The following is a 72089-nucleotide window of genomic DNA, read 5'->3' as shown; positions in this document are numbered from 1 at the left end:
ACCCCAGAATTTTTTTTATTTGAATCGATAGAGCAAAAATCAAGCTAGCATTATGCTGAAAATTTCATCAAAATCGGATGCAAAATAAGAAAGTAATGACATTCTAAATTTTTGCTTGCTTATTTTTTTTACAAAACAGTAATATGCACAACTCAGTGACATGCTAATGAAATAGTCGATGATGTTCATCACTCACCATTTCACTTGGGTTTTTTTTTTCTTTTTTATCGTAATATTTCAATTTTTACCGATTTGACATTGAGGACCAACTAAACTGAACCATAAAATGTTATGACAAAACGGTGATACCACATTTTCAGGGAGGAATAAAACTATGTTTGATAGGACATTGGGGAAAAATTAGAATATTTCATACTTCATTATAAAAAACGAAATAGTGAGTGATGTCATCAGTTGATTCCTCATTTGCATACCAACCAGGATGTGCATATTGTTTAGTGAAATTTAGCGAAACTTAAAAATGCCATAACTTTCTTAGTTTCCATCCAATTATGATGAAACTTTCAGTGTTGCGCTTGTTGGAATTTTCTCTTTTTATTCAAATCATGCAGCATTTTGTTGGGGGGGGGGTGTTGTCTTTTAATAATACCCAAACGCGTATCAAAATAAGTACAGACTGCTCTTTTGGAGTTGTTTGATCAACAGTTTATCAATTTTGACAACAGAAGACAGATTCTGACGTTGACATGTGATTCCGACTGATTAGGATGGACGATCATACCATCACTTATTATCATTGTAGTTACATAATCAATGGGGCGAGTAGTATGGATTTTGATCGAGAAACAAACAAAACAGCGATCATACCAGGGGCAGGGGTGACCGGATGGTCGCCCTTTTGATAACGAAAAAAAAAACATTAGAAAGAGGAGAAAAAAAGTACCCCAAAAACCTTAAGAAAGAAGTGCATTATCAAGGCGATGTTTTGGTCGTGTAAATCCATAATGCCCGATAACATTTGATTTGATTTGATTTATTGTTTCACATTCCACAAAAACATACATCTTGAACACAATTATGAATACATGATGACAAAAAATACATAGTTGTAGTATTTAACAAGAAAATACAATTACGTGAAATATGAGGAACCTATTAAAAAGCAAAGCTTGTAAACATATAGGTTCCCACATTCAACTGAGAAAACAAGGCGTCTTGCCCCGGTATACCCCCCTCCCCCCTCTTATCAAATTTTCATGGTACCGCATCCCTGACCTGCTCTTCGGCGATTTGTTTTCCGTACAACAATACTAGCTGGTTATGGTTCAAGGGGCCTTGTCCCATTATTTATCTTGCACGTTTACAAGCACTTGTGTGTTATTAATCTTTGACCCAAAATCGACGTAAATAGCCTATACGTACATTATAACTGGAAGTTACTATGGCTATAAAGAGCATTCTCATAACTTATTTCACTAAGAGATATATCGCGGCGAGAATTTGTCAAAGAAATTAATAGATATATGTATATATATAGGCCTACAAGTATATTATTTCATCGGTGTGAATAATGGCTGCCAGCACCAGTGCATACCATACTGAAGCCAGCACTTTTGCTCAATCGGAATGGAAATCGAACAATATCATAAGTCAAGCTTATTTGAACCACGAAGATGGATTGGTGACCGTCAACTGGGAACCGAGCGAGGGCACTGTCGATATTCAGAATGATAATAAGAGAAGAAAAACGAGTGGAACATCGTCTTTGAACGGGACGACGAAGGCCGCGTCGACGTCGTATCCTTTTATCTGGTTACGGGATTTCTGTCACTGTGAGCGGTGTTTCGACGAGGCATCAGTGACGAAAAAAGTGAGCATATATCAAATTGAATTTTGTCTATACAGTGCGTCTCACAAAATAAAACCCCAAGACCACTAACTTATATCATAAATGCAACCAAAATAAATGCCTATCATTGTAAAGCTGGGAGTTTTCTCATTCATTTGGTAAAACATGGATAATTAATCTTCTATGCAACAGTGAGCGAAAACAATTTGGAAAAGGATATCAAAATGTCACTAGGCAGGTGGTATCTGAATATAATTATGTATAAAAAAAAACATCACATGTATAAAATGCTCATGTCTATTCTTTATCTTAATACTTTGATCACAGGAAATGGACAAGAATAACAAAGTTCTGTCTCTGGGAAATAATGCTTGAAATTTCATAATTTCATTAAAGAAATTTGTTTTCACGAATTCCCTTCTGTATGTATGCAAGGCCGATCGTCAACAAAACGGAGGGACGGAGTGTTGAGTACTAAATTCTGACATTATTTCTCTATAAACACAACTTCATGGCGCTTTTGTTTGTTTGCTTGAAATTTATTTCTGCGTTCCACATGTTCAACATAATACAACATAATCAATTATTACATAGATTTTACATATATATACATTTATATGTTTTGTAATGTTGTATATTCCAGAGTTGTATTTCCTTATTCTAGAGTTATCTTGTTTATGATAAGAAAATCAGGACTTTGTACAGGATAATTCTAATAATGTTTCCACTCAAATACTGCAGATCCCGAGATAGGAGGCGCTTGCTCCCCCAAGTTTTCACGGCCAAGGGAGAAAAAGAGAAAAGGAAAGAGAGAAGGTGTAATATGAATTTATGTTTTGAATCATAATGTCGAAATCTAATTTTGAAAATGTCGAAATATTTGCTTCCTCGCTTCTCTCGCTCCGTCGCTCGCAACTTTTTATGAATTTTTGCCCGATACACCACATCTTGCCCGCTCAAGAATGATTATGGCTCATTACGCCTCTGCCGTGCAGTATCGTACTTTAAACATAATGGAAATCACGTCAAATTGGATTTGATAAAATCATGATATGAGTAACGAAAAGTATTGCAGTGCAGTGAATTTGTACGAGTATTCAAAAAAATTTCAGTTGCCTTCGACATCACTTGCGACCAGCTGCTTATTATCTGCTTGTGAAAAGCTACCATCGACATTAGGGGAAACCCCGGGGATTATCATGACTTGAAGTGTACAATTCAAATCTGGATTATGCACAGTTAGCATCTGGTCATGTCGAAATGTATATGCCTACTTAAATGTAAACAATCATTTCAAACGACTATTCTCATTTACACTATTTCTACAGACAAATCTCCAAGATCTTGACCTGGAAATCGGAATCAAACAAATCTCGGTTAGCGGAGATGGTAAACAAATAATGATAACGTGGAGAGACGACCATGAAAGCCTTTACCCATCCCCCTGGCTCTGGTGCAGCCGTTTCCATGACAGCACTCCAGATCCCTTCATGGATCTCCCGCCGGAACTTTGGCGGTCTGATGGAATACCAGATCGTCTGCGCGTATTTCAATTCGACGAATTACTGACGTCGAACCAAGCACTTTATGATTGGATGAAAGAAATCAAAGTTCTTGGACTCGTGCTGGTGAAGAATGCTCCTGAGCATAAAGAAGCTTTGAGTCGGCTTGGGAAGAGGGTGGGATACCTTAAAGCAACAAATTTTGGGTATGGTCGCTGAAATAAAAAGGAGAAGTACCTAAATATAGGCTGAGTTTTTTATTGTTTTGTTTTATAAACCTTTTTTATTGCCTTTTGCTGCAATTACTCTGATCTGTTTGAATAAGTTGTAAATATTGTAATTTTACCTTGATTATGATTTTATATATCATAAAACATACAAATACAACAATATATAAAGGAAATGTTTTGAAAAAAACTTTTATCTCGTATAAATAAGCTCGAAACTTATTTCAATAATATCCAGAAAAATGCTGGTTAAAAAATAAATGTTTGGGAGCCTGTGTACAACTACATGTATATATTTGAGCGACACCCCCCCCCCCCCAATAGTCAATAGTGTTACATCACAATGTTTGGCCTTTGTAACGATCAATTTAAGACCTTGCTAAAAACCCAACTTTTTAATATTTGATTTCTCCAATCTGTCCAATCAGTTGTAGGTTGGTCTATAATGGTGCACATCTTTGTTTTGTTTTTGTTCTTTTCTAAGTTTTAGAATTAGTGTGTTCTTTATTAATTACTGACGTCATTTTAATTTTTAACATCCCGTTGGTAAATTTCTAGTCAGGAATTTCTGTGCTTAGAAACATCCGCATTAAGTGCCCTTACGATTCTTATCATTAATGTAATCCCATCAGAATGTCCTCGACTAACTATGTTATTATTTTATGTGTACGTTTGGTTACAATAAAAAATAAGATAGAAATATTTGTTCCAGCGGAGATTTACCGTTGAATTTTCTAATATTACACGCCACTCATTAGCGTACCTACGGGGGGGGGGGGGGGGGCAGATTGGGCAGACTGCTCCCTGACGAGTTGCAACCCATGCAAGGGACGTATCCCTGCCCCCTGAAGAGTCACAACTGATCCCTGACGAGCAACAAGTCGGCCCGCGCCTTTGAACTTGAAGACCTTTTTTGATTTTTTGATTTTTTTTGATCGTCCAATTTTTTCTGGTACGAATTCCTTTATTTGTGGTTGCTTGTCAATTTTTTTGGCGGACGAATTTGCCCCCCCCCCCTTTGGAAAATCCTAGGTACTGATACCACTCGTTAATAATGTTAGCAAGTGTTTTTTTTTGTCAAGTTTGTGAGCTCTTATTATGGTTAATAGACGTAGACTTACATATTTTCTGGGATATGCTTCTGATTTGTCATAATTAATCTACATCTATTCACAGAGAGGTTAGTTCAGTGTATGCGCCTACTGATCCAAAGAACCCGATTTACACCGCGGGCAATCTATACTTTCATACCGACCTTACGTACTACCATCAACCGCCTGGGGTAGGTCACTTCATAGCCCTAATATATCCATATTGGTGTGTGTGAGAATGGGTGCGTGTCGTATATCATAAAGATTTTTGTGTTGAAAAGGTCATTTTTTAAGCTGTTTAGAAATTTTTCTCCATACGCCATGTCTGGCCCCTCAGTTTATTACTTTGGTTGTTCATTATGCCACAAATGAGTAGGCAACGGTTGACAATTCAAAATGATATACACTTAAAAAAATGAAGTGCTATTTTAGCACGGACAATGCTTGTACAGTGACTGCACTACGAGTGCTAAATTAGCACATCATTTTTTACAGTGTATGAACATGATTTTATCAAAAAAAAAAGATTTGATGCACACCACCTAAACCTATCATCTCTCTTTCAGATCGAGTTACTACACTGCATAAAGCAGTTTGAAGGTGTTGGTGGTGACAGCACCTTAGTCGATGGCTTCAATGTAGCGAGACAAATGAATGAGGTTGACCCAGAAGCATTTAATGTCCTCTCATCAAACGATGTCGAGTTCTACCAGACAGGGCTAATGGGTCCAGGAAGGTATTTCCAGATGGCCAGGAATAAAATAATTCGGTAAATTTCTGTTTTTTATCCCGTCCACCCCCCCCCTCCAGTAGCGTACCTAGGATTTTCCACAGGGGGGGGGGCAAAATCGTTCGCCAAAAAAATTGACAAGCAAAAAAAAAAAGGTCTTTAACTTCAAAGGAGGTGTCACTGGTGGCTCGTCAGGGGGGGCAGGGATACGTCCATTGCAATAGGTTGTGACTCGTCAGGGGGCAGTCTGCCCCCCCCCGTAGGCATGGGCGGAAATCCCAGGGGGGGGGCAGGGGGGACGTGTCCCCCCGTCTCAAAATAGTAGGGGGGACACAATATCAAATGTCCCCCCTACTGTTTTGGGTCTTTGGTGATGCTAAGAAATATATCACTTAAAATGTGAATAAAACGTGCGTTTTTGGACGAGATGATCTTTTTTTTCTTTCTTTTTTTTTTTTTTTTTTTGCTTGTCAAATATATTTTCATCGAAATGACCTTAAAGTTTAGGTAATAGCCTTTTTTTTGCTTGTCAAATTTTCCAGACCCTTGTCCCCCCTACCTTTTGGGAGAGATTTCCGCCCCTGCCCGTAGGTACGCTAGTGCCCCCCCCCCCCCCCATGCACAGTCGTGAAATATGGAGATGATTATTTAATTGCCCTTAAAAATTCCTGATCGGGTGTCACCTTTTGGTCATTTATTTATGTTCAGAAAAAAGAAGGTCTAAGGGAAGGAGGGGCAGCATAATAGAATTCTTAATTTCAAACTTGCATTATGACGTCATCACATAGACAATGACATTTGTAATTTGTTTGTATTTTTTTTATATCAACTACAATTAATGACTTTCCAGGTGTATATTCCAGAGAAACTCGAATTTATTTTTCCAAAAGAAAAATTCCTTTTACCCCACCACTGGGGCAAAATGAAACTCTCCCCTTTCACGGCACTTCATCCAATGCACTTCATTGCCTCTTTATCCCATGTCTGTCTTGTCATTTTCCGCTTGCAGTTCCTCACCATCTTTATGACGACCTGCAAGCAATGTTGTCATTGAGGTTATCCAACTACCACACACTATGCAATCGATCTTAAAGCGCATGATTAAAAAAACATACGTAATTTTCAACTGGGGCTATATAGAACATACATGGAGCAAATGGTTCAATTTCCCCTAATGTTTATAGTCCATTTTGCCCCAATTATGTGTTTTTCTTATAAAAGGTTTACATGCACAATCCCTGAAGCAAAGAAGGCATGCAAAAATGTGTGAGTCTAACGTTGATATCTTTATGTTTAGTATTTACTTATTTAATCAAAATTGATACCGCAACTACAAAATTTACAGCCGTTTAATCATCCCCTTATCTTAGATCACGAGGGTGCATTTTTTTTAAAGAGGCGTTACTCGGATGTGCTCAAATGTTGCTTGATTAAAGCACTGGCGGATCCAGGGGGAGGGGCACAGCCGATATGTGCCCCCCCACTTTGAGAAGGAAGATTAAAATTTGTATGTAATGTCAAAATGCCATTTAAACAGAAGTGTAACCCCCATTTGAAAGTGAAGACTTTTTTTTTGGCTTGTCAAAGTTTTTCTGGGACGAAATATTAATTTTCGGTTAACAACCCCCTTTTTGGTCAAATTTTTCCTCGGAAAAACGTGCCCCCCTTTTTTGAATATCCTGGATCCGCCCCTGGATGAAAGATTATGGTTGATGTTATGCCGCCATGTCGTTTGCTTCAATGCTTCAAAGAATTTGTAAAGGGGGCATACCTTATTGACTTAATATAAAAGTGAAATTGAATGTACTCTGCATTGACCTGGTGTTCTGTTTCCCTGTATTTTCTTTAAAAAAAAAACAGTTTGAATGATAATGGCGAGCCAATGCAGATCTCCTACAGCAATCATTCCAGAACATCCATACTCCGTATGCCGCCCAAGGAGGTGGCTTTATTCTACCGAGCGATGAAACTATTCACTGATCTTCTCTATCATCAAAACAATATCTATACATACAAGATGGAAGCTGGTAAATCAAAATGCTTATTAATCATAAACGAACTTCGTATCCTTATTTACTCATTAATCGATAATCCCAGTCTGTATTAACTTTTGTCCAGGAACTGGGCATAATGAACCAAACAATTCATAAATTATGATTTTTTAAAATAAAAATGCAATTTTGTTAGAGATTTTGACATAATATTTAGAAAAAAAATATTATGTTGAACCCTTTCCCCCTTTATTTTGTTTTTTCTCTCTTTAATTTTTTTATAAGAAGAATTGGTTGTGCTTTTTTTCTTGCGCGGGGGGGGGGCAAAATACCTCTAATCTGTAGGCCTACACAAGCGTAAAAATACCAAGGGACATGCGGGGAGGGGGAATGTCCTTTGGAAGCTCTCCAAATTTTATACCTACAAAAATTTGAAACACATGAACGGGTTTTTGTAATCATGATTACTTGGGACGGGGCTACGGGTCTGTTGAATATCTTTTAATTCGTATAGCCAGTTCAGCTATTCTATTATCTTCTGCTCTGACTCACATATTACCCTTTTCTATTCCGATCTCGATTTTCATGCTCATTGCATAAAGAATTTAATCTTTATGAATGTACTTTGTTTTTAAGTTGGAGCATGCATTCGTAGTTAAAAATATTAGGCCTATACATGTATATAGCGAGTGGTGGGGGAAGTCAGTTAAGTGATACCCCCCCATAAAAATACAACATAGATAATACATCTTTGGAGAAAAGAAAGTCGCGACCGTGCGAAAATCTATATATATATTTTTTTCTGATTCAAATTTTGTGAAGCATTATTGAAGCATTATGGCACGATTGTTTAACTCGTTTCCCTTTTATTTGACATTATATATCATTTTGTATTTTTCCCCTTTCCTTTCTTGGTCGTGTTTTTTTTTTTGGGGGGAAGCATTGCTCCAAGCCCTCCATTGATTCTTTTTTGTTTGTGAAAAAGTAAAACAAGATGATTAATATTCAAATTTGTATACTTGAATTGAATGCTTGCAGGTGATATTATTGTGATCAATAACTTCCGAGTATTACACGGACGCAAAGGCTTTGAGATGAAGAAAGGTTCTGAGAGATATCTTGCCACGGCGTATCTTGACTGGGATCTGGTATATAGCAGAATGAGGGTCTTACACCGGCAATTGGATATCTGAGACAATCATCATCATAATTGCGGAATTGTGTTCAAACGAAAAGAGAACGGTGTTATAGCCAACACCGCGGGTCTGAAAATCAACACAACCCATCAGTGTCAACGGGATCACATCGACAGGCGTTGATGATGTTGAGATTAACAATCTAGAACTTTAATTTTACCTTGCAGTTAGTGATATTTTTATAGTTGATACTGTCCTGGTTTCTTAGCAACAATACCATTCCGTGGTGTTGATTTTTACACAAACCATGGTAATTTCAATGGGGGTAATGCCGAATGGGTATACACAGGAGCCGAATGGTGCTAGTGTGCTATAAAATGTGGTAAAAAATTGTGTTGATAGAATTAACAGCAAGTTATTGTCTTTATTTTTTATGCTTTAAAAAGAAAAGAAATGAAGCGAGATATTACTCCAAAAAATATATCAGGGGCGGATCCAGGATTTTTTTTAGAAGGGGAGGCACATTTTCCCAATTAAAATTTGACAAGCAAAAAAAAAGTTGTCACAAAAAATGAAGGTCATTTTGTTCAGCGTAAAAGTTGACAAGTAAAGCAAAAAAAAAAAAAAAAAGCCTCACTTGTGTATGGACTATATATTCCCAGTAAAAACATTTACTGTGAATCTCAAGGGGGCGCACTTGTGTATGAGCAACATATTTACATAAAATATTGACTTTGACTCTAAAAAATAGGGAGGACACGGACCGGAAATGCTCCTCCTCCCTGGATCCGCCACTGATAGTCCAGATTCTTTTATTTCTTACTATTATTTCTTTATTCTTTATTTATTGATACTCATTCATTTATTTACTTATTTTTATTCCATTTATCATTATTTATTTTATTTATTTATATTTTTTTAGGATGGGTGTTCTCCTACTCCCTTAGGGTGTAAGACGATCCCTCTGTGGACGGGATTGTCTTTACCCCCCAGAAAAGGGAAGCCTCCAAAATCTGGAAGTATACTACAATTCTGAAATTCCTTGGGAATCATTGATATTTTAATTAATGATAGATGGAAATTATAATGTTGCCCGATAATAATTATGCTTATTTCTCTTCTATCATTCTATCATTAATACAACATAAATGCAAACCTAGTTTATGTAGGCCTATTTGCATGTACTATGAGTAAGAATTATATCATTAAAACAATTCGGAGATGTGTAAAAAGGCACAAGCTGGAATGTAATTAATGCAACAATCAGGAGACCACTTCATGTATCAAAATGTCAGTCAGTGATTTTCGTAAACACTTGTTATAATTTACCGAAATCCTCGCATCTGATTTTTAGATGAAAATAACTATTCATTTCATGAAATATTCCCTGTACTAAGTCAACGCCTGTGGATTTAAACTTTACATTGTAAAGTGAAATAACCCGACTGTTATTGATGCGATGAACGAATCATTTCAACTTTATGTAATCAAATTATGATACAGTTTTTTTAGGCTATAGATCTGTAGAGCTCAAAAAATGTTTACTTTATAACTGCTGCTGATGACATCGCAATATTTCTGAATGAAATTGCAATGTTTGATCAATAAATGTATTTTTGTAAATTTGATTCATTGTTTATATATACGTCTTCTTCTTTTATTCTTTCTTTTTGTTGTTTTGTTTGGTAATTAGTGAAAATTGACTATTTTCCTAGGTACATGTAATGAGGTATATAAATATGATGAAATATTTTCTTAATTTCTGAATTATTTCTTTTCTTCTTCTTTCTTTGGGTTTGATGGCAACCAGTCAGAAATGACTATTTTCTCATCGTATGATTATGAAATAATTTATCAGTGCTTTTTTTAAAACAAAATTTTCATTATTTTTTTCTTTTATCTTTTATATTTTCTTTTTCTTATTTATTACTTTTATTTTTCCCCCGTTTATTTTTTTCTTTGTCCTCTTCTGTTGTATTTTTTTTCTTGCTTTTATTTTGCCTTTTAGACCATTTTCTGTAACTTTCTTCTCTTGCAATATGTAACAGCTGAGAAAACAAAATTAAATTGGATTTGGGGCATAAATATCAGTCTGCTTCAAAGCTGATTAACAAAATTGTATTTCAAGATTCGAGGAGTATGATACCGTTACGTTCACAACAAATACTTACACAACACTACTTACGCCTTTTAAATGAGTAAAAAGACGCCGGGGTTGGAGAAGAACCTCTCAAAGATCTGGGTCGAAGATACAAAGAGCACCGAACATCGAATCGTATAGCGTGCCGTGCCAACAGGGGACTGTAAAGGTTTATAGTCGAGCGCCATCTAGTGTTTAACATTTTACAATGAAATAGCGCATGATTGGTTGAAAGTTTCTCGTTGCAAGGACTTTTACCTTATTAGCGTCACCCGAGCCGGAAGTGTCAGGAAAAAGTTTTCATCTGCAAATCTCCACCGCTGTCTGCGAAACTAAAAAGTCAAATTATTATGTACAAAACATAATCGCTCAAATGAAAATGCATTCATTGCGACCATATTAAAAGGAGTTATAGTCTACTCTTGTAACCCAAAACCATCCAATTCATAAATTAGTGTTTGACCAAGGTGACCGGAGATTTAGATTTTTGAAGTGATTTTTTTTTAGTTTGAATGAAATTTTATTTTGCTTATGCATGCAACTGATACTTCCACTGTCATAAAACCACCATGGAATTTACCCAAGAAGCTTAAAGAAAAATACAAGGCAATGGAGCAATTTTTCTCTCTCACACACACAAATCCATTGAATTGGGGGCACATACTTTGGTGATTAACTTTATTATCATGTTTTCATTCCAATGCTTCACTCTTCTCATTGATATTGTCCTTATTTCTTTCTGATCTCTGTGGATACAGGCAAGTGGGGTCTTGTCCCTTCTGACCCACTTAAAATATTTTTGTTTTCTTGTTTATTTTTTTGTTGCAAATGCTTGTTTGTTAGTAACTTTGACATCTCTTTTTTATGCTAGACAATTTTTTTTAATCGCAGCCCCCCCCCTCCACTGCTGGTCATTTTGGATACACCCGATTTAAACCACCCATTAAGATGCACGTTCCCCCTCTTTTTACTTAAATGAAAGATATATAAATATTTCAATTTCATCTGTAAGAATCATAACTGCACTCATGTACAAATTTACTTGAGTATTCTCTCTTAAATTCCATGAAAATGCAATGATAAAAACAAGGAAATCGACATGAAAATTGGGATTTAGAGATAATATTTTGCTATTTTTGCAATCATTTTTGCATTTGAAGCAATATGCATGTATGAATTCATACTTGGGTTCGGGATGTTTGTATAAGACACACACTTATCCCTTATAATTATCAATTTTATGGTAAATTGTTGGATTAAACCTGCTCACTACCACACAATAGAATCATCGAATTTCAGAACAAATTTATTGATTTTGTAAATACACAAAAAAAAACCAATGGACATTGGACCCTGATTCAGGGACATCCATACACTGTAAAAACTAGCCGTACATAGAAATCATTTTCCTGACTGGGGCAGGATGCATACATTTTTAAAAAGAAACTTGAAAGCGAAAGAGTGAGGCAACAAAGATTGTCATTGAGGCACTTTGTGCATTTTCAAGAGTGATATTGAAGGTTACGTCTGTATTTTTGGAGAGTTTTGAGAAAATTCTAAATATCATATTAATTCTAATGCAAGTTTTCAAAATTTCGAGGGGGGGGGGTAAGGGGGGGAATTGCCCCCTGCCCCCTCCCCACTGCATACGGCCATGGGTGTTAAAAATAACACCATTGACTGTCGCTAGAGGACACCCTCTGGTGTTAGAATTACACCCTAGAGCTTGAACAATAACACCAAAGAGTGGAAACATAATGGAGGTGCTGTAAAAACACCCATAGGTGTTGATCCAACACCAACAAATTAACACTGGAGTGAACCAATTAGTGTGGTCCTTAATATTTACACCAATCAATAGCACAGCTCTTGCTATGTATGACACATACGGATGCCCCTTGACAGTGTTATCTTGAGAAAATCATAATTTATTCTGTTTAGATTGGCTAAAAGAAATTGGTAAGATAATTGTGTAGATCTTTTCTCTGGAAATTGAATTAAAATCTTCTTATAGTTGTACAGATTAATCTTTATTCTTTCCTGTGCTTGTTCAGTTATCTCTTTAATTTGTCAATTTCTCACTCGAAGCCCATGATATCCCAGGTCTGTCGAGTCTCCTTAACTGTCGGGGAGACCCCCTGAAATTGGTGGATTTTCAAGCAAAAAAATTGTAAATTTCAACCATCTCCCTGATTCATTCATTGTTTTCTTTCATTGGAATGTGTGTAATTTAGAAAGATCTCCATCTTCCTCATTAAATCTACCTGAAAGGCAAATAGCAAATTTGGCAGTTTATCCTTATCCTGTATGCCTTAGGAAAAAGTAGTTTACCGAACAGTGAAATTTATGGTGCTTGTATTACGAAACACACAAATACTGGGCAGACGTCCCAAAGTAATGACTAAAAGGAATCATGAGATTTGTTATTATTTACAAGTATAAGATTTTATTACACGTCTCATTACGAGTCATGCATATATTTCCTCTTGAAATAAAACAATACAGAACACACAATAATAATAATAATAATCTGTCCAACGAATCAAAACACAATAAATCAAACAAAAATAATACCTTCATGTACATAATGTGAAAATACACAAAGAAGGGTAGCTGGTTAGTTCATGAAAACCACACGAATAAATTAACATGAAATGAAAAGTCAGTATACAACATTATTCAATTGGTGCAGCTCATGGTGACATAGCTTAAGCCTAATCTCTATGGGTTTATTGCCCATGCCTGCATTTTCAAACACAATTTCAAACTTTGGTTCGGAAAAATGGAAATAATAAATAAGTCGGCGAAAGAAACCAAAAGTGGAAAACGTGGCTTCTGAGCCCCAAATGTTGATCAGTATTTTCCTATCTTAGATTGAATGAATTTGCAAAAGGTACAGGCAGCAGCATTTGAAGGTGGAGTGGGGAGGGGGAGGAGTTCACAGAATAAGACTGTCTGAAATCATGCTCACTCCTTGGTGGATACAGGTGGGGATGCAAGGAATGTGCGCTCCCGTTTTATATTTCAAGAATCACCCATCGAACATCATGCATATTACTATGGCTAAATCAAAGAAATTGTCATCCACCTCCCGTCTATTTTCACACCGTATAAATTCAAAAGTCTATTCATCAAAATCCTGAAGTTATCTACTAAAATTGTTGTATAAGTATTTTTCAATATTAGACTACTTTAAGTGTCATATCTTTAATAATTTCACTAGATATATGAATACCCAATTATATAAGCATGATAACACGATGTGAAGTGATGTTCTCAAAATATATTTTTTCTCCTTGAAATACACTCTACATAGATTGAAAATAAATCTAGATTTGGTGTGGTTAGTGACCTGTCAAATCTTGAGTAGACTAAAATTTGAATTCTAAATATTGATTAATCAATCTCAAGGGATTCAAATACAAAATATTTAATCTTGAAGATTTGAATTCAAATCCAGTGTTTGACTGGTTACTAATCACAGAAGATTGGGAGTTCATTTAAAATCCAAAAAATCTAGATTCCATTCAATTCATTGATTTGAAATGATTAGATTGTACCAGATTAGACTGTACAATAATTTATAGTTGACATTTATCAATTTTCCCTCCATATCCTGAATATGAATGAAATATTCAACGAACTTCTTTAGTAGTCATATTAGCCATTCGTTGGTTATATAATGTTAATGACACAATGGTAAAATATGTTCATCATTAATATATAATATATTTTGGTATCAATATCTGCAGTATTTACAAAAGAGCACACTGCATAGGAATCCTGCATCATCAGAGTTCTGGCTATGAAAAAGACCTTGCAATCCGAATAGTTATCATCTTTGCGGTAAAATACAACTAAAATTCATACAAGTCAATCTTAGAAAGTTTGTCATACAAGCTAAATCGACTAATTATTAAGTTTCTGTCCCATTCAATGAAAATGTGATTTCCCCAAATATGTACCCTGGTTACGTGTATATACCTGCTAAGACAAGACAGAGTATTGAAATGTTGGCTAACACTGTATTCAAACATTAAATGACTTGATACACCAAAATGTATGTCCATTCCTGATAATGTCCCTTACACTTAAAGTACCAATCTCACATTGTGTCACTGAACTTTGTCAATATGTTTCACTGATAGATAAAGAGTATTTTCCTCACACTTGTTTAAGCTCCACCATAACGATTTCAAGTTTACATTTTGCCGTTTGTTATTTTCCCACATGCCGGCACTGCACTGTGGGGGGAAAATAAAATTTTGCACACTATTTCCTCATTGCACTATTAAAAATAATGCAGACTATTCGAAAACAGTAAATACAATTATGGACGAGTCCGTATTATTCTTCTGTAGATTATTTGAGGGTGATTAAATGAAGGGCTCTAATTCACAATATTTGAGATTTATCTGTACACATCATCAGGAATAAATCGCGCTATTCCATTTCCTTTGCAGCGGGAAGATAAACATAAAAACAATTTGAACCAATTGATAACATTGAATAAAATATTTCCTTAGTTTCCTTCTCTATCCACATATAAATAAGATATCCTACGATTAAAATTGCAAGTGAAATGCAAACTCATACAAGACAATCATAATAGCACAGAACGTTAACATTGACACGTAAGAAAGTTCCAAATCCTATAACATTGTAATAAAACCAAATTTACAAATCTCTCCTTTTATTACAAAAATACTAAGCACACATGATTCTGTGTATTTACAATTCATTCATCATACAAAAGGATCGCTATGCTTTTAACAGTAATTAAAATCATGGGTTAGTACTTATTATAACCTATATTCAGGGAGGAAGTCCTACGCTGTAACATGGGATATTAATGTTATTAACCATGTTTATGTTCCTGTTAAATGCTATTCTATAACACAACTGACTTTCTGAACCAAAAGGGTTCACAAACATTCTTTCCAACTTGTACCCATGTAACAATTAAGAAAGAAAATGAAAATAGATCAATGCATTGCCAGAGGATGTGCTTACTCAGCAACGATGTGACACAGTCTTTTGCTATCACAAAGAATAATGATTTACAGTAGGAACAATATGTGTGTTTGGTTACATTATTGATAATGCACAATCAATGATCATGTGGCTGCTGTGATTGAGGAATACATCCCCACTAATTTGATCCATGCCTAGATTTCGTGGGCTGGTATTAGTAAGAGAAAATATTCATCAATATAAAAATTTTCCTTATATTTACATAAATACCATACATTATCTCTTTGCAACATTTTTTTAATGCCATATCCATAATTTAAAAATTGCATTATGACTTAATTCACTGCATATTTTTTCAATCTTAGTTTGATATTTTTTCAAAATCTTTTTGATTCACATTCCTCTTCAATGAAAAAAATATATAATCCGATTCCAAACTTTATTGAATTCAACTGTAAAGCTAAACAACAATATCTTAAAAATAAACTTCACTGTATACATCACGTACACAGAGACCTGAAAAAGATTAACACATCTTCTGTGTTTGAGTTTAAACACTTTTTATCAAGTAGCAATGATCGACCACCAGATTCTCATATCTGTTCAATTAAATTATATGTAACATAAAAGAAAATAATGATAAATTTTGACATAGAGAGCAAGCTCTAAACTGCATTTCATACTTAAACATGTTGATCCATATCGACATTCTGAAAAGAGAAATATCGTAACTCAAAACATAAAATTCTGGCATGACTGCTTTGTTGAAAGGTATTAAAGATACACGGAAGTCAGACAAAAAAAAAGCTGAAATAGAAGATACTGTATGACATTGATAAATGATTAATCTTCTAAGTACTGGCTGAATACAAAGAATCTTCATTTGAATATTACAAAACTCTGATCAATACACTAATTACTAAGAGGCCAGTCACATTGATCCGTGTAAGCCTTGCGGGTGCTTGCCCGCAGCTCACCCGCAACAAAGTTTTGAGCATGTTCAAAAGTTTCCTGCGTGCAAATCAGACTTGAATGCGCTTCTGCGGGCAACTGCTTGTGCGATACGTGCGAGATAGGGGAGACCGGGGTTAGTTGGAACATGGGGTAAGTTGAAACATTGTAATTTTCTTTCATACCTGTAAAGTAAATTTATGCAATATTGCCCTCAATTTATTGTTATTGATAGTATAACAGTTGTATTATTACTAACAATAAATTGAGGGCAGTATTGCATAAATTTACTTTACAGGCATTTAAGAAAATTACGATGTTTCAACTTACCCCATGTTCCAACTAACCCCGGTCTCCGCTACTGTCAATGCGGGCGACCTGCTGTTAGCAGAAATAGTTACCCGCAAGGCATTATGTCTTGAGTTGTTCATGAAATGAAGTAAAATTGAGGAAAACGGGGGTCAGATGGAAGAAAAAGGTCAATTATGTCATGGAATTGCCCTCAATCAAATTCATATTTTAAAAAAAGGGAAAAGGACCCACAATAGGGATATTTCCATTAATTGGAATTCAAGTAAGCAGCTTTACAATGGTGAGTGAAAACTGTAATAAAAACACAAGTATGATATAAGTATTTATGTACACTGTCAACAAATCTAACATAAACTCCTTAAAAATAGCACCAGTGAAGTCTGTGATAGTATCATTACATACAACATTTAGTGATACTGACAAGACAACATGAAACACAATCAAAAGAAATCTATACTACTCCAAGGTACAAATTATCATGGTTTAGATAAATCATTTTCTATTTGAAAATCAGAAAAAATGAAATGTGAAAGGGAATAGACCTTGATGTTCCCTTTTTTTTGGGGGGGGGGATACAATTATGAAAATCAGTAAAATAAGATGAAGATTGAATTAAATCTGCCACACCTCCCCAAAATTAGACAAATTGAAAAAAAAAGGTCCTTGCATTTGGGCCAATATATTTCTGTGATGAAATGGCAGAAAAATTGGTTCCAACAAATACAAACCTTTGAAAATGTACGACCTCATGACGGATATTTTCTCTTTTCAGGATCTATAATGGTTGGGTAATAACACTTTTTATTTTTATTATGGCTCAAAGAAAGTCAACTGACATTTCAAACAAAATCTACTGATAACATTACCAATAGACCAGTGATTGCATATTCCAATGGGGCTCTCCATGAAGGTAAAAAAAATTGTAGAAAAAAAAGTTCTTATATTTCAAATATTCACAGCTAAAACTTCAACAGAACATTTTATTCATCGTTCTAAATATATCTTTTATCATGTTATCCACAAGTTTGGATTGTTTCTGAATCTAAAATGATTTCGTATTAATAGTCTTGCATGCAAAATCACATGAGTACGATGAAGTTCACAGTCACTGCAAGTCTATAATCATAAATAAGTAGAAGTACAAACGATACATTTGGTCACACACTATGGAATTCCTCTATAATCATTCACATTATCTACATGCTTGAATACATGTTAATAGAATACAAGTCTCGAGTTCAAAATATAAAGTTTATAGCTTTGAGTTTGGCACAATATATCTTTTAGGTCAATCTGAAGTACTGGGCCCTTATTTCTAAATTCAATTGCCGGTATTCTGAACTGGTGTTTGATTTAAACTGTTCTTAAAGTTTCTGTTTAACTATGGAAAGCCAAGTGTACCATAAATGTTTAATAGTACAGTTTCAATTTATCAGGTCATCTGATACTCAGATCATTCAGAAATACAGAAAACTTTCATCAGTTGGGGATGATAAATTAATTAATTTTTAAGCTTCAACCAACCTTACTGATTATTTGTGGACAAAAGCTTGCTCCAAATAATCACTAAGATTGGTTGAAGCTTGAAAATTATTTAATCATTCATAAATGTCTTAATAAATTTTCTTCACAATTACAGCATGATGAAAGAGAACACTGAACATACAATGTAAGAAACATAAACTGTTAACGAAATTTTGACATGTTTGGCTTTCCATAATTTAACCACAAAGTTTCACCATGGCTTAAGTTAAACTGAACTTCCGAAGATGGGTCAATAAGTCAAGTAATAACATAATTATATATTGTGGCCTGTGAAATTAGATTACTATACTTATTCAGGTTTTATAAGATGAAGACTTACCATGATGGAAAATTTCCTTTCAGACCAAATTTTATTTCAAATTTGAATAACAGGTTGTTAGATAAATTAAGACTGTTCAAAGTAGAAATAGTGCCATAGTCCCAATGGCTAAAATACCTCCAGACCCACCTGGGGTGTGGGGGTATTTCACAAAGATTTAAGTGTGACTTACAGTCGCACTAAAATTCCTGGTTGTGTATGGTATAGAAGACATCACCACATTGGTCAGATCATGCGCACGGGAAGCGCACTACCATGTATTCATCAATCAGATCGCCCATTACATAGCATGAACGTGTCCGCATTTAAGTGTGACTCCAAGTCGTACTTTTAAAATCTTTGTGAAACACCCCCAAGTTCTATTAAGTTATTTCCAATGACAAACCAAGAGTGCATTTCGAGTTGATTTCATTGGTATTGTTGTAGCATAAAATTTGTGAATGATTTACATTTCTATATCTGAATAAGTAATCTGAATCGTTCTGTCAAAGTAATGCCTTAAGAGATTACAAGATTACCATGTGAATACACATTAAGAATACATGTTGCGTACGAAAAGTTGGTCATGAATATATTTTCCAATTAAAAACCACAAACAATATAAAACGAGTATGTGCTTCAAAATTCAACATAGAAAATATCATTGACAATGAATGAGATCATTAAAATACCAAAGGACTAAAGGCTTTGAGTCCCCTCCTAAGGATGTTTACATTGAGAGTAGTTTTGAATCTATGTCCTTCAAGGCTAGCTACCTCTGTACCTTCTAACCGCTGTCAAGAAGGATGTCATAGTGGGTGCTTCCAAGATGAATGTTTACCTTCTGGGCCCCGTCTTACAAACAGTTTACAATTGATCCAATCAATCACAACTATGGGAGGCCACCAAAGTCAACATCTAAACTGCAGACTTGTTCAGAATATTTTCTAGTTATGATGTATATTCATGCATTCATCATTCTATTGAAGAATCAGTGTGATTCTCTTTGTTTACTAAGGAAATTGTGCACATTTCCTGTAGAAAAAAAATGGTATGGATGGATTTCCATACAGTTGAGATTGATTGGATCAATCGCAACTCATTGTAAGACGGGACTCTGGTGCTGGTGTGGGGCAAATTTTCACATCAGCACAGCACCAAACATTTAAGTGAAGGAGGGTCCTGTTTCACACAGACTTGATATAATAACAAATGCACAATTTCTTTTACAAGTCTACTACCAGCCAATCAAATTGATTGATTTCACTAGCTTTAAACTCTTAATGTAAATGTGTTTTTTATTATAACAAGTTTTTAATGAAATGAAACCCTAGTCTGGAGACAAATTTTGTGAGGTATTCAACTTTCAATAAAGTGATTTGAATTTTTTTTTCTTCAAAACTTTCATCAGGTGCTGGGGCTAGGGTAGGTAATCTGGAGAGTGTTTCTAACACCAACACAAATACTGAATTCACCCTATGAGTGATCTCAAGTTGGGTCTTGGTGTCGAAAGCGCTGAATCAGATTGCATTCCCTACCTCCAACACCTAATGGGAGTTTATGAAAAATGATAAAAATCCCATTTTTGAATGATCAACACCTGAAGAGATTCATCCCAGTACCACCTCCATTTGTTTGTGTTGTGTTCATAACAACATTGGCCTAACACCAACACAAACACCAAAAGTTCAACACCGAACATTAAATCCTCTCAGGAGACAACCAGGCTTCGTCGGATTAGTTAGAAAAGTTGGACGAAGTAATCCAACCAAAAAGATCTTCACTAAAGTTCTACTCAATTCTATTCATAGAGAGTTGTCAAGTTAAATGATTTCTGTCTCCAAAATCCACATGATCACAGAAGACAATCTGACCTCCTAAAGTGAAAATCTAAACCTCTGACCCTATTGATAATTGACAGTTGTACATAATTGCTGGAAAACCCAACAAATCAAGGTATTGATCTACTTATAATGATTTAGAAAAATGAACAAAATTGAAGACACCTTTTAAGATATTGGTACTGTTGTATAAAAAAGTTATATCATGTTAATTTGACATTACGGTAAGTACCATGGACCTTTTATTTTGACTTACTTCAGAGTCCTGTCCCATGGTATTTCCTTTATAAAATATATTTTATGTAACAGGGCCAAGGCTTCATTGTTTTGTTTACTTGGGGAGAATTTTATAGAAATAACAAGTTTTGTTGGGTTGGCAAAAATAGAAGAATAGGTAATGAGCAAATAGAGAACTGGAGTCAAATTTCAATTTTTGCATTTTAGCATATTTTGATACCATAGTTGGGTAAAGCATGATAAAATACTTCCAAAACACAAATTTGGTGGGAGTCAGTCGATGGAGGCCAAAGGTATGATCCCATGAAAAAGAAAAAAAAATCAAAAAATTTGTGACGTTATCATTTCGTCAATCTATAGGGTTGCATGCTACTTTTACACACTAAGTCTTCTATTTTAATCTCTTGTAACTAGGTCTTCTGTCAGCCATCTGATGTGGGTCTTCTAGGCTTATCTGGTTAATCTGGCATAAGTCTTCAATGGATATCTGTTGTAGGTCTTCTGCATATCTGCTGTATAGTATATCTTCATTGACTATCTGATGTAGATCTTACAGAGCTAATTGGCATAATATCATTTATAATGTGTCCTTTTGACTCTGCAGTGTGGTCTTCCATAATCATAAGGTGGATGTCTCTCAGACAAATCTGGTCTAGGTCACTGCCAGATCCTTGATGTATATCTTTTATAGGTCTTCTGAAGTTATCTGTTTGGTGTAATAAAGGATGGGATTTATAATGACTCCTTCCATCCATACACTCAGAATACACCATCAGAATTGTCTTTCAATAGTTATACAGTGTAGGTCGCCTTCAGCCACCTCCTGTAGGCATCTGCAGAAGGTCTTCTTGTAGCTTTCTTGTGTGGGTCCTTGGTATTTGGTCCACATCATCCATAGTATCTGAATCTGGATAAACATGGCTCGCCATTCCTGAGGAGTAAAACAAATCTGGGTTGGTGGCACAAAACTAATAAAAATATATTACTGATATTGTTCCAGTTTGGTTTTTGAGTAGTTTGTAGCCTTGAATATATGCCGAGGATTCAGGTAAAGAATTCCAATCTGTAAAATGTTCTTGGAAATTTAAGAAAAAATGTTAACAAATATTTAAAGGAATTATAACTGAGGCCTGTTTCCGCATACGATTCATTGTGATATCTTCTAGTTTGTCTAGAGACAGGGTGCAGCAGGTCTCGACTGAAATTTATAGATACCCTTCACGAGCTCTGAAGAAGGTAGTGAGTCTTGCTACTCTTCTTCCCTCCCTCCCCAAGGTGTTGTCCAGCCAAGCTCTTCTATCATCAAAGATACACTATTCTCTAAAAGCCACAGTCATATCAAGACCCGGCCATGCACAATGAGACAGTTTAAATGGCTGTTTCACACGATGGTGGCAGGGTTGTTTTGCTTCGTATCATATCACGCTATTGCAGTAATCAGGACGGAGTGGCTATCAGGCAAACAGGCCCATCCGTGTGACCTTCGCACTCAGAAACGTATGGATGATGAAGACAATAGGCTTGGGACACCCATGGAGATCCAACTCCTGAAAAAGAAAGAAAGAAGATGAAAATTCAAATAAAATTATTGAATAAAGTGTCTAGATCATCCTAATAAATTCTCCTGTCATGTGGAGCTCGTAGTAAGGTACCTATTTTTCCTCATTTACTAATTTGACATTCCACAAACGTAATCTGGGCCTGTAACAATCACAGAGTGAAATCATGGGTGCGGGGGGGGGGGGGGGGGGACCGTCCCTGGCTTTACCAACTACCAAATTAGCCTGGCCTAATTAGAGTTAAGATGGCAGTCTCCAACATTTATGTTATGGACTGATCATCTTTTGTTATATTCAATTTAAAAAAAAAATGTCTACAGTTTAAATAATGCAACTTGTTTACACTTTTTGTATATTGTTACCTCATATCTCAACTATGTTTGATAAGCTATGGTTAATTCTTATATTTTTAATATGTGGATAAAACTAAAAGAAAATGAAAAACAACTAAAATAAGCAAAAAATATATATATAAAAGGAGGTATTTCACAAATACTTGTAATGAATATGTCGTGTAATATTATCATCAAATGCTCGCTTCCAGCTTTCCTGGTCAATTAAGGGGAATCCTCAAACATAATACAAACTAACACATCCATTTATCAGTTCAATCTATTAGATTTAGAATAAATGCCAGAGGCAATATCTTGTCCTTTATCAAATTTCCTACTCTATTTACTTGCACAAAAATACAAATAATCATCTTCATTGTCGTTTATAATAAATGTATTTGTCAGACATGGCTAATGGGGATGGTTCAGGATGAGTCATCTGTATTAGCAGAGATATGAAAGCATGTAGGATGATAATAAAAGCTATTACATATCTCTAATGTCCCATGGAGCATTAACCCACACAGAACAGGAATGTGTACCGGGGGGTATTTGTATCGATGTATAAAGACGATTAGTTTGTGAAACATGGAGTAAACTTGCGCTTTCTGTAACTATCATGTTAATGGAAAACAAGTGGAATGCCTCTGGCCGTCTCACCTGCATCACGCGGTTCAATATAGCAGCAGTGCTGACTTTGAATACTACTCTAACTCGCACAAGATGTTCAGTGATACATGGTTACTCTTATGTCCACTTTTTATGAACTAGACCAATAAACTTACAGAGATATGATGGTTATTCAACAAAAAACCCCAACATGGCCAAAGTTCATTGACCTTACATGACCTTTGACCTTGATCATGTGACCTGAAACTCGAACAGGATGTTCAGTGATACTTGATTACTCTTATGTACAAGTTTCATGAATCAGATCCATAAACTTTCAAAGTTTTGATGGTAATTCAACTGATACACCCAATTCGGCCAAAGTTCATTGACCTTTGACCTTGGTCATGTGACCTGAAATGCGCACAGGATGTTCAGTGATATTTGATTACTCATATATCCAAGTTTAATGAACTAGACCAATAAAGTTTCAAAGTTATGATGGTAATTCAACAGATACCCCGATTCGGCCAAAGTTCATTGACCCTAAATGACCTTTGACCTTAATCATTAGGCCTGAAACTTGCACAAAATATTCAGTGATGCTTGATTACTTTTATGTCCAAGTTTCATGAATCAGATCCATAAACTTTCAAAGTTATGATGGGAATTCAACAGATATCCCCAATTCGGCCAAAGTTCATTGACCCTAAATGACCTTTGACCTTGGTCATGTGACGTGAAACTCATGCAGGATGTTCAGTGATACTTGATTGACCTTATGTCCAAGTTTCATGAACTAGGTCCATATATTTTTTCTAAGTTATGATGACATTTCAAAAACTTAACCTCAGGTTAAGATTTCAATGTTGATTCCTCCAACATGGTCTAAGTTCATTGACCCTAAATGACCTTTGACCTTGGTCATGTGACATGAAACTTTAATAGGATGTTCAGTAATACTTGATTAATCTTATGGCCAAGTTTCATGAACTAGGTCCATATACTTTCTAAGTTATGATGTCATTTCAAAAACTTAACCTCAGGTTAAGATTTGATGTTGACGCCGCCGCCGCCGTCGCCGCCGCCGTCGGAAAAGCGGCGCCTATAGTCTCACTCAGCTTCGCAGGTGAGACAAAAAGAAAAAAGATGATATACACTATATTTTTGGAATCAGTTAAATAAAAGACTGTAACTGAAGGAAACATAACTTCACATCAGTGAAGACATAAGAAGTAGAACAAAACAATACAAGGATAATGTATTTTCAATGGTAACTACAACTATCTTACTCATCCTTCCCAGACAGTTAAGAATCATATTAGAGTCAAATGAGCTGATATATTGAACCTCTACTTACATGACAAATGGCTATCCATATTTAAGCCACAACTTTAAACCAGAGTTTAAATCAAACCCGACTTCAGAATGCACACCAATGGGTTTAGCCCATGTGGGTATTTGACCATTTAAGAAGTACACCAATGGCTTGCAGGCCACTGAACCCTGTCTTACACAGAGTTGCGATTGATCCGATCAACCACAACTATGGAAAGCCAGCAATGACAACATCTAAAATGCATGTTTGTTCAAAATATTTTCTAAATATGTTGTATCTTCATACATTCATCATTTTCTTAAAAATTCAGTGTACTTCCCTTTGTTTACAAAGTACATTGTGCAAATTTGTTGCATAAAAAACAATGGATTTCCATTTACTTGAGGTTATCAAATCAGTCGTAACTCTTTGTAAGACGGGGCCCGGGTGAATATAAACCATGAAGTATACTTACGAATTCTCCCTCTCCGGCTCCAAAGTCAAGCCAGAGCAACCTCTTGGAATCATCCGATGAATACCTGAGCTTCTCAAACGGGTAGGACCAGAGCATGTTGAGTTGATTACTGTTGTCCACCTGACCGTCAGCCGTAGGAACACTCAGAGTGAAACCGTTCTCGTAGTGGATCCGTAACCGCGTTTCTCTTCCGTTCCATGCTGCAGCTACAATGTGATTCAAGAGGAGTTCAATTCATTTTTTAAAGTCATAATCCATCAATAAATTTAAAGAATAAATTTCAAAGAGATTCTTGAAAGTATAAAAGAAAGTGCCTATTTCATTGTTGAAATATATGTTAAAGAATGTTAGAGTAAATAATTACTATTGGTGAAATTGGTTGGGCAAACTATCCTTCTTCAGTGAAAAATAGCAACTATATTCATATCTTCGAGCAAGTGATGGTTTATCCTATCCACTGAAATCATATGGTTATTTATCCCTTCATATTTCGTATCACAAATGCTTATGATAGAAATGTGATTATAGCATGTGACATCAGAAAAATGAAAACTAGAAACAGTCATGACTTTGTTTTTCTTTGATGGATGTGCAAAACAATTTGATTCTGTTCCTCTACTTTTTCAGAATTGTATATAAAACAAGTTGATATCAGGGTAAAGTCCCCCTTAAGATCAGCTTGAGAATGTCAATACTTACGACACGTCACTTCTTTGACAATGAGGGCGGTATTGTGCGATCCCTGAACCAACTGCCGTGTCCATGCTGCCAGATCTCTCCTTGTATCCACCCTGAAGAGGTGTGCTTCAATACCGCTGCGGGTTCCTGTCCGGGTACCAAACGTCAGCTCGCTACCGGATCTGTTTGACAGAGTACCCTTTGGACTACCTGAGTATATTAATCTGTTAAAATGATAGGATATAAAGAATGTAGCCCAATGTCAGTTTAACTCGAGCTTGCAAGGGGGGGGGGGAGGAGAGAGAGATTATACTTTGCTGTCGTCGGATTCTATGAAATACAATGGAATACTATAGCTGTATCTTTCTGAGTTCCGCCAATACAAGAATACCATCAAATGAAACCACAGACGTGCCTGATTTGGGCAACGTTGGACTAGGAATTGTGAGAAAATCACTTTAACACAACGAGGATAGGAGAATGGCTGACTCCACATCATCATGCAACAATTGCATCCTTTGGTACGACAATCAATCTAGAATTGTCGCTATTCATCAAGTGTTTCAATGGATACCTGTCGGGATAAGAGAGTCAATGTAAATATCCTAGAAGAATAATCACAAGCTTGGCGACTATCACTAAGGGATAAAACCTGAAGCTAGACTGATCTATTTACCGATTCCATGGAGCGTTTTATAATTTTTAAATATTTTATTATCATTTCTACATGACAGTTTGCCATACCTATGTTGAATAAACACACATGGATTCAATTTTGTAATCATGCATCAGAAATTTGTTTAAACACTAAATGACGTCAATATGATGTCAATATCATAGCGTATCATGAAAATCATCAGAGAAGCCGTTCTTGGAATGTTGAAATATGATGAGATCACCAGGTGAGATAATATCTACCTCCTCTTGAGATAGATGAGCCTTAACTCACAATATTGGAAGAATGAGAATCCAGATCGATGGGGGTTGGATAAAAAGCAAAGGCAAAGCTTGGGGTACATATAGCTACATGGAAAAGCAAGCTTGTCTTCAAATCATCTCTGGAAAAAGAATGAATCCTTTCGGGTTTTGTATGCATAGATCTTTACCATCACTTTGATGACCATATTAATTTTGAAGATTCTTCCCCGACCCTCATCTACATATGTGATGTGGGACCTGTAAGTTAAAGCTTAGTGATTGATTGTAGGTTATTTTTCAAGACTGATCATACACAATAGTCAATACAATCGCAGTAATCAGTACCACGATTAATCACTCTGCTTTAAGTAACTGGGCATTGGTTACTCCCTATCACACCAAGACAACCAGTTTCATCCACACTCTCTCTCTCTCTCCCTCCCCTTTCCTCAACCCACCCCCCCCCCTCTCACCCTTTTCTCTATCAAGAAGTCATATGGATTTGGAGGTGCATTCTCAATACATTTCCCTACATACTTAGTAATCCACATGAATGTTGATTTATAAGCCAGTGCCTATAAGGGTTACTATATGAATACACTTGGTTTACAAATGCATGGGAGGAATATATACTAAGAAACAGATAACAGATCGGATGGTTTGAAAGGACTGTCACATCATTTTATCAGAGATGTGCACGAATGATGATCTGGAAAACAGAGCATGGGGGAACAGAAGAGCATATGAGACAGTAGGTCTACATCTACTTAAGATAGAGGGATAGGTAAAGAGAGAGGAAAATATAGAGGGGACGGAGTGAAGGGCAGAATGATAGAGACACCAAATGGAGCACAGAAAGGCACACAATAAGGTTGGTCTACATCTTTATAAGATAAAGGGTTAGGTAAACTTGGTAAAGAGAGAGAGGGGAAAAGAAAATGATTGAAGGAATGGTAGAGAGGGGGAGAGACACAGCATAGAAGGGCGTAAAAGAGGGTTGGTCAACATCTACTTAAGATAGAGGGATAGGTAAAGAGAGAAGAACAGAAAAAGATTGGGTTAAGGGTAGAGAGGGGGAGGAGAGGTTGGGAAACACAACAAAGAAGGTTAAGGGCATACAATAAGGTTTGTCTATATCCACTTAAGATAAAGGGATAGGTAAAGAGAGAAAAAAATGATTAAGGGTAGAGAGACACAGTATAGAAGGGCATAAAAGAGGGTTGGTCAACATCTACTTAAGATAGAGGGATAGGTAAAGAGAGAAGAACAGAAAAAGATTGGGTTAAGGCCTTAAGGGTAGAGAGGGTAGAGAGACACAGCATAGATACACGAGTTGGTCTACATCTCAATAAGATAGAGGGATAGGTAAAGAGAGAGGACAAGAGAGGATTGAAAGAAGGGCGAGAGGGGAGAGGCAGATAAAGTAAAGAAGTTCTAAGAGATGGAGAGTGGGAGGAGGAGAGAAAGGAGAGAGAGAGAGAGACATTCAAAGAAGGAATGAAAGAAACAGAATAGTGAAAGAGAGACAGCAAAGAGTGATGCAAAGTTCTGTATATAACATGAATACCAAGATGCCATTTAAAATGAGAATGTAAAAAAATCTTTGTTTTTACATTAAGAAGAGAGTGACAACTTTGTAAAGGTTAGAAAAAAAGAGTCTGAAGCCATTCCAATTATTTTTAGCAATGGTCTGTGGATGTGACTAAAATTTTCTGGAAGCACATCCATAACCGTGGGGGAATAGCTTCGGTGGAAATACACCCGACAAAACCATTTCCATTTCAATTGGATGGTGATTATGCATGTGCAGAGCGCCGATCCATCAGTGCAGAAAACAGTTCCATCCTTCATAGTGCAAGAGACCCTGGGAATAGATAACACTAAAGGCTTCATCGTTCATTCAAAACAAAACACAGATGCCCCGCCCCTCTCATACCAACTCTATCACAGAAAATACATTTGGCCCCATTTCATGAAGGCTTTACAATTATGGGAATTTTGCCATTATGGCAATTACCATGGTAACAGGGCTAAATAGCAAATCTGATTATGTCAGCTACCATGGTAACAAGGCAAATCAGCCAATCAAAATCAGATTTCTATGGGAGTTACCATAATTATAAACCTTTCTAAAATAGGACCCAGGTGAAAGTGAATTCCATGTAGTTTCCACCGTAAAAATATACCAGCAGGTATTATTCAAAATTACGAGCACTTTCGGAAGAACTTCCCCAAGGTTGTTGTTTTGTGTGAAAGCAAATGAGGATGTCGAATGAGAGCTTAAAATGTGAAGCTAGAAAAATACATATCTTACGTATAAGAATGCTGTGACTAGCTTATCACTTCAGGTTATTTATCTGGTACAGGAAGATGTGAACACACACTATAATTATGTTCTTATAATGTAGAGGTGTTTTTTAATCTTGCGGGTATGAAAGTGTCCCGTGATGCAAATCGAGAGTAGATAGCATGTGGCGTAAACATCAACAAGAAAGAAAGAAAGAGAGGTAGTGAATAGGTGTCTCAGTGTAAGCGTGGTGAAGGAAAAGTGGAAGTTGAGCGATGAACACATCCACTGTCCGTGATTGCAGAGGTTAAAAAGATGGCCAGACTGTCTTCAAGTATGCATGACTACCAAGTCAAAGAACGCCTTCGGCAATTCATACGAATTAAAGAGAGGGGGATGTAAACAATCGATTCAGCAGAAGATATTTCTCTCACATCAGAATGATATTCAAGAACCATGTTTTCTTTCTTTATTTTTACTTGTATGTATTACATTTTTTCTTTCTCATTGATAATTATGATCATTTTGTTGACTATTTTTATGTAATATTGTTTTGCAATGTTTTTAATTTCTTTTGATAAAGGGCCCCTTGGTCGAGCAGTTCTCGTAACTGAAAGGGCTACCCTGTTAAAACAAAACAAAAAATAAACAAAACAAATTTACTTCTGTTCTTTAATTTTTTTTAAATTTTCTTCTTCTTCTTCTTCTTCTCTCTCTTTTTTTTTTTGGGGGGGGGGGTGGGGGGACTAAGGCTCCTCTGGCCCCCTGGATCCGTGCCGGGTTTAACCAACAGGACAATGGACAAATTTATGCAAATTCAATTTTATTTTACGTGCCACTTACACAGCCTTTGATAACAAGCCATGAATAGGATTGTGGGAATGAAGTTGTTGAGAAAATGATGTTTATGAATCAGGTCATTTGTCATTAGGTATACAACAAAAGAAACCCTGCTTATTCTATTCTGTTACACTTGAGCTTAACACTCGTTTGAACCGAACCCCCCCCCCCCAATTTTTTTACAGATTTTTTTTTGGAAAAAAACAGTTTTGGGATATGAATAAAATTACAAACATTTTGAAATAAAGACAGAAATCTACATAATTTAAATTGATAAAGAAAATTGGGCTGTTTGCCACATATTTAGTATCTATTAATTAATCCATAATATTTTTCAGGAAGGCTTACCAAAAATATGAAGAAAAAAAAACAGACTGAGCATAATGGTCCTTTCTACAAGTATATTTCCCTCTTCTCACAATACCAAAGTAATAACATAAATGATCAGAATCATATTTTTAAATCTGGCAGTATATTCAAATCACATATTCTAGACGACCACGAAACAATACTACAATGATGACCTCTTATCATCATATTGCCCTTTAATGATGGACATTAAAAGCAATCTATATGCCCTAATTCTCTCCAATCCTTTGAATACTCTCCCGTCACCTGGCTCATGAAACTTCAAATCTCTTGATCCCATAATCATTATATTACAATATAATTCCATCTCATGGGCTCTGGGCTCAAGATGGCACCCGTTTTCATCATCAGACGAGGAGAGAGGTAGTATTATTTGCTCATATCGTTCTTCCCCCTTGGGTTGGAGAATGGCATTACATTTTATAATAACGTTGTCCGTCTGGAACTATCGTAGTACTTCCTTACTCCCATGTTATAAATGCACATCAGAATAATTCATTCAAATATCACCGTTGCAAATACCATTATCATCTTAAAAAATCATGTTGCATATACCATCCATTCACTTTATTTCACTGATTTTTCACTCATTGCAATTTCCAATTTAATATAGCCACTTCTTTACCATATAATTGGGTGACATAAGAAAGTAAAAACATCATGGCCATGGCATTCATTTTAATTGTTACTGCAGGGCCCCGTCTCACTAAGAGTTAAGATTGATCCAATCAATCTCAACTGCGGAAAGCCAGCAAAGTCAACATATAAAATGCATGTTTATTTTTAAAAAATCTAGATATGAATGTATATCCATAAATTCATTGATTTCTTGACAATTTGGTGTGATCTCCTTTGTTAACAAAGGAATTATCAAATTTCCTGAAGAAAAAATTATGACACTGATGGATTTCCATCGAGTTACGATTGATTGGATCGATCATAGCTCTTTGTAAGACGGGGCCTATCTGCCAACGTGATAAAGGACATTTTGCAATATCAAAAGCGAAAAATTCTGTATTTCGGTGAGGAAATCAGTACTTTTAATGGAATCCCAAGAGAAACACATGAACACGAAACTTAGGAAATCAGTATTTTGCATGAAACCATCGGTATTCTTCTAATTTTTCAGAACTAAATATAGAAAATCAAGACTACTTGGTAGCTCTGTTATTGTCATTGGTATTATCACTTCCATTGGGCCTAAAGGAAATTCTTAGATTTAATTATCAGTGCCATTATCTTTGATACTCTCATACTTCAATTTTATACAGAGGCCCATATTCTGAACTCAGGGGAGCGTTTCATCAATATTTTCATCCGACAAGTTGTCAGATCTGACATCTTTCCCCGATCTTTCCATGATTTTGATTGGCTGAGAGGCATGTTCCTATGGTAACTGTCGGATAAAATGGGACTTGTCGGATAAAACGTCCGACAAGTCCTTTCATGAAACACTCCCCTGGTTTAACCTCTGGTCTAAAGTTGTGGTTTAACTATGGATAGCCAATGATGACAGGTCTACATCTCTAACGGGACAAGTTCAATTTGTTAGCTCAGTTGACACTCAAATCATTTATAACTGACTCCTTACAATAAAATGAAATAGTTCTCTCCATTATTACACCATCATTGGCTATCCATAGTTAAACCACAACTTTAGACGCCATGATGAATGAGCCAAGGAGATGCAAATTTGAAATTATATTTAGCTTTCCATAATTTTAGCACAGAGTTCGACCATGGCATGTTAAAGTAAAACCAGACTGTAGAATATAGGGCCTTTTAGGCTACAAAGTCCAAAGTCAGGTAAATTCGGATGGATTCTGACTGATTCAGGAGGATGCAAGAGGATCTCTTGAATTTTGCCTCTGTATACATTAATAGACGGAGCCCACCGAAATTCATGTGGCAAAGTGACGGGAAAGCATGCATCGTAGCAATGAGTCGTATGCTTTTTTAATAGACAATTGACATTTCATTATTGACACTCTCCCCATCATGCAATGTGCATACTATCCGAAATTCAAGACTGAGTTCGTCTGGAATACTGAAAGCGAGAAATAGCTATATTTTTTGAATAAGCAGTTTGCTGAACAATCAACCTTAGTTTTCTCAATCTCAGGATAAGCCCTAACCCTGCATGCACTCTAATTTGTGAAAATGCTGAAGTTGAATCAGGATTGGATGATCAAGACGAATTCGCCCCAAAATAGCCCACTAACTGCATCTTCATTTCAAATAATCTCTGGGTGGCGTTTCATAAAAGCTGTTCATAAGTTAAGATGGACTTTAAGAACGACTGGTGATCCTTTCTTGTGGAAAATGATGTTCATCATCAAATGTTCATTGGTGATTATTTAGCTCGTAAGAAAGGTTCACTTGTCGTTCGTAAAGTCGCTCTTAACTAACAAACAGCTTTATGAAACAACCACCAGGACAACTTAATCGGGGGAGAATACCATGAAACAAAATAGTCATATTCACTAAACACTGTGTTCTGAGCCAATCAGATACACGGATTTCACTAGCTTATAACAAACAGTCAGGGAAATTGGCCGATGAGGACGGGCCCTTTTTGATTGGTTGATTTTCCTCCTGATTGAGATGAGAGATGATGAATCAAAGATGATGTAGCGGTATCCTATTCCGAGCATGCAGTCGTACTAAGGAGCGGAGGATGTCGAATTTGATTAAGATTTGATTGGGCAGAGTCGGTCTGTGCTCATGACTTGTATAAGGCACATGAAGAGGAGGAGGACATATAGGAAGACAGACAGGCAGATCTCTAGCAAAGGATACATTTTGCACTGAAAATGAGTGTGAATAGTCAACAATGTCAAAGATCGTATCGGAAGCGGAAAATTCAATTGATTATCATATATGCCAATGGAAAGCTCATAGTACAATCAGAGCTGCCAACCTTAAAAAGTAGTAATCCAGCAGCTAAAAAAAGTCATAATTTTTTTATAAAAAGTCATAATATCATACGTGATATGCGGTACTATAAATTTCTTAGAAGAGGTAATAAATACACAAATTAATGCTCCTAAATGCCAGTTTACTGGTTCCATGACATTTGTTCCAGCAACAATTGCTCTACTGTAAACTCCACAAACTAATGGAATGACTAACTACAACCCTGGATGTAACACTAGTCGCTATCCTAAACCTAACGCTAAACCTAACATAAACCCCTGTTGCAATCCTAACCCTATATCTTAGACAAATTAAAGCCCGGAGCCATTGTCGCAGGAGCAATTGTTGTGTCACCAGTTTGCCAACTGTACATAATGGTTGTCAGGTATATTTATCCAGGGTGCTACATGTAATACTTTAAATTTGTGATACACTAGCTTTCAAACTCAGGCACAATTTATTATTATGTGTGCATCAAATGTCAACCAAGTGGTATAATGATTTTTAAACAGTGTTTTTATTGTATGGGAGGTCATCAGGGCCTGAAATAAGGCAAAAGTCTGAAGACTGATATCTCTGAAGAGAGCAATGTTTAACAAAATAATCAATATAAAAAGTTTAATAAAATGGAAACGGGCATGATGGGAAATGTTTTCTTAAAAAGGAACTGAAAGGATTTTGAAATAAATCTAGGGAGACTGAATAATGACCAGCTAAACATTGGATTTATTTTAAATTCTGAGGATTTATGTTTAAATATCAAATAATTTGAAATTTTTTTTTAAAGCTGAAATTCAAATCCACACTTGAGGTGTAAAATCTAAGTCTAATATTCAGCTGGTAATTTTGTTCACAGCTGCTCTGGATTTATTGCAGATCCTTGGAATTGAGAGTGTATTGCACTCATTTTTTTAATTCATTGAAATTTAAAGCATATGACTGTTGAATAAGGACAATTACTATTAATATGCAAGAGTAAGTAAGTAAGAATACCCTTCACATTCTAAGGATAATGGCCACACTTCCTTGTCTCAATTGTAGCAAGCGATACAGATTCATCTTCCACGCATATCACTATTCTTTAATGAAATTGCCTGCAAGCACTCAACATCACAAATATTAATTTTGTGTGCAGGGATGTTTTAATCAAAATGGAAAATTAATTCCCAAGTATGTCTATCTCTATGAGACAGTAACCTCTGGAATCCATGATAGTAGTCTAAGCTCCAGAGACCGAGTTGCATTATGCATGGTCTTATCATCTACATGTATTATAGGATGTTATATATTATAACTTCAGTGTTTATATTGTCGTTCTAATCATTTTGTCCTCTGATTTTTGTTCACTTTAGAAAAAGTGTCTGTTTCTAATTTCAGTGACTTCCTCTTAAAATGTACATTTTTTAATTTCTTATATTTGTTATAGAAAAAGAGTAATATATTTTTTTACGTGTGATTTTCTGTATTGAATTTGCAATTGTCATTTTGTTATATGAAAAAGTCATGTGCAATAATTTTGATTAATATACAACTGCTGATTGTAATTTGCCACTTTTGCATATAAATTATATTTTAACCTTTATCAAGGCAACAGTTATGCTGATAATATTTAATTCTGTACGTATGAATTCAAACAATTTTAAGAATAAAATACCATTCAATCCCCCCTACATATTTCATCATCTCTCCTTCCGACTCACTTACCCCACCCCCTTCTCTTTTCTTTTAATATCTCTCCTTCTTTCTCTGTCACTCTCTCTTGTCTGAATACCTCTCTCCCATTGTCTGTATCTGTAGCCTATCTAAAACAAATGAAGCTTTACAAAGGGGCCGTTACATCCAGATATCATATTCACAGAGGATGTGTATGAAAGGAAATCTAATTAGAAATGTGATATGATTCAGGCAGAAGGATGATTGAATGTCAGTTCTATGCTCGGATGATAATTAAGGTGGCAATTTAAAACAAATGATATTAGAGTGCAAGTAATTGTTTTAGGTAGAATGCTTCTAAAAAGTGCACAACACTATGGGAATACAAAGTAATGCATTTGAATGCACAATTTTATTAGAAAAGCAAGTGTTAGTGAATTAGTGATTGTAACAATGTGAATTCTTACGCAGATTTTAGATCATTTAAATGAAGGACTCGTATTGGAAATTTGGGGGTTCAAGGCCATTTTGGATCATCCTAATAGTGTAATTTTTATTCCGTATAGAATCATAGCTTATGGGATTTTCCAACTATCCAAGTTTTTTTCTTATTTGTTTTAGAAGGGTATTTTACATCACTCAGGCGCCGCCCAATCTCATCAGAATAGTTGCAAAGCAGTTACAAAAACTGGAAAAAAAATCAAATGTAAAAAGTGTCAGCAAAATTTGTGCAATAGATGCTGGACGTGTATACAATGTATAAAGTGTGTGGGTGGCCATTGGGTAATTTGAAAGCTGCAATGATTAAATGGAATTCAGTAAAAAAAAGATAATCTTCTCCAATCCCTAAGTGCTAAATTGAAATGTTACCTGTAACTAATGTGAAATATGTGAAATATGTAAAATAAGGGGGGAAATCTGAATAAATTTGTGCACAAAACAAATGGAGACTTGTCCACAAAATTAGCCATTTTGAAGCACGTTTGCCAATTTGAGGATCCCATAGAAAGTACAAGACTTTTTAAAAATTCATAGTTTGCTTATTTCATAACCGATTTTGATGAAACTTTATTCAAATTGTTCCTCTCATTTTACTCTTTCCAATAAGATTGCTTTTCTTCTTGGGTTTTGGTTTCCTTTAAAGCAAACCAACATTCCATCACAAAGCTGTAATCGATTGCAAGATTTTTGGGGTTTTACGATGGATTATAATGGAGAGCAAGTTTTTTTTAAAAACGTCCATCCTCTTAGTGTATTTGCAGTGAAGTGAGCCGAAAGAATTTATATATTTTGATAGCAAACACACTACTAGTGCCACCTGTCACCATGAGCATTATTGATTGGTCTGTAAACATATCATATGCACTCATATTGCAAAGTGAGGGGAAAATATCAACACTGCCTTCTAAAAAAAAAGAATTTCACACAATATATGTGTGATAGTTTTTAAAAAGAAAAGAGAGAAAGAAAAAAAAAATCAATTTTCCACTGCCTCTCGAATAGTAGATTAGCATACGATGCATAATGGCTGTAAGTACTAAATTCCATTTTAGCAAACCTAGGAAATAATTCTATTAATTGTTATAGCTTTATACATGTTCAAAGAGTAAAAAATAATAAGAGAGAGAGACTGAGAGATAGATCACTAGAAGTTTAAATGTTGATAACATATTAAAATGCAAAGAGCCTATAGCAGCTTTATTAATTTGTACACACATCTCATCTTTATTAGATATGAAACTATTCAATTTTTTCTTTTTATTTATTAATAATCACTTAATTTTCCTGATTATAGTTAACTTTTAATCACTATAGTAGAGTAAACCTCATTACTTTTGGTGTGAAATCAATAGTTTTAGTCATGAATTTTTGAGGTGGGGATTTTTTGGGGGGGATAATTTTGCAAATGAACTTGCACCATCTTGAGGACATTTCATAAAGCTGTTTGTATGTTATGCATTACTTGTTTGCATGACTGGTGATCCTTTAATTGTATATTCCTATGTAGCTGGCTTAGCATCTAAGAACAGATACTTCACCATAATTGTATTGCAAGAATGGAAATTGGTCCACATTTCAGTTCTCTAAGTCATATTCATTTTTATTTAATGTAAAATTATCAATAACACTTTACAACCTTCATCGAACGATAATGTGTATTCATTTTAAATGGAAATTGCCTGTCTGTTTTGCTGCCATCAGAGTATGTCTTCCCCGCTAAAACACCTATAAAACACCCATTTCAAAAGTCAATCAATAGGATATTGCATTGACACATTTAAGTGAGAACATTAATTCCATGCTACCAGCAGCACTGCTATTAACACTAATAACATTCATAGAGACAGCTTTGCCCATCCGCCCGCCCAATCCCACATTGACGAGCAGTGTGGTGTTTCACAAGATGTGAAGTCTGACTGAAAATTGCACTTAAACTCTAAACTTTGTGCAGTATCTATTAATGCATCGTGGCATTGGTCAGATCATACTCAAAGGATGCACATTACTGGCCCTCCGTCTTTATACAAAGAGATACAATCGATCAAATCAATCATGACTCTATGGAAATCCGTTAGCATCATAATTTTTTCGACAGGAAATTTGCAAATGTCCTTTGTAAAGATAGATGAACACACCAAATTGTCAAGAAAACAATGAATTTACGAATATACATCATATCTAGAAAACATTTTGAACAAACATGCATTTTAGGTGCTGGCCTTGCTGGCTTTCCATAGTTGTGGTTGATCGAGTCAATCCTAACTCTTTGTAAGACGGGGCCCAGAATATTCATCAATGGGGATACATGTTCAAATTGTACCCCCTTGGTGTTTACGAAAGACCCTTGTGAAAAACCAACTAGATATTGAATACAAGCTCTGAATGAATACTGTATCTTAAAAGTTTGCAAATTAAAAGCCAAGTTGATAAAGAGATTATTTGTTTATATAGTGCTCGGTCTATTCACGGACCTACTACTCTAGGTCCATGGTCTCTTGAACAAAATAAGCATGTGACAATGAATCTGATTGGCTAATAACATTTTACGAGTGATTGCAAAAGGTTGTGATGCAGGGCCCCTAACGTTCTGCTCCACCAGCTACCGGTATTACAGACGAGCTTGAAATCTATGGACGCCGATATTGCATTTACACCATTAATGTGAAAATGAATTCCCTCCAATCCAACATACTCCAGACAGACAGACACTTTACCCCAGGCTGTCCTATGAATAAATCACCCCTTTTAAACCGTCATTAAAGCCTATACCACCGACACGCCAAAGAAGATCGGGAGGCGGGGGAGGTATGTCGCTATGCCATGCTTGGGCACCCGTTGATATTCTTTGGATTGTTAGACGGTGCTATGCTTGGCTGGTGGGAGTGATACTAAATAGATAGGAGAGGCGTCTTATCACACCCTAGGGTATTGTAAATTAGCTTGGTGAGATGATGACAGGCTAAACTAGGCTCATCTATTAAAAGGGGTAGGTCTCCCTGGACTGGCGGCAGACAAGGAAGGGGCTAGGCAAGATGCAAGGGGTAGGGGAAAAGAAGATCTATTGGGCAATTCGCCCCTAGACATCCATGATAGCCCTCATTAGAAGACCAAAAGTCCAAGCATATTCAAAGGGGTCAATCCAAGGTGTATTTTGGGATGAACAAGTTAAAAGATGAAACAGCAGCTCTCATTTATGATATCAAATTTCATATTGTCTTGGTCTACTGGTTCTGACTCTTCTTTCAATCAGAGGGTCATGGGTTCAAACCCCAGCCATAGCACTCAACCCCTGTGCGGTGAATGGGGACATGGTGGGATCAATTCCTTAATTAGCCTGAGTGGTGGAGTATTAGCATAAATAGTGTATTTTTCTTAGTAGTCCTTTATTTACTAATAATACTATTAAGATTGAATCTTTATTAGCAATCAGGTAATAAAAAAAAAAACAATCACCACACAAACGTCATGAAGCGATTGAGGGGAAACAACTGAAAAAGATGCTAAGATTCCTCCTACAAAAAGACAAGGCAAAGAATGTGCTCATTCAAACCTATCCCATCTATTGGACTCGGTTTGGTCCGCAGTATGGTTTGATATGGGACAGAGTATTTAAACGGTATATTTCCAATTTGTCTCATGCCAATACGTCCAATTGTCAACTCCTCTACTATCATTTGGTCTATCATCAGTTCGTCTACTCACCACATGGTCTACTTTCATTTTGTCTAATGCCTTTCCATCAAATAACCAGTTGGTCCAGTAGCCATTTAGTCCATATACCATTTGGTCTAATTTAAATTTAAGTCTTGATTGCGCAAAATGAATGCAAAAAATGGGTATTAGACTATTAGACCAACTGGTATTTTACGAAATGGTGATAGATGAACTGGTGATCAGACGAAGTGATGATTGGACCAAATGGATATTAGACGAAATGTTGATGGACAGAATGGCATTAGACTAAATGAAGGTAGACCATGTGGTGTGTGGACGAGTTGGCAGTAGACAAATTGGCGGTTTACCATTTAAACTGACCACTGTCTCCTAGCAAACTCTGCAGGGGCTCTGCAACAGCTCTGGAGCAGTGAGACAAGACTTCAGTATCAATGCAGCACATATGATATCCACCTAGGATCATGAAAGAATTTTATCCAGTACATCCCCCCTTTCAACCATCTATTCAAACCCTTGAATTAAATCCTTTGTGCTGATCAGAAGTTTTTGTTTCTATCATTTTAAATATTGTAATACAAGAAAAATAGAAAACAGAAAACAAAATCAGAAAGCGAGATCTCAATGAAAAAATCCTAATCTGATGTGGCTTTTTCTAAGCATAAAAGTATCACAGGCCATTTTATGAAAAATGTTTATGGAAAATGAAAGGAAAGCCCATGAGCACATGAAAAATAGCATTCCAATAATGTTCAAACAATTGCAGTTGAATCCCTTCCCCCCTCTACAGAGTTCAATTCAACCGTCGCATCAGATCCAAAATTTCCCTAGGGAAGAGAGAGACTAATGTTGTTTAACATTTAAACTGGGCAAATTAAAAAACAAATTTGTAAAGGTTACATGAAAACATGTATCGACATTGCCGAGGAGGAATAATAGCCAAGGGACATTCAAGTTCTATTTCTTGACGAAATGTAGAAACAATTCAATTCCGGACATTTTTTTTGGTAAAGCAAACATGGTCTAGATCATTCACAGGGGGCGAGCCTCCAGGAATGGTACAGAGAAGGGAGGAAAAATAGCTCTAATATCACACCCAGTTCACACTTGATAGAAATCGATGTTTCCTGAATGGACTCGTCCAATGTTTTATCCAACATAATCTGCTTTATCAGACAGTTACCAAAGATAGATAAATTGGGCCTTCACGATGATTTAAACGTGGTCTAGGTAAATCTGTTGTTTTCATCAGTCGCGAAAACAAATGTCTTTCAAAACTCTGGAAAGTTGCATTGCGTAACGTGAACCTTGTGGCGTTTACACTGTCAATGCTGCAGTCACATTTCCCCTCTGGTGTCTGCACGGTGAGTAAAAAATGACACTGATGTTTCGACTGGTCGTATAGCCATCATTGGTGAAATGCGACATGCTATTACTGGGGGAAGCGAATCTTTTTTATGACCGAACATCCACACTACGTTTGAATCCTCCATTATCAGGGTGGCGTTTCATGAAAGGACTTGTCAGACATTTTATCCGACAAGTACCAGTTTATCCGACAGTTACCATAGGAATAGTGCCTCTCATCCAATCAGAATCAAGGAAAGATGTCAGATCTGACAACTTGCCGGATGAAAATATTGATGAAACGCTCCCCAGAAGTATACATGTAGATCATAACTCCCATTTCTCTCATTTCCTCCCCCCCCCCACACCAGTACTGCCCAACACCCCCCCTGCTGATCATGACATAGGCCACAGCTTTCATTGGCCTATTAAAAAAAACCCCTGACATCTGGTTGGATCGCCAGCTCATTTTGCTCATTTCTCAGCAATTACACAATTTATACCAGAATCATTTGGCATATATATACATATATATGGAGCATTGTGGCCCAGTGGATTTAGTCTTCTGACTTTGAAACAGAGGGTCGTGGGTTTGAGTCCCAGCCATGGCGTAATTTCCTTCAGCAAGAAATTCATCCACATTGTGCTGCACTCAACCCAGGTGAGGTGAATGGGTACCTGGCAGGAATTTATTCCTTGAAATGTGTGTGAGCTGTAATCTTAATAATTATGGCTGCCAAGCTACAGCTGGGGTAATTACATCCAAGTCCTTTGGAAGCGCATAGAGACAATTATTCATAATGTGATATGTGCTTTACAAGAACTGTATATTATTGGTATTATTATTATTATTATATATTTTATTACAAACACTTTGGTGTTTATTTCATTGGATTCTGTATGAACTAATTTTGAGATCATGACCACAACTGGCTGGCATTTATGTAAGAGAAACCAGCTTGAATCCTCCCCATCTCCACTCAAGCGAGATCATGGGGCGTGTTCCTGTGATTATACTCACATCATATCATTGCATCCCTGGTGTCTACTGATAGCAGTCTCTCAGTCTAGGCTATAGCATTGAGACAAGTACCTCATTAAATGATTCCTCTCATTTAATGAAGAGCAATCTAACCACTGCAAGAAGATCATCTGTTCCAAGAGCATCATGCCACAGTTTACACCAGAGCAGCCAACTCCAGCCCCCCCCCCACCAGTGACCACCACTCTAAGAGATGCCAACCTGGTCAAGAACATTTCAGTATTTTAAAGGCTGAAAATCAGTATTGTGGTAAGAAAATCAGTATTTTCACAGAAATACCATAGGACAACATATAAACTGAAACTATAGAAATAATTAATTTGCATGATACCACCAGTTTTCTTTCAATTTTTTCAGTAATAATTACTAAAAACCAGTATTTCTTGGCAGTTCTGCATGGTGCTGAGAACTAGGCTAAATAATCTACCTGACAATAACTGATAGAGGAGCCAATTATAACCCACGTTTAACGGTAAAGTGTTTCTAAAAGGAATCACTGCTGCCACCTAATGCTTCCTGCGATTAATACATAGGACTCCCAAGGATGCCATTATACTCTCATTACCAATGTGTGCTTATTAAGGTCACAGCTCAAAATCCAATGGAGTGTATTGGCACGTTCACATTGGAAAAGTTACAGATGATGATTATAATCAACCCATAAGATGGGAGGGGGGGGGGGGAGGGATAGATCCAATATTCACACACTTTGGGATGAAATCATTTGTATTTTGCTCTGGATTTTAGCCACATATACACGCATCAGTGGCGTAGTCATGAGCCAAAAATCTTGAGGGGGCCATGGTGCATGGGGAAAAATTTATAAAAAGCTGCAATCATGGGATGTGAGTGACCCATATATTTACCTTTTTTATACAAAAATCTAATTTTGTAACAGAATTTTGATATGATATTCAGATAATAAGATATTTCACCATATTCCCCTTCCTTTTTCTATAACAGTTTGTAAAAAAATGTGAAACCTTTTTTTCCTCCTCTAAACATTTCTAATAGGGGCAGATCCGGGATTTCAAAGTAGACAAGCTGCACATTTATGAAAGAAGGGGCACAGATAACAATTTTCTTAGATTTAGCCGATTCTCAAAACACAGAGGGGGTGCGCCTCCCCTGCACCCCCCGCCTGGTCCCGCAACTGTGCCAGTGTGAAGACGCTATGTGATCAGTATGCGCTCAAGCTATGCAGACGACGTGGTGTAACATTCTCTCCAGCCTCCTCCTCCTCCTGAAGATGGCTTGCACATACCACATGCATTCTTACATCTTAAAATGTAACATACATGTAGGTATGTATGTATGTTAGATGTACACTTCACCCATGAAGGCATGCCAGGCAAGCACGCTGAGTGCATTTCAAAATTCGAATGGCTTTTCATCTACACATGTACGTTGTACAGTATCAGGACGTGAAATTGATTACTGATTTGATTGTGTAGTCATGAAACTCATAACACCACCATGAAATACATGGATGCAACATACGACGCATCACACTGGACCCCGGGCAACCACATACATTGTGAAGCCTCATCTTGCATTCTCCAGAAGTATGACCGTGTATCGATGAACAATCACCGACATTGTGTGCACACATACAGTAGCCACTCTATGCAACATTAATAGCATTTTGAACATTAATAGATCATCCATGAAATAATTTCGCACTTAAGCCAGGGTAAAGGCCTAAGAAAATAGATCATTCTTAAAAATTGCATATTTCCATTTTGTACCCCATGATAGTGAATCATATTTAGGAACTTGTATGGAATAGTCATGAATTTTTATAGATGCATGCAAATATTCCTACCAAAATTCAGTTGGCTATTATTAGAGATTGGATAATATTTTTATCAAGGCTCAATTTAAGCAAAAGGAGCACGAATTGTAGAAAAATTTATAAGAAAGCATAATTAATAAAATAATATTCATGATTCTGAAATCAAATGGAGCTGACTCCTAATTATGTGGCCTTGGTCTTGACTTTGGATGTCTTTTCCTCAGGAATAGGCCAGAAAATATTACAGAAATAAGAAAGTAACAGCATTAAAAGTCAATTATTATCATCTTCTTATTATTATCTTATTTTTAATGGAAAATCAGTTGCAGTGTTTAGGAGTATTATGAAACATTGGCCTCAGATCCTTGGCTTTTGTCTTTCCAACCTTGAAATCCAAATATTCATTTGAGAAAAAAAATTATAAGTTAATCAACACATAAAGAAAAAATTATATCAAATATGTAGATGAATGAAAAGTTCTAAATTGTTCATTTTCATTTGTGCAGGCACAAATATTTTCAAAATTTAAACTAAAATTTTCCAAAAATAAAATGCACTCTTTAACTACTATTGTACATAATCTCTTGAGGATGAAACCGTGCTATTTTCAACAACTGCTTGATGACATTTTCTCTTGTATTGCTATGGCAACTAGGGATCAAAAGACAAACAAGATCTTTTCTTGCTTGAATGCAAGGAGAGCGTTTCCATGGATACCTTAGAGGAAGGAAACCCAATGAAATGTTATTGTAGCATGGGATCGGTTTAGAAGCTGTATTCCATTAAGGCTGCGTGACTCTGAATACAGGAATTTGCATGAAGATTAAAACGGATGTCCAAGACTTTGTGGATCTTTAATTTAAACATCCAAGCAATAACAGGGTCGGGTTCCCTGCTAATTATTGAAGAGAAAATAGTATGACAATATTTTCAAGCTAGGCGTCATTTCTTTGAAATATCAAACTAGATGTATATGTGCAAGTAAATATAAAGTAAATCTGAAAAGAAAATGAATCAAAGGTCTTTACTTAAGAAATCAGTACTGAAAAATCAACGATTTAATCATCATTCAAATTTAAATGATTTCATAAAGATACACATTACAAAAACTGATGTAACAGCCACTACACAAATATAGGATTAGAATGTTCTGATATGATTTATATTATTGAATCATTATTAACAAAACTTCATTTGGGCTAATAAGTTTAATACTATATTCAAAGATATATTTGTAAGAATTTGTAAAACTATTTTGACAACTCCCTTTAAAAGCCAGGCTAAATTTACATCATAAACATTTGAAGGCATTTACAGCCTCCCTCCATGGCGGATATCAGTATGATGAATGATATACGCACACAACACTAAACCCAATGCATACACAAAGCCGTGTTCACGTTGAACGCTAGTGTTGGAATTTGAGACTACATGTAAAAGACGAAGAAACTGAGAATAAAAACTGGTATATTCTCTGATTGAGAAATCTATCTCAATCAACTTTCATCAAAGAATACTAGAGAAATAAGCAAATATCTTTATATATATGAAAAAAAAATGTTCATAAATGATCTAGCAATGAAAAGATACCACTATCCTACAAACATGGAAACAGCTAACCCAAGTATGAATGAGGTACTTTGTACAGCCATTTGTAGTTTGGTGCTGAATGATACATGGTGGCATTAGTAGTGCATCAGAGTACACAGTTCATGCAATGCTACATGTACATCTTGATTTGATTTCAATTCTTCATATCAAAACCATCATCGAAACCATCTACAATGATGATGAACATTGAAATTGGCGTAACAGAAAGCATACATGTAAATTGTAATCCTACTTTTTGAATCTCCCAACTATCACAAAAGAGATTTCTTTCAGTTCAACATACTTCAAGCTTACAAATTTGCATTAGTCTAGTCGCATCAGGTATCAAATTAGAAACGTATACCACAAGTGCCACATTGTGTAGTTACATACTGATTATTGACTGTGATTTTTTCAGGGGGGGGGGGGTGGGGGGTAGACACAGAATGTGAAATGAGTTTAAAAAAAAGCCCCCCCCCAAAAAAAAAATCTAAAGACAAACAGGATCTTTGATCTGAGGCAATACACATTATTTGTTATTCGTCCATTATTTGTCCAAAAAAGCTCAACATTAAAACAGCCCAATTCATATATCAAAAAGCATAGAAGACACAAACCAACATTTTCGCCTGATCAGATTGTTGTGATCAATTAATTCATCCAAGATAGAATGACATAAAAGTTTCATGAATTATGCTGATATAAAAGAATGAACATACATCACCACCCCCCCCCCAAAAAAAAGGTGGCATCAATCTATGGAGCCTGAAATTCACAAGGAATCATTTTTATTTCAATTCTTCACATAATACACAATTTGAAGGTTAAATAAAAACAAATCTCAGAAGAATCTTTGCAAATTTGTAAGAAATGATGAAGTGCTTGCTACAGTAGATATGAACACATTATTATCACTATCTAACTTGTTTAAAAAAATAAATGAAAAATCAACCAAATTTTCAGTGCATTCTTTCAAAATCGAATTAAAGGCAGACATGTTACAATCAAGACCCTTTTTTCAAATCAAATTAAACTTTATTTGTTTTTATTTACTTATTTTTTTGCATCACCCTGATAAACTATATCACTACTATTACTATCTGAATATGGCTACATGTAATCACGTAATGAAGGCATATCTCATTAATTTAACAAGATCAGGGTGAAGAGGAGGACATCATTACAATGTCAACGGGTTGAGTGTACTATTTGTTATTAAAAGGCTTATCCATAAAATATATTAAAATGTGACAGATTAAACTAAAAGGTGTAAAATATCTCCATATCAATTGTTTCTATGGGATTCTTTTTATGACAGAAATGAGAGTGATATTAAAAATGGCGATGGGGGATATCATTACAGGAGCTCAATAATAGATTGGGCAAGACATTATCAGGCGCTCTCTTTTATAAATTCTATTACCATAACATAGCATAGCAACCAGCAGAGCATCCGCTTCACACCCATGAGGTCAAGAGTTCAATCCTGGCTGCGTCAGATCAAAAGACATTAAAAGATGGGAGTTACATCACTGCTACCCTGTTTGGCATACAACAATATAAGGGATAGAGCAATATCGATATGGCGCTGCTCTGTGGCTGCTGGCCCCACGATCCATTGGACAAAATTAATTTTCAGAGGATTTTCATTTCTAAGACTGATTTATATATTTGAACGATAAAATATGGATTATTACGGAATAGCATTGATCATCCGGAGTTTGAAACATGCTCAACTTAGTGAGCAGCTGGAGACTACGGCCCACATTCAGAAAGGTGGTTTTGAAAACCCACGATTGAGTCCATGGATTATGCAGATTTTCTGTACAAATTACGCTTATTTACTGCGTATATTAAAAAAATGTCCAATGCTGATGCACGCTTTTGTTACAGTGCGCCAAATCGATGCCTGTTGCTGTGGTTATCCATGCTATTTTATTTATGAGTCCACTCTTCAAACAGTGCACTCATGAATAAAATAGCGTATCTTACCATGGTAACAGGCGTCAATTTGGCGCACTGTGACAAAAGCGCGCATCAGCATTGGACAAGTTTTATACACGTGCCCGATATGCGGTAAATTAAGCATAATTTATACAGGAAATCTGCATAAACCATGGATTCAACCGTGGGTTTTCAAAACCACCTTTGTGAATTCGGGCCTACATGTTTTGCACAGAAAAGAGAAGAGATAGAAGGGGAGAGATTTCCTCTTATTAGTCTTCTAGGTTGTTGTAGATGGGAATGGAGGGGGGGGCACAAGAAAGAGAAAGAGTGGGGGGGGGATCAAATGAGAGAGATGGTGAGCAGGAAGTGAGAATTATAAACGAGCATCCTTTGTTTGATTGTCACATTGTTGAACTGCACAACCTCATGAATATGTTCACAAGTTAAACCCGCAGTATGCCATGCAATCACATCAACATCCTCTCTGATTCCTGCATAGAAGTGGAAAGCTGCCCAACTTCTCAAAATGTGATTCAAAAGCAAACAGGTTTTTCAAATAGAGTGCGTCCCAAAAAGAAACAAAACCGAGAATGTTCAAAATTTCATCACAAATATGATGAACGAATGTATCATTTTGAAGCTTAGAGTCCCCTCTTCCATGTGATGCAACTCATATGATGCACACTTCAGGCATGAGTGAGTAAAAAAAGTCTGAAAAAAGGAATCCAAGTTGTTTTTTGCCGACCTATACGAATTAAAAAAAAAGGTTTTGCTTACATCTTTTTTTTTTATAATTCTAGGACGCACTGTATACAACATCATAGTGTCGGTGCAAGAAAGCCCTTAGCAAAACACTTTCGCACACTGCCTTGGTGCAGAAACACCAATTCATTTTTTGCGTGCTGCTAAGGGCGTTTTTGCGCACATGTGAAGTGTGAAAATGTAGTTTTAAGGGCATTCTTGCACCAACACGATGATATCGGACATAAGTTAAATTCTCTGTGGCTCTTTTCAATTCATGACGTCAGAACTAAAATTTTGAATTTCAGAAACTCACCTAGTGGCAAGAAGTGAGTTGCTTTGGAAAGGTTTTCCCCACTCCTCTCTGGTAAAGGGGACACTGTCGTACATCAGATAATCCTTATCGGTGATTGCTACAAACACAGGTTTCCAGGCTGATAGATCTGCTTCTGTGTGGCACTGATTCATTATCAAATAAAAACAAGTCAAAAGTTAAGACCAGGGGAGCTTCTTACAAAGAGTTCAGATTGATCTGATCAATCACAACTATGGAAGGCCAGCAAAGTCAACATATTAAATGCATGTTTGTTCAAAGATTTTTCTAAATATGAATGTATATCCATAAATTCAGTGATTTCTTGACAATTTGGTGTGTTCTCCTTTGTTTACAAAGGTCATTTTGCAAATTTCCTGTAGAAAAAATTATGACACTGATGGATTTCCATAGAGTTACGATTGATTGGATCAATTGTAACTCTTTGTAAGACAGGGCCCAGAAAGGATGGATATGATTCATGTTAAAGGTCAACTACACCCCCCACCCTGCCAACAAAATGCTGATTTGAATGTAACAGAGATAAATCAAACAAGCGTAATACTAAAAACTGCATCAGAATCGGATGTAAAAAAAAGACATGGCATTCTAAAGTTTTACTTATTTTCACAAAAAGACACAACAGGGGACTTGTGCAAATAAGAAAGCCAATGATGACACAAACTCACTATTCTTTAGTATTCCATTTGATATAGAATATTTCATGTTTTTGCTGTATGGACATTAAGGAAACTCTTTTGAATCTCAATACAATGGCAATCCACATGCTCAGGGGGAAAACAAATCTGAGACGGTTAAACATTATGGGGATGGAATTAAGATTTTTCATATTGCATATCATAATCATACAAAAGAAATTTGAGTGACATCATTGGTATACACATTTCAATACAGACCAGGGCCTCTGTTGCATAAAAAAAGTTACTATTATGGTAACTTTGCCATCCAATGGTAAGTAAGTACTTATCAACAGCCAATCAGAATCAAGGATCCCATGCAAATTACCATTGCATTATTATTTCAACTCCCATTTTGACGCAATATTCAACATTACATGTATCCTGATCTGATTTTTCCCTTTTCATCAATCCAACCTTTTTGGTTGGACTTGGGCTATGAAGCTATGAAGGCCCCCCCTTCAAACCGACAAAGATTTTTTCTGTTTTGAAAAAGATCATTATGATACTTTAATACTAATATACATTATTACCATCTCAAAACAGAAAAAAAGTTTGCAAGATGTTTTCAACACATGGCATGCTCATGCACAGATTTTTAAATATGAAAAATATTAAAGATGTGATATAAAAATGATCAAGACCAAAAAATTATTGTCACTATTAATCAAAATATAATTTTGAGTTATCCCAATCATATCAATTTTGAGAGTATATTCAAACATATGAACGTGTATAGAACAATTTTCAATTCTTAAGTAGGAAAATATTACAGCAGAGGGAATGAAAACTTTATAAATCTTAGTAGAAAAAAAACTATCCCTCCCAAAAAAAAAAAATCATAACAATTCAGAAAAAATACCTGGCATTCATTATTTTTTTTTAAATCTTACCTGTTCACACAACCATCCCATGTGTTTGACCTCTCTACTACCCGGAGTTGACCTGAGAATATCGTTCGCCTCGCACACCGCCTGAATCGCTAATAACGACACGTTAGCGTGTAATGCACTGAACCACTCGTTTGCCGACGTCACATCCGTACACCGCAGTATACACGAGCTCCTGCCATCGGGCGAGTGGAGCTCTACAGTTCTCTGATCGGCGTCGTTTATCGTGAGGTTTCGCGTCACGTAGCAGAGTTTAAGAGGTATGACTTTCATTTCAGTCCAGTGGTTGCGCGTTACTTGGGAGTTGGCGCCGGGTTCTTTGATGATGTAAGGCGAAGGTGTGTCCCAGCCGACCTCACCGATGATGGTGCTCCGTCTGAAGTATGGCGTTACTTCCCGCAGATATTTCACTGAAACGACAAGAAAATGAAACTCTCAAAATCAAAGGGCTAATAAAAGCAGAGTAGTGAGGGTTTGTAACTGTCGATCACAGAAGCAAATTAACATTTTTACAAGTAATATCAATGTAAATATTCTTTTTGCTGTTTCAAGAATTGAACATTGAAAGGACGTAAAAACTTTATAGGCCTACATTGTAAAGCGGTAATATCCTCGTTGCTCAAAATAATGTTCAAGCAAGTTCATGAAATTTGACAAGAATTTCACTATCTTTCAATATAAAAGAAATAACCCCCACCATGGCACTAATGGCATTGGACTTAATTTGAGTAATTCATTTGATTTTGTAAATGATTTATCATTCTTGACTCAAGTGCAACGGGTTCAAAGAAATTGAATTTGCTGTGAATGGAAACTCAATTTCGTCTAGGTTTGAAGTAGGTCCATGGTATTAGCAACTGAGAAAAACAGATCCAGTGGTTCAGTGTGTTAAAATTAATATCCAAATTAGTGTTTCAATATCAGTAGTTTTGGATCTGCAGCACAGTGTCATATCATTTGCATCACAAATCAAAAGCTGCCCTGTTTTATAGTTTTTATCATTGCATGTAAACAACTCGCATAGAAGTGAAATGCATTGTTGTACACAATGATAACATTATGAACTCTCCTATAGCTTTTAATGTACACCTTCAAAATGTTCAATTGGCTAAATGCAAATTAGCAAGGTGTTGTTGGTGGCTCTTACAGGAAAAAAAAATCCCTGCTGTATGTTAAACTGCACTAAATATAGCATTTATCAATATCTAATTTACCTTTTTTCACTATTTCAGGGACTTTTTCTGTGCCACAAAACTTAGATGTCAGTAATAAAGTGAGCGCTGCAAACTATATTGCTGTCGTTAATTGTACCACATGAAGTCCAGTATATCTGATTTAAGTGAAGTGAAGACTCCAATGCTCAAACTGACTATTCACACAAGAGTGAGAGGCTTAAAGTGATTTTTATTTCTCTAGAGCAAGAGGGAAATTACCATCTATACAAAGCAACCACCATAAAAGACTCAATTGCCCTTTGATGGTAGTGGTTTACAGCTCTATTAACTCTCATAAAACAAATGTCAGATTGAAGACAGTATGTGTATCTGTCATCATTAATGGTGGAATTATCAGCCCTAATCTTCTCCTGGAAGATGGGATGATATATGACCCCGTCAACTCTCAGCTTTCAAACTGTTATTATTTTCAGACAGGTTACTTGGCACAATAGGGCCGTCTGCACCAGCCCGAGTTTTCAAATTAGCGCCGTATTTCTGATCCCGATCTAAACAATCTCGAGATTATTTGTAATGGAGAAGCAATTATCGCGCTAGTTCGTAGGATTAATCTTGAGATTGTAATCCCAAGTCAACTTGGGATTATATGCAAAATAGCGTGCTATTTCACAAATTATCCCACTAATTCGCAAATGCAGATGCACTCTGGATTATTTATTCACAGCGTCAGACCATAATGCATCGATGCCTTGCTCGAGCAGGAATCACTCTTCTTGCGATAGTGGAGATGGGGTTTCTTGAATCTCGAGATTAATCACGAAGAGGGCCGATCAGGCTAAAAAATCTCGAGATTGAGCAAACTTGGGCTGGTGCACCACTGCCTTCTGAATAAAAATAAGGAATTGTGAGAGAACTTGATTTCTTTACAAACTTTGCAGGTACAATCATGTCAGTAGGTAATTTTGCCTGCATAATTTTTTGTTCGGTGATGGGAAGGTTTATTTTCATTTGGTCCACTGCCAATTTGTCCAATTGCCAACTCGTCTTCTATCTGGTCTACCAGATCAATGGTCAAGCATTACCTTAGCTGGGCTTAGGCAGAAAATTTGGCATGTGAAAAGGAAAAATTTAGTACGAGGTTCAGGATAGTATGGGTTAGCGATAGTATGGCGTTAAGGAAATCCAATGTAAAAAGCATAGTAAGGTAGCCCAGACATTCTACTATCATACATGGTTGAAATCCGAGAATCCTTAGTTCAACAAACTCATCATAAATCTACAATGTACTTTTGGGAACATACAGGGAAACAGCTGTCAGTTTAGTAAACCATTTCCCTTGAAATAAACATTATGAGCTATAACTGGTTAGGGATTCAAATTCCACTGAAATAGTCACATCGTAATCTCTATGATTCCCCAAGGGATTCAGATTTCATCTTGATATGACCTGATATACAAATCATAAAATGAATTCAATTCCATTTCATGCTTTTGTACAATTGCAAATCAGTCTTGCAGACGAAAAGTTCCACAAATCATGTTACTGAACACTTGACTAGCTGGTAGCATTTATAGAGTGCAAGAACCTCCATAAAGATGACAGTCACTGGCATAAGGGGGGGGGGGACTGTTGCCCTTCCAAACTTCCGCAAAGAAATTGTAATTTTGGGGGATGATTGGTAGATTTTTTAAATCATTGTAGTGTATTTTCAACATTATTATTCTCATTGATTTTTCTTCATATCTGTCCAATTTTACTTTTCATATATCTAATTTAATATGAAATAAACCTATTTGCATTAGAAAATAAAAATGTATTTTTTAGGCTCATTTGCTTTGCTTGCTAATTTCATTTCCAAAATACAGCATTGCATTCAAATCTTAGCCTGTAATGACAGTATACAGTTTTTACATTGGCAATGGGGGAGGGGCAAATTTCAAAGCATGATTTGTTATGAGATCTAGTAACACAAATACAGGGAGTAGCAATAGTATTACCGGTATGTAGGTCAAGGACTGGAATGTATTAATGTAAAGACAACCTTCTTGGGGTTTGAAAAATGTAGTGAGTTTTGCTATCCTACACCATTTAGTCAATGAGCACAGTGCGAAAACCAACTGTCCGGGCTAAAAGAACACTTGGACACCGTTCTCATTACACTTTCTAAAACTAGTTTACTGGAAATCGATTCAGGAAACCAGTTTGGAAGATCGCTTTGCTAGCGTTCTCACTTGATCACACGAAAGTGGTTTTCAAAATCACTTCACATAAAGCGATCTTGTTGCCATGGAAACATTCTCAGTGGGTTTCACGTTTCGCGCAAAATTCGAATCCGCAGCGTAGGAATTATACACCTGCCGTGTGGAGTAGCGTGCTCAAAATAGGTGAAGATCGCTTCCCGAAGAACGGTTGAGTCCTCACTTATGCTAAAACCAGTTTAACGAGGCAAAGAGATCTTGAAAACTATATTGCGAAGTGGTTCTCTGAACGGGTTTTGAAGATCACTTTGACTGTTCTCACTACACATTAAACTAGTTTCCAATAAACTAGTTTTAGGAAGGTAGTGAGAACAGTGTCATAGCAAAAATTTTATTGACCTTTGATTCACAGCAATCAGTATTTTCTCAAATACGGAACTCTGTCAAATGGATTGCCATCCAGTCAGCATTTAAACACAACAGTTGCACAAGGTTACAAAATTTCAGCGTAAAATTATAATTACTTTGCAAATCGATGTCAATATCACAGAACTGAAGATCGTTCATTCATTGTTGCTTCCTGAGACAGAGCCATCATAATTATTTACACAACCATCCAATAACTCTTTTTCCATTTCAACATGATCAATAATATGACAGAATAAATTGATTCTTTTTTCTTCCATTTCCATCGGTATGAGTCATGCATATTTGTAGAAGGATCTATAAGAAAACTAAATATTTAAATTTTTCATTTTTTCTCATACTTTATCCCCATCGAAGTATATTGTGGTTACGAATATCCAAGTTAACTATTATCCCATATATATATATGAATTATTCTATTATTTTTTTCATTTCTCCATAACAATGATTTTAGTACTTTGACATGTCACTTTTGTTATTACATCATTGATATTGTATATATTTTGTGTTTTACTTTGTTAAAAAAAATTGTAATTCAGTCTTTGGCTGCAATGAAATTTTTAAAAATTTTGATTTCAATTTCTCTTCTTTACATTAAAGCACTTACCACGTATGGAAAAGGCTGAAAACTTAATTTATAATAAATAAAGCTTGATATTTGCGATAGGAGCGGAGGTCGTAGTAAACTTGCCAAAGAGAATCTAGTAAATCTATGTAGATCACAGTGTAGCTGGTAGAGCAAAATAAATGTGCATTCGCACTGCATTGGAATGGTTGATACAGTTATGCTCAAACATAATCTGTTGTCTGAAGCTGTCTTAACTCTAATTATGAACTTTTAAATGTACTGTACATAAGCTACATGCTTATGTCCTTTAAGAAGAGAAAGTCTTGGAAGTCAATGAAGGAGGGTGCTTGGTATTTCAGAAATATTAATGCCAAATTTTAATAAACCGCTTAAATTTTTATTTTCAAAGGCTGCTAACAATGTTGAATGGTTGGAATGTTAGATGACACTGGAGACAGTGGAGTATGACTACTACAGCTTCAGAAAGGTATGAAAGCTAGAAGTTTAGTTCCAATTTTTGGTAAAATTAAAAAATTGTGGAGAAAACTGTTTAAAAAGTGAATAGGAAATTTTTAATGCATTCACTGTAGACAATGTAATTTGCAAAAATGTTGTCTGCTTAATTTTGTTTGGAGTCATACCCCTACAGAAATTTAAGCGTGCCGCTTGCTAGTAACTAGCATGCGACTAGCAGGGCGCTTACTTAATAAGCGAGTGCATGCTAGCAAACAGTCCCTGCTTGTTAAAAGATCGCTTAACTATTACTCTGCACGCATATTACACGCTTATTAAGCTAGCCGCATGCTAGTCGCTAGCATGCCGCAAGCTTGCGCAAGCTTGCGCAAGCTAGTCGCACGCTTGCCGCAAGCTTGAAAATTTCTGTGGGGGTATACTGCACAATGGGCCTTTTGACACATGAATTTTGAGTCCTCATTGTAATGATGATTGCAGGCATTCGTGATTCTAATCATGTTCTAGTTTGGTATCGAACGTGCTAATAATTTGTCAGCTTTATTTTTCACTGGAATCATCATTCAAACTACATTTTTTTAACCATGTGAAAGGGCGGTTAGTCATTCTGAATGAATGTCTATACACTTTATCATTTGAAGATCATATACAGACCATTCATTTTCCTACAATATTCTCTCTAAATGTCATGACAAGAATTTGAAAGCTTACAATATTTTTCATTATTTTCCCAACAGCTGAAAAATCACTTCAAATTTATTCCCAACATTTACCAAAATTTTACATTGCATGCATGCATTAGAGAATGACCATACCCACAATCAATTGCTAATTTGATAAAAAGATCAATTTACGTAGTGATGTCATCACTCTTTTCTGTGTTCCCATAGCAACAGCACCTAGGCTTACATTTCAGTACATGGGCTATATCTAATTACAATTTGAATTGAATTGAATATGTATTGTAAAGTACAGGTTGAAAACAAGGATGTCCTGATAGACAAGGGCTGAGGTTGCACAACATCTTTTCAAATTTGAATACAATTGCCTTCAATGTGACTATGATGTGAGTACAACGTTTTGTACACAGATGTTATCACTACAATGGGCGAACAAAGTACATTTTGATTTACATTACCGATATGCAGGCCTACATGTATACAAAGAGGTGTAGGATTAAATAATGGGCATGCTTTCATATTTTAAAAAGGTTTCTCTGTATAATGGAAAAGGATTCATATAGATTCAAGATTAATAATCTAATTTATGTATACATATATACAATACAAATACAAGTATACATTTTTCCATTATTAAAAAAAAGAATGTGGCTACTAATTAAAATTGATGTAATGTTGAATGATCATTATAATGATATATTCTGACAGTACAATAAATTAAGTTTTGATTTAATTAATCAGCTACTAATGTCGGAATGAAACAGCTTTTTAGCAGTAAAATAACACGCAAGGCCTAATACAGATTTTTTTTACCAAGATTTTCCTGGTGCCCAATGCATCCTAGACCCTACAAATGCACTGATTTTCCCTTACACACGAGCAGCTGCATGCATTAAGACACAATCTTAAACACTTGAAACTCACAGTCAAACACCTCGTGCATAATACCTTCAAAAGCCGACAAGTGAACAAAATTCCTAAATCAATAACCCTGCTCGGCGAGGAGGAACCGAGGGCCAAGCTCGGACTTCTCCCACGATCGCGAGCCTCGTGCCGCGGAAATCAAGGAAAGTTGGGGAGAAAACGGACGGATTCGGGTCCCCGAACGGAGGGAGAGGGAGGAAGAATGGATGCGAGGAAAGCAGCGATGGGAATATTGACATTTAGTCAGGTGGTATCTTCCTTGGGTTGCTGGCGGGGGTGGATCGATAGGGATGAACCCCCACGGGCACGTGTTGTTGACGTTACAACACGCATCTACACATTAACAACACTGTGTGTACCAAATATAGCAAGCTTTTAAAATAAGACAAGTGTGTGTGGGAGCATGGACCTACTGAGAGAGACATATCAAAAGGAAATTTAAGATTTCGAGGGGAAAGAGCGAGTGGAAGAAAAGAGGGGGAAATAGATGATGATGATGATGATAGCCAGGGAAAGAATGAGAGAACTCGAATGGAAGATCAAAAGAAAGAGCTGTGAGCAGAATCTGAAAACAGAGGATGTGAGGATGCATGTCATTTTAGTTCTGATGAGAATAAGTTGGTAATTTTATTTGAAGAGAAGTTTTAGTTGCACCTAAAATGAATATAGTATGTCTGATATGATTCTGGCAGAAGATGGAGTAATAGAAATCTGCAAAATAATCATGTTATTATGCCATTATACTCATATTTTTTTTAAGTATACACAGGGAAAAACATGCTCATTGATTCATGGCAATGTTCAGCAATCTTTTAAAATGTTACTCAAGTTATTTAATATTTCACTTTTTCTTCGAATTATTTAAAGAGACAGACTGTCTTTCAAAATCCTTGCTCATTACTGAATTAAAAACTCAAAGATTACACATATTACGCAGTATAAAGAAAAATTCCTACTCAGCGCAAGATATGAGAAAGAGGGAGAGAAGAGCGAGGTAAAGAGGGGGGGGGGGGCAGAGTCCACCCACCAGCATGATATTACTCTACTAGTTATACGGAAGAACTGTTTTAGGATGAGAAAGTGGGGGGGGGCAGAGTCTACCCACCACCAGCATGATATTACTCTACTAGTTATACGGAAGAACTGTTTTAGGATGAGAAAGTGGGGGGGAGGGGGCAGAATCCACCCACCAGCAGGGCACATGAAAGAGCCGTTTTGTGATGATAGTAGTAGGTCCATGATAGCACCACGAAGCTCCTTGATAGTACAAATGAGATGCGTCCATCATAGTAAAACAGGTCAAGTTACCAGGCGTACAGACCAGTGCTTGCGAAGGCGCTGGTTGAGAAGAGAAGAACATGGAGGTGGTATATACATGGCAGGATTAGTCCCTCGCATATACATCACATGCCAAAAGAGGGAAATACATACATGACGGATGAAAAACTCTTCTGCAGTCAACAGAGTATCTGACAAATTATGAGATAAACAATACAATAGGTTATGCCATCGGGTTATCTGTTTTTTTTTACTCCATGGTTAAACTTGTCTTTAAGAGTTACAATTGATCCAATCAATACCATCTTTACGGAAATCCATCCTTGCCATAATTTATTCTGCATGAAATTTGCTAAATCTCCTCAAGAGAACGAATACACATGTAGGCCTACATATCCAGAAAATATTTTGCAAAAATCTGCATTTTAGATGTTGTTGATGGCCATCCTTAGTTGTGGTTGATAGGATCAATCGCAACTCTTGGCAACACGGGGCTCGTGTCTCCTTGTCTCCTGAGGCCACTTTTTCTGTTTCCCTTACATTGCCTTAAGAGACAGCTTAGAATGTAATAGCAATTAACAGGCTATTTATATGGTCTCACTTAAACATAAACATTGCTGTTGGCTGCATACAAAGCAATGATTTATCACTCACCTATGACTAAGCCACTATAATGGATTGGTGTCTTATCACATGATTGCAGAAGATGAACATGAACAACGAAAAACATTAATTTTTATTTTACACCCAAGTATCATCCGACTTTCCAGTCATATGTATGTATGAGTGCAGTGGCTAGTCTGCAAGTACAGACTCATATTTGACACTTTGACCAATAACAGGTCTGGAGTGTAGACTAGACTCCCAAGACTCAGTCTGTGTAGAGCCAGCCACAGAACATAGTGAATCTAATGTATGGTAGTCTCACTACTTCAGACTCTGAATTATGCACTTAGCGAATTATGAAAACCAAGGGTCCGTGCCGGCAGACTATGCAGTGGCCACCATGTCAGTTTTCTATTACAAGTTTAGTTTGGTGTCGTTTTGTACCCAATGCCCTTTCTTGGTGATGTTTCCATTTTTTTTTTAAAGGCTCTTTGAGCAATTATCTTACAAAATTTCAGATTGGATAAATGGAAAGCTAAAGGCAATATAGGTTTTGGCAATCAGTAAACACGCAGCTCTGTTATTTTTTGATCAGTCAGGCAATTGATCAAAATAAATTGCAATTTGCAAAATTTACCTTGTAAAACACATTTTCATTGCATGACTGTTCCATGGGATATGCAACCACATAATCTACTAATGAATTGGAAATAGTATATTTAGTAATCACATTTGGGGGATTACCAAAGCTCAAAGACGTGCTTTAAACTGGAAACACAAATTTAGACGTAATCTCATCCAAAGTAATGCTTACATAAGAAGAAAAATCCATATAACTTTAAAATGGAGAATCAGCTCCAAATATTATTGCAAAATATAATTAACATGCCATAATTAGAAGGAGTCATGTTTGTTTTTGTGATCGTCTGGAGTCTGGACAAACAATTACTGAGGTCACCATCCAAACTGATGCCACAACATACCTGTAAACACGAGTTTGATACACATCATGCAAAACTAAAGACTTTCACCCCATAATAGCTTTCAAAGCCAACCGTGAAATTGCAATTATCTCTGCCACACATCGTTATTGCATTACGATGGTTAACCCCGCAAACTAAATGTGTGGCGATGCAAGCCTATTTTGATACAACCGTGAAATTAATTATGCGCAACACAACGCCCCTCTTGTCATCGAATGTCTCGCCTAGGATGGTATCAATAAGCTATTCATATGATAGGTGTGTTTTTCGAGAGCAGTGATATGTGAGGGGAATTTATTGGTCATGATGAGGAGCTGGTATTTTTTCAGCTTGAGAGATTTCAATCCAATACACCTTCCTTTACTCAATTTGAGAGAGCTCTAAAGACCCTCTGTGTCATGTCTTGTGCTCTTTGATCTTTAGCTCTTGTATTTAGATTGGATGAGATATAAAGCTCCCACATATTTCAATGTAAAGTTCATGTATATACAGAGAATTGAACAGTAATTATTATAGGCTTTAATAAATTGAACATTGTAATTATTGTACCTCCATTTGTCTTGATATTGTTCTCTTAATGTTTCCTCATATTTCTTTGTCTTGTTCTTTTCTTTGTAAGATTCTGCAGAAGCAGAGATTTATTGAACACATTTTAATGAAGGGGATTGAACAAGAATCTTATACCCCTTTCATAAACCCAATTATGCGGCTAATAGCAGCATAATTTGGTCGTAAAATCGGAGGAGGACCAGAGTTATCCGTATTATTTTGATGCTGCAATTATCCGCATAATAGCAGCATCGGGACCAGATTTTGACTTTATGAACGCATTTCGAAAGTAATGCGGATAATTACCATGGTGCGGTCACAAGGTCACCCTTTTCCAACGCAACCGCATCGGAGGGGGTGTGTGCGGTTGCCATGACGATTATCCGCCTTTTTCAGGACGGGCGCTCGTAAAAATAGTGCGGATTATTTTTGGAGTTTGTGAACGCAATTTTTATTGAATTATCTGCATTACTCTTAGGCGGCTAATTGGAAGATGGGTTTATGAAAGGGGTAATAGATTCTCTTTGGGCTGAATGCACAATGCTTGTAGGGCATTTACATGATTTTGTGATTATAGCTGGAATCACAAACAAATAATATTAAAAAAAAAAGAAAAAAAAAATTACAAATTACCCTAAAGGTATATGATGTAATGCTGTAACCGATTTTTATTCCAATTCCCGATCCGATCCGATTTTCCCCTTTTTTCTACATTTTTCCGAACTCCGATTTTTGACCAGTGGGGAAAAAATCGGATCGGAAAAACCAAAACATAACAAGACAAAAAAAAAACATGTGGCGACATGTTTGCCGTCAAAATGCGATGGTGATTTGTTTTGATCTCAGACAAAAGCGGTGGAAGGAAAAGAAGATAAAGGGGAAGAAAATTATAATTTGTTTTTATCTCCGATATTAGCGGAAAGGCAGGTGGAGAAGAAGATTATGATTTGTTTTGATCTCCGACATAATTGGGGAAGAACAAAACGATGATGATGATAATTGGTGATAATTTGTTTTGATCTCCGACAAAAATGGAGGAAGAAAAACAACGAAAAGACGATGTTTTTTATCTTAAGCGGAGGCAAATAAGATTTAGTTGACACGCTGACATGCGCGGTAATATTTACGACTATCTGACTGTACGTCCTCTAAGAGTTTACGATTACCTCCGCCATCACTACGATGTTGTAGAGAGGGTGAATATCACGGTAAACAACTCTTGTTAATAATGCGTCTTTTTCGGGAGGTCATGCGACCTTTAAGAGTTTACGATTACCTCCGCCATCACTACGATGTTGTAGAGAAGGTGAATATCATGGTTAACAACTCTGTATAATAATGCGTCCTTTTCGGGAGGTCATGCGACCTTTAAGAGTTTACGATTACCTCCGCCATCACTACGATGTTGTAGAGAAGGTGAATATCACGGTAAACAACTCTTGATAATAATGCGTCTTTTTAGGGAGGTCATGCGACCTTTAAGAGTTTACGATTACCTCCGCCATCACTACGATGTTGTAGAGAAGGTGAATATCACGGTAAACAACTCTTGATAATAATGCGTCTTTTTCGGGAGGTCATGCGACCTTTAAGAGTTTACGATTACCTCCGCCATCACTACGATGTTGTAGAGAAGGTGAATATCATGGTAAACAACTCTGGATAATAATGCGTCTTTTTCGGGAGGTCATGCGACCTTTAAGAATTTACAATTACCTCCGCCATCACTACGATGTTGTAGAGAAGGTGAATATCATGGTTAACCACTCTGGATAATAATGCGTCTTTTTCGGGAGGTCATGCGACCTTTAAAGCTTGTGTATAGTTTTGGTAAATCCACCAAAATGCACCTATCACTATTCCAATTCATTGCTAGCTAATATGAATGGATATGCCCTATAACAGTTATGATGTGGAGGATATGAAATGAAAATGTGATTTACAGGATAAATTTTGCGATTTTACATGGAAATTTAACTTGATCGGGTCACCCGATCAAATTAAAATATCTGTGTGTTTTTGTCTTTCAATTAAATCCTATTCCAAATCATGGAATGGGCTGAAACTTTCAAGATATTTTCTTTGTCTGTAACTTTTGGATATCTAATCACTAAATTTATAAGATAAGTGCTTGAATGCCCATTTTTTAAATTTAAAACAAGCATCGCCGAGAGAGGGCGCTATATATCCAAGATTTGAATATTTGAAATTTTCTCAGAGAAGTGCAGTTGGAAAAATATCTAATGGTCTCTACGTTTCAGTAAGACTGTCATATTAGATGATATTCGATTATCAATCACATTATTGACCCTTTACCAAAGCTATACACAGGCTTTAATAGTCTACAATTACCTCCGCCATCACTACGATGTTGTAGAGAAGGTGAATATCATGGTAAACAACTTTGGATAGTAGTGCGTCCTTTTCGGTAAGTAATGCGACCTCTAAAAGTTCACGACGGACGCCGCCATCACCACGATGTTGTAGAGAAGAGGCCAATTGTTGATCGGCGGTAGTGTCGGGCGCTGGAACGTCATTATCTTATTTTCCTTCCTCCGATTATGTCGGAGATCAAAACAACTCATCATCTACTGCCGCATTTGTCCACGCGCCGGCCACATACAAATTTTAATGTATTTTTTTGTTTTTGAATATCTTCCGATCCGATATCCGAACCATTTCCGATTTTAGGAGCAAAACTTCCGAACCGAACTCCGATCCCGTAATTGCTCTAACTTACAACATTAATATGATGCCCATCGTTCGGATTGGCCAAGTATTGCATGGCAATTATCCACAGCAGTTTCACACAAGTTTGTGATCAAGGCATTAGGGATGCAACATCAAAGCTATGACCTCAAACTTGAACATTTTTACGATGATGACTGTTATGATAGTGATTTTCCGAATATAGACTGACCCCTCTCTGTGGCAGGCAGAGGAATATGATATGAGTCTGGAATGTAGATAATGTGACCTTGATGCCTGGGGCCTGGGGCTAATGTCTGAGACTGTACTGTATTCAATTTTACAAATGTGTGTAGATGGAGGCTAGTTTGAAAGTGACGTTTTCTTTATAGGAAATCTATTAAAGGGGAAGTTCACCCTGAAGAAAACTTTGTTGTAAAAACAGCAGAAAAAATAGTAAAAAATATCGGTGAAGGTTTGAGGAAAATCCGTTAAAGGGTAAGAAAGTTATTAAAGTTTTGGATTTGTGACGTCATAAACGAGCAGCTGCCCCATGTGTTATGTAATATAAAGTGCATGAATTTCAAATTTTGTATGGTTCCTGATGACTTAATTTTGTTTTCTTTTCATGATCGGGTGTGAAATGATTTGTCTATTTATATACAAAAGGTACAGTGAAAGCCATTTTCAATTTTCTGAGAAAATGACATTTCATTGATTTTTTACCATTCGCTATGTAGGAATGCTGCTCACATATGACGTCACAAATCAAATAATTGAAATTCTAATAAATTTTTAATTATTTGATGAATTTTTCTCAAACCTTCGGCAATATTTTTTATTATTTTTTCTGCTATTTGTACAATAAACTTTTTGTCAGGGTGAACTTCCCCTTTAATAATCTCAGCTACAATGTATGCATTTAAAGTAATGTCGGCCTACATCCATGGCCTGTATTATTTCAATTTAATAATGCATGCATCTACATGGACATGTACGTTTGAAAAATAGCCCATCATCAATTAAGAACCATTAGAAAATAGCAAAGTATGGCATTCAAATCACACAGAAAATTCGTGAGATAAAAATATAATCCGACACATCATTTAAAATTACATGAAAATAATATTTTCAGTCATCATGAACCAAATTACAAATGTATTTGATGAAATTTTATTATAGGGTAGCTGCTCAAAAAAATGAAACAAAAAAAATCTGATCAATTACCTTCGATGAATTTTTGCAAAGCATCATTAATAAGTTTTGATAATTTTTTTCTGCTTTTATTAAATTAACTTATTGTCATGGTGAACTCCTTCAAAAGGACCCTTTCCCCCTTTTTTATTTTTTCAAAATAAAATATAGGAGGGGTTGACTTTACCACTTCCAAAGGTATATTAATAGAACAATCACAAAGAGAGTTGATTCAAATCCAAGAAAATTTGGTATGTAGAACATGTGACCCCCATGTACAAGGCTTTAGCAGTAAGTGGCGCTGGCCCCGCCCTCCTGGGGGAATCCCCTGCTGGCTATGACAGCTGTCTTTCATTCTTTACCAGGTCACATGTGTAGTGATGACAGGTTAACAAGACCCCCCTCCAACCTTCATGCATACTAATCATTTCTAATAGGTGCTAACGCAGTCAAGGAGAATGGGTCACCACTGGTTGTACATATGTCACTGTATATACGTTAGGTAGCGCTACAGGAAGGTATGTATGTGACTAATGAGACAAATCAATAATCTGTCACACATTAATGGTTGAAGATCATTAGCAGTTTTATTCCAAAGACGATGTAGATCAAAGATGAAGATATAATAATATATCATTAAATTATTAATATATATAGTTGGTCATTTTCAAACGTGAGTGACACGACAATCGGAGAGGTTTAAGGGCTCATATCTTCAAACTTAAAGGTTATGAATCAATCATGACTACTATATTATATACAATGTAGGACTGGCATGGGCCACTACGAGTTTGATTTGAATTCAACAATTTCGTTTAGTAGATATGATTAAAAAACGGTGCGTGAGTGACACGACAAATTTTGGACATGGGTTTCTGACCACTAACACATATGGTTGGATTCGTGCCCAAGTAGTTGTCATGGAGTACTGTGAGTACCAGTAAATGGACATAAATAGTGTACCTATCTAACACATATAGCCAAAATCAATCAAACCTTCTCTATGGAAAATGGTACCCTCCTATATACCGTGAGTGACACGACATCCAAAACGTGAGTGACACGACAAGTGCAAAAATACAACATTTATCTCAACATTGAAAGTATTTTTTGCATGATGTAGAAGAGTAAAATACCATTAACCAAAAAACAAGCTTAATTACATAATAACTGCTTTCTTTTAAGTTCATAAAATGTCATCCTGATGTTTGATTCTTGGTTTATGGTCATATTTGCCCATCAACTCACATTCCCTATACCATACCACATTGTCACACTAGGGCTTCTACCACTCTCCTCTTTAGAGGAGGAGGGGGCACTTGAAGGAGGTGTTATGAGGTCTTGGCATTGACATCAACTCAAACATTCTTTTTGTGGCCTGATATCATTCAAAACTTTAACTCTTTCTCCCTATCTGTATATGAAAGTTTACAGGTTTATACAATTCAGCATCCACAACGGATGGAATAATTTTCCTTGTAAGAAAGGTATTCTCAATAGTCACTCACATCATCTGGCATGGTCTGGAAGCCAATTATGTCATGTATGACTCCCTTTTCTTGAAATATTGGATTAGGATATTATCCTCCTTTAATATTTTTATAGGCATTGTCCAAATAGGACATGGCAGTTTAAATGTCTTTTTTAGTACCAAACCACAATCACGTTGCTGCACACTTCAGATGGACTATCAGCAAATCGCCTTGAGAAAATTGGAAATTCAACTCAACAAGCGTAGGTTTTCTCGTGAACAATGCTTGTATGTGGACCCTCCCAAGGCAGTACATGTAGGCACTGTACCAAAATTCAGAGCTATGCTTTTTGCTGGAATTTGTAAGTGCCTTTTCATTGCTAATTATTTGATCATATACCATACCACGGGAATCCAGGGAAAGCCACAAGGTGAAAGACGCAGTCAGTACCTGATTCTTGCAGTCTGCTACTATTACATTTATAACAACTACAAGTCATTAGCCTTTCCTTTTCTAAGCCTTGGATGTCACACTAAAATCCAATTCAACATCCCAACCAGGCTCCCTTTACACCTCAATAGCTTTTTCCCCTCGAGGTCCAGCTCTGTTCTTATCAGGGTAACCCCCCCCCCCAAAAAAAAAAAATTGATCTACTGGTACATGGCAACCCATCCAAAGTTGCTCAAATCAAAATGCGGTCTCAGTTGGGACTTGTTGGGACCTACATGAACATGCATCATTTTGTTGTAATGAATATGTGTAAATGCAAATCTGCTCTGAACACACATCGGCCCACTTGTGGTAGTTTGCTGTTCAGACCCTACATGTAGTTAATCACTAGCGGTATGAATGGTGGCCGAACAAATGATTTTGAACTTGGCATGTAGCTGCTTCAAGCAATATCCATAATGTTCTATCAAATCTCAGTACATTCTCACCTGAAATGTTTGTTTTCTTGCAAATTTGTTTATTTCATGTCCTGGAATACAAGCTTTATGGCAAATGAAAAGGTTGATTTAATCAATAAGAAGGGAAAGAAAAATATTTTCTTTTCCGAATTTGAAAAAATGTTTGGTGTTCATGGTGATCTCTATCTCATACATTACTATACCACTAAAATTTCTGCAAATTTCAAAATAAGATTCCTGACTTTTCTAGCTTTCTTAATGAGTATAACAAAGAAATAACATTGCTAAAAAGAAAGGTGAACTTTCTGCTCATTTCTGTAAATGGAGACAGAGAATGTTCAAGTCATACCTGTATGACTTGAACCATCACCATCACCAACCCTTTATGCATTGTAAATATGTCCATTGCTTAAGTATAGTGTTTTTTCTCTTGATATATTCATAATTTTGTGTTGATTATGTTCTTAATCACAGTACATTCACCAAAATATGAATTAGGATCCGAGTCTTCACAGCAATGGAAAATTGTCAGGATTTTTTAAACCAAGGCAGTCACGGAGAGGAGAGAAAATAGATGAACTCAATGTCAAATTCAATATTTCCATAAAAAGGAGTAAAATTAGGAAGATGGAGGAAATTATTAGCCTAAAATAGGCCTAAATGATGTCAGGAACAACATTTTGACTGTATCCCTGGTAAAACGCTTCAAAAATTACTGGATGTCCTTTTTATACACAATGTAATACCGTGAGTGACACGACATTTTGTGAGTGACACGACATTGTGAGTGACACGACACAACTTTGACAGTTAATTTTAGCTTTACCTTAACACATTGGACCAAGTTACTTTATATACAATAAGGTACAGATAAACTGTATTTGCTCCAGTACTGGGATAAATTAATTTTCAGAATACACAGCTCTAGAAAACTTTTTGCATTTAAAACGTGAGTGACACGACAACCAGTTTTGAAAACTTCGAAACCCAATTTTTTTCAGAAAAACACTTCACAGATTTTTTTTTTGCTTTTTAGGAGTTAGATACAATACACAGCTTGTATCTTGCCAACAAATGTGCTTCTAATACAAATTTTATATTGTGATAGGCAATATGTGAATTTTAATGCAAAAATCAACATTTTGTAACATTTAATTTCCCTTGCATAAAATTCACTGTATCTCAAGACATAATTAATAATTTTATGTAAATGTAATGGAAAAATATACTTTAAGATGTCTAGTTTCAAAAAACATTGAAGCCTAATGATTTCTAGCAAGTTTTAATTTTCACCCCCATGTCCACTTTTGTTTGAAAATGACCAGTTGCATATATTTATCAAATCAAATAATCAGTATATATATAGTTGTATGAAATATGGCTGATTAGAAGAGGTACTCCCCAACAATGACCAATAGTAGTAGGCCTTAAAAAGGGATGGCAAGGGAGACCTAATGTAGCACGTTATCTCCTCCTGTCAAGAAACGGAGAAGAGAAATCCCTTCTAAATTATTCTTCGATGTACAACTCTTGGTTTTCCAATATTAAAGGACAAGTCCACCCCAACAAAAACTTGATTTGAGTAAAAAGAGAAAAATTCAACAAGCATAACACTGAAAATTTCATCAAAATCGGATGTAAAATAAGAAAGTTATGGAATTTTAAAGTTTCGCTTATTTTCAACAAAATAGTTGTATGAACGAGCCAGTTACATCCAAATGAGAGAGTTGATGACATCACTCACTCACTATTTCTTTTGTATTTTATTATATGAAATATTTTTATTTTCTCGTCATTGTCATGTGAAATGAAGTTTCATTCCTCCTGAACAAGTGGAATTCCATTATTTTAACATTTTGTGCTTCAGGCAATGAGGTCCTAATCATCAAATTCGTAAAAATTTAAATATTGTATAATTCAAACAATAAAAAACAAATGAAATAGTGAGTGAGTGACGTCATCGACTCTCTCATTTGGATGTAACTGGCTCGTTCATATAACTATTTTGTTGAAAATAAGTGAAACTTTGAAATGTCATAACTTTCTTATTTTACATCCGATTTACATGAAATTTCAGCATTGTGCTTGTCTGATTTTTCTCTATTGATTTAAATCAACATTTTTCTGAGGTGGACTTGACCTTTAAGGGAGGAGTTGAATAATATGTCGATTAATCTATGTGGAGCAAGATTAAACTTTAAGAAATACAAAATATTGTTATTCTTTGAGTTTTGAAATAAAAATTCAGTTACAGGTATATCACAAATCTTCCTGTTTAATTTAAACTGACTTGTTGCTAGGGTTGACCTAAACCCTTAAATCACAACAGAAGAAAACTGGGGACAGTCGCCTCAAAGTGCTGAACGAGGCACCTTCTCAACACCCCTCTCCACAATAAAAGGTCATGTAGTTTTTATTTCCCTGTAATGTGGCTTCATTGTCAAAACCACTCCAATCTAATTCAGTTTGATTGCACATCAGCTTAATGTGTGATTGATGGAACATGCTCTCTGATAGCCAATTTGTCTTTAGCTTCACGATGATCAAAACACGCTTTTGTCTGATGTTTTTACCATTTCCATTTTGTACTCTATGCAAGAATCTGCAATATTACTGTACCCAGGCCTCTTGCCTATTCAATATCACAGTTAAACAGAGTAAGCAAATAAGAATAATATTTGATTGCACACTATTGCACATTACTAATTTAAAAAATTGAAATGAAATTCAAAATAGGAGTGACTACTGAAACAAATGCTTTATCTTTGTATTTCTTTTCATTTTCAGCATTTTGGAGGGGGAGGGGTCAAAACATGGCCGAGAGAGATTAGGGAGAGTCCATTATAGGTAGGAATCCCAAGGGAGAATAAGATGATTTTCTTGTAAAACACAAAGAAAAGGAGGAATAAGAGAACATCCAGCAAAGTTGAATATAGTGAAAATATTGAGTAAATGTAAAAGGTAAAACATAACAACATGAAAATGTGAGAAACAACAAGACTATAAACCTTCAATACAGAAGACTGAAATTTTTAATTGCCCATAAATTTCACGATGAAAAATAAACAGAAAAGTCAGCCATCTCAGACCCCATTCTCTGCTTACGTGCAACCGAGAACGAATTCCATTCTCTCTATATTAAGGCATCCTCCGTGTTGACATGGATGCAGAGATGAGAAGACAATTGGCCGTGGAACATTATACTCACACTGGGTAATAGCCCTGGCACCCTCTAAAACGTGATAGGACTGCCTAACCAGTTGCCCTATACTATAGCAGTGCCTTGTACATGTATGTAATTTGCCATGCAATTTTGTCTGTTTCTATTTAATTATATTTATATATCATGCTTTGGGCTTCCTCGCTGCATTGCCTGGAGTAGAAAGGGAAGACTGGCAGGTTACAGGAATTGTATTTTACTTATCCCTTCCAGGTAGATACCTTGGGAAATGCAGTAAAAGAAGCTTTGTTTTTTGTAAAACTTTAGTGTTCTTATTCTAGTGTATTCTGTTTAAAATGGCAAATATGTAGTAATTAACAATAATATCTGCAAGCAATGCTATACAACACTTTTTTTTTACAGAAAACATTATTCATACAGCATGTAAAGGGATGACGATAATCTACAAAGTATTTGCACCTGAAGAGAAGACAGTAACAAAAATAATGACCAAAGTCAAGAATGAAGATGAACGCAACAATGTCTCAAAAAAGAGGTATTACTCTCAGGAAACCATTCTATTCTTAAAAAAAATGCAGTCAAAACCCTGTTATTCTTGAAGAGAAAAGCGAAGGTGCAAGAAAATGCGATGGGCAGTGCCACAGTGGAAGATTATGTGTATTTGAACATGGAGGCAGAATCTACCAAATCTACCTCCATGATTTGAATAAAACCTTGTTATTCTTGAAGAGAAAAGCAAAGGCGTAAGAATATGCAATGGGCAGTGCCTCAGTGGAAGATAACTCGTATTTGAATGAAACCTTGTTATTCTTGAACAGAAAAACGAAGGTGCAAGAATACTCGATGGGCAGTGCATGGAAGAAGGTAACACAATAACACGTAACCAGCAGGGCCTCCCTAAGGTACAGAGCCGTCCCATTCAATTCACCAGATCCCAGAGTCAATTGGACAGCCAGTAATCGCTCAGGGACTCCCCGTGGACATCTCCTTTCATCAGAGGCCAGCCGATTGAGATTGGATGAGTCGCTTGGATTCCATCCTTATCCACGTCCCTATCTATTTCACACAGAATCACACAGCTCAATAAAAGTCCCCGTTCATACACGGTACACAGCAAAAACTGTGGTGTTAACCGGTGTACATAGAGGACCGCACCAGTCATTTTACACCGGTGTTAAATTGGTGGTGTTAGTTTTACACACATAGGTGTTATTACAACACCTTTGGTTGTTACATTTACACTTTTTGGTTTTATGTTCAATCTTTAGGGTGTAATTTTAACACCTCAGGGTGTGATCCTCTATTAACACCAATTGGTGTCAGTTTTAACACCACAGTTTTTACAGTGTATGGTGGCAGGAAAACTAAGTACTAGTAAAAATTGAAAAAGAAAATCATATTTAAAGGGGGGGGGGTGGTGGAAAAAAAGGCCATAATAACATTCAAAGTCATATGGAAGCACAAGGTGTTGCAGATCTAGATGATGATGGGATATACACTATGTAAGTATATTACTTTTAATCTCAATAACTCTTCCCACTAAATGTTCTTGTGCAAAATTTGTTGAGTCGGTCCCTTAGCACTACACTTCCGCACACCTCATCGGTGAAGAAATGCTCTTATGCGGGCTACTAAGGGCGTTCCTGCACCAACACAACAAATTAGTCACACAGGCGCAAAACTGCCATTACGAAAACAGTATCTAGCACAATCAATATCCTGTCATGGTGAAACATTCTTATGAGGGTGGGGAGTATGATGGAGGTGCCTGCAGAGATGGGGAGAATATGTCTCAAGTACTTGCAACGACTCTACTTCAATGGAATTTTCGGGAAATAAAAAAAATGAATAAGGAATATTTAATAGTCAATTACAATTTATACAACATATTCATATAGGAGAATGACCCATCAGTAGCTTTCTGTGAAATAGATTGAAATCTCTTTTATTTTGATGGAGTACATAAAGATGGAATTCGATATACATTTTCATTTTTCTATTAGCTTTTATTTCTACATTTCATGAAACTAGGGTTTAATATACAAGCAACTTTATTAATACATGTACATGTATATGCATGAAAGGGGTATTTCTATGTGAAATGTGATCAGAATAGGGTTTTCATTTGTCTTTTAAACCTGAATTGACAAGAAGGGATAATTCTGACTTTCCTCATCTTGCGGGGTGGGATGGGGTAGTTGGAAGAGTCAACATCTCTAATAGCACATGCCTTCCAACCCCCTCTCCCTCCAGATGTAAATGTATGGGGTCCCATACAGTTGAGCATCTCGGGTCTGAATGGCCCTAGATGCATTCTAGGTAACAGATAGCAGTGGTTCAGTCTCTCACTGTCAGAGGCATCAAACAGTTGGGGTCCTAATACCCCATGAAGATCAATGTTGGTTTGTAAGCCTTCCTGACAAACCTAAACCATCGGCAAACTTCCATCTCAGTCTGATGTCCAAGGAGGCTTCTCCGAGTGTGGTATTGAAAATATAACCTCGGCTACCTTTGTAAACCCATCAATGATATCCATCAATATAAAAGTTAGTTAATAATAATAACAATTATTCAGCTTTACAAAGCATTTTATACATATCATTACCCCGATCAGCCAATACTGGCTTGCCTGCACACAATGTGAACACTTTATCCACTCCCTCGGAAGAGTTCCAACAGAGCTTCCAAATTCAATTGGAGTACCCATTTAAAACCTGGGTGGAGAGTGGTATAGTGTGAAATGATGCCTTACCAATGAATACTAGGTACATGTATACAGAGTTCCAAACATGTGGCCCTCTACTTTAAAAAAGGCAAATTAAGTTCAAATAAAAGGGGCATGTACATCAATAATAATTCAGGAAGCTCAATTTGCATGCCCGAGGCCAGTAAGTGGGGGGGGGGGGCTGGTAGAAACAGAAGTTCAGATGGTTCATCACTATCTGACGAAGAGAAACTTTACAAATTTCCATAGAAGTTGATACACCTTCAGGCATCAGTGCTGCATTAGTGTGTTCAAACAACACACACTATATACGTGAAGGAATTTATGCAAATATGGTACTAGGTCATTATGCAATGTGTATCATTACTGATGCTAATAATGCAACAGGTCAACAAACCTGCTGTTTGCTTTCCACACGCTGTTTGGTGATTTTTTTAGGGCAAAGTAAATAAGGATAAACTGAAGTTCAAAAGCTTTGAAGTTTAACTTAGGACTTCATGAGTAGCATCAATGAAGTCAGGGGAAAAATCTTCTTACAATGCCTGCTGATCTGTAGCACTTTTGCCTACAACGATTCCATGTCATCATAGTTCACTCATCTTTTGTGGCTCTGAATGTTGCTAGTATCTGTTATTACATGTATGCTCTATAATAATACCTTTGCATTGATATCTTCACTTCAAATAATCATTTTTTTTCATTCACAATGGCCTGGTCCAAATCCAAAGTCTTTTCAGTTTATTGATTATCGTGTCCACTCAAATCTAACTGCAGGCCTATCAGTCTG

At 36.2% G+C, this 72089-nt stretch overlaps 2 protein-coding genes across 2 annotated transcripts; one reads left to right on the top strand and one right to left on the bottom strand.

Annotated features, from left to right (window-relative positions):
• Positions 1-1375: 1375 nt before the first annotated feature.
• LOC121409443 (gamma-butyrobetaine dioxygenase-like) lies at positions 1376-8951 on the top strand. The gene is made up of 6 exons (XM_041601375.1): positions 1376-1831; positions 3139-3518; positions 4716-4821; positions 5197-5399; positions 7221-7387; positions 8390-8951. The coding sequence occupies exons 1-6, from the start codon at positions 1532-1534 to the stop codon at positions 8542-8544; spliced, it is 1311 nt and encodes a 436-aa protein (XP_041457309.1). The 5' UTR covers positions 1376-1531; the 3' UTR covers positions 8545-8951.
• Positions 8952-21144: 12193 nt separating this feature from the next.
• On the bottom strand, positions 21145-58610 carry LOC121406787 (beta-2-syntrophin-like). The gene is made up of 6 exons (XM_041597657.1): positions 58586-58610; positions 49279-49685; positions 47691-47833; positions 25778-25980; positions 25079-25284; positions 21145-22332 (listed from the first exon to the last, which is right to left on the bottom strand). Exons 1-6 carry the CDS (start codon positions 58608-58610, stop codon positions 22240-22242), a joined length of 1077 nt encoding a protein of 358 aa, XP_041453591.1. The 3' UTR covers positions 21145-22239.
• Positions 58611-72089: the final 13479 nt, after the last annotated feature.

Source organism: Lytechinus variegatus, chromosome 2 (assembly GCF_018143015.1).
Source record: "Lytechinus variegatus isolate NC3 chromosome 2, Lvar_3.0, whole genome shotgun sequence".
NCBI lineage: Eukaryota > Metazoa > Echinodermata > Echinoidea > Temnopleuroida > Toxopneustidae > Lytechinus > Lytechinus variegatus.
The sequence above is the reverse complement of the archived record's forward strand: the minus strand, read 5'-3'. Positions and strand labels throughout refer to the sequence as shown.

Bases quoted from the DNA above. Each gene is read 5' to 3' on its own strand.
- LOC121409443 (XM_041601375.1), top strand. From the start codon at position 1,532: ATGGCTGCCAGCACCAGTGCATACCATACTGAAGCCAGCACTTTTGCT. The intron at 4,822-5,196 runs GTAGGTCACTTC...TCTCTCTTTCAG, and splicing joins ACTACCATCAACCGCCTGGG to ATCGAGTTACTACACTGCAT. The intron at 5,400-7,220 runs GTAAATTTCTGT...AAAAAAAAACAG, and splicing joins GCCAGGAATAAAATAATTCG to TTTGAATGATAATGGCGAGC.
- LOC121406787 (XM_041597657.1), bottom strand. From the start codon at position 58,610: ATGTGTATCAAACTCGTGTTTACAG. The intron at 49,686-58,585 runs GTATGTTGTGGC...TTGTCGTTTCAG, and splicing joins TATCAAACTCGTGTTTACAG to TGAAATATCTGCGGGAAGTA. The intron at 47,834-49,278 runs GTAAGATTTAAA...ATAATGAATCAG, and splicing joins TGGGATGGTTGTGTGAACAG to TGCCACACAGAAGCAGATCT.